The sequence below is a fragment of the Chelonoidis abingdonii genome, chromosome 19 (genome assembly GCF_003597395.2).
Source record: "Chelonoidis abingdonii isolate Lonesome George chromosome 19, CheloAbing_2.0, whole genome shotgun sequence".
NCBI classification, from domain to species: domain Eukaryota; kingdom Metazoa; phylum Chordata; order Testudines; family Testudinidae; genus Chelonoidis; species Chelonoidis abingdonii.
Genome location: NC_133787.1, coordinates 39,962,878 through 40,030,757, shown reverse-complemented (window position 1 = coordinate 40,030,757; position 67,880 = coordinate 39,962,878). Strand labels below are relative to the sequence as shown.

The following is a 67,880-nucleotide window of genomic DNA, read 5'->3' as shown; positions in this document are numbered from 1 at the left end:
AGGCTATACAAAGATACTCCCTCTTAGATACATCTTTATATCCCAATACAAAAGAGTTAGTACTGCCTCTCTGACATAGTTATCGGGATATGTTTGCGTGAGTCCTCTGTGACTAGCACGTCTTATGAATGTGTATTTCTGCAATATCAGCCCTGTTCTTGTCAGATTCTGTGAGCAGGTCCTGCCTCATACCAAGCCTCTGATACAAGGGCTTATGTCTCAGGCTCTCTTCCTGCTACATAAGGTATCCTGATGGGAAAGGGAGAGTTTCTAAAACAATATTTGTTGGAAAATCAGCTTTCAGTACCAAGCAGCACTTCTTGGCAAATATTTGCTTTTACCTAAAATGTATCCATAATGAGGGGTTTAGGTACGTGCCTTAAAACACACATTTCACCCGCTTCTTACAAATAAATATTTTATAAATGAGGATTCTCATAAAAATCTCACTCTCAATGGTTCTGGTTTCAAGTTAGCAGATTACAGCTTTTACATAAAAGGTGAACTGAAAGGCTTTTTACTTGCCAAAACCTGAGCTTACGGTTCTTCTGTGTTTCTTTGGCTACAGCTGGTAGCATCACTAATATCCAAAGAGTAGGGAGTATTTTCATTTTAGGTGCTTAAAATGTCATCAGTTATTGCTGGGGTAGCTCAGAACCCTAAGAATTGGATCTTGGAATCTAAATGAAGGAGAAAAGGATTTTCTAATGGTCTGTTTGTCATATACCAACTGGGTCTGAAATCTTTAGGCTCCCTGGAATAACAAGGTTCAGACCCCAGCAGCAGGCTCATCTCAGCCCTTCTCCTTCTGAGGTCTGGTAAATGAAAAGACTTCAGTGCAGGTTGGTGTGTGCAGGACCCTCAAAACCAAGGTCCGGTCTACTCCGGGGAGACATTAAAGACTGCTTGAGCCACTTCACATAAAGATGCAGCCTTGCCTTGGTGCCTGGCCCAAAATTCCCCTCCCTCAGTGTTCTGCAGTGGGCTGCTGCCCTCCACTCCAAAGGTGGCTGCATTTCCAGGGTGCTGCACGTATACACTGGGATCATTTGGGGTGAAGAGTGCCATGATGATTATCTGTCATACGTCTGCCCACACACGTATTCTGTTACTGACTTGCATGCTTAAGCCATTGATTACATATATTTATTCTGAAGCAAGCTTTTCGGTTCACCTTTAAATGTAGCTGTCTCCTGCCCTTCTCCAGATGGCGTGTAGAGCTGAGGAAAGTGAGACCATGGAAGAACTTGTTGGGTCGGATTCTTGTTTAATGATTGTAGGGTCCAGGGTTGTATCACTGGCCCTATTTGGTGGCATTCATCACATCCTGGTGTCTTTGTGTTGTCACTATGAGCAATAGCTACTCGCCAGAGCCAGAGCTCATGCTGCTTCTTTCCTGACTTGGTAAGCCTCTATGGTGCTGGGTTTTGTGTGCACATTGTACGAACCACTGTCAGCTATATCCCTGATGGTTTTGGACTCAGGGAGATCATCCACTGAAGTACTCGACATTTCATCATCAAAGGGCCCAGTGACAACAATTTTGGGGATAACCCTTTTCTTCATTGGTTTATCCAGTGTCTCTACAGGAAAGGGATGGAGAAAGAAAACCAAGCCTTGTATGAAGGACTGAATTCTCTTCTGCATGCTGCATATTTACACTGGAGAATAAACACGGGGAAACCCATATCCCCACTTTGAGGCGACGTGATGGTACTTTATAGAGGCACACATCTAGCAACCAGGTAAATTATTTATCCAGACAAACACCCAAGCTTCAGCAGATGTTCATCCAATATAGACTGAAAGGCATATGGGTCCGGGAGATGGCATCTCCGCTAATGGGCTTTTACTGAACCAAGAGTTCAGAAAACCTTGTACTAGTGACGAGAAGACACAGGGAGCGTCAGGTACAGGTACATAGGAAACACTTCCAAGGATGGTGGTACAGGTGGGTTCAGGCAAAGTGAGCACAGGTGCCATTCTAACCTGGGGTCCCCTTTCCCCTCTCCCTCCACCCAAGCATCCCAAGTCTGACCTGTGGCACACATGATTACTCTGAGCCTCTGATGAGTGCAGGTCACTAGTACAAACCATATGGTCGTTTTAAGAGGACTGAGGGTGGGACCTACCAAACAGGTTTCCTTGCGACACTATGATTTGAACCCATCTCTAGGAATAATGGATTATGCTGTATAATCCAGGGCAGTGGACTAGGAGATAGGACAGCTGGATTCCAGTCCCAGCTTTGCCACTGACCTGATGTCTGACTTTGGGCAAGGCCCTGCCCCTCACTGTGTCTACGTTTCCCCATCTGTAAAAAGGGAGTAGTAATACCCTCCCTTATAGATCTCACTGCGCTTTACAAGCGAAAAGCATAGGAGGGCTCTGTATTCTTGTTCTATAATCCACTAATCCAGCAACAGCCTATTTTGATAAGACTATAAACTGTATGTATCAACTGGGGAGAGCTGGGTGCTGAAAAATAATGTAATTCAAAGATAGTTACTATCCAGTATCAAGAAGTCCTTTTTATGCAGAGGAGAGCTGCAGTGAGTCAGGATGATAGCCTTGGCTGGGATGATTTAGCTGGGGTTGGTCCTGCTTTGAGCAGGGGGTTGGACTAGATGACCTCGATGACAGGAAATGCTCAGAGAGGTGGCTTAGGTGAGTGCCATGTTGCTTGTAAGCCGCCTTCTCCTAATGGCCACAACTGCCAGCCAGAGCAGCTCAGTCACTGCTGCTCACCCTCCCTCCTCTGAACTTTCCTACAACCCACATTTGCGATAGCAAGTAAGAAAACAGCTGCAGCCCAAACACCCAATGTTCTGTGGGGAAGACAAAGATCAGGAAGCCCAAGGGAAAGATGCCAGTAGCCCATGCAAACTTTGATAAAAAGCCAGCATGACTAAACCTTTGATTGGAAAAGGCACCCTCTTGAACGAACAGGTCTTGGGAAGGGGAAGAGGACATGGTTAAATTAACCACTGGACGATACTGGATACTACCATCCCTCTACTTGGTTGGTGCCTATAAAGGCAGTAGCTTCCCCAGAGCTCCTGGATGTCCAGCATTCATTTTCCTACTCTGTGTGTCTTCTGAGTGGCTTTAGAACATCTGGCCTGAGACCTGTTTTACCCAGCAAATTTACAATAGGGACAGTGTGGTGTTATCTGGGATCTGGGCGCATTTACACCATTTGTGGCCTGTTATGGCTTATTAAAAAACATATATTAAAAGGGAACATCACTGTTCAGTAGCTTAGCGCTAAAAAACTTGACCTGGCTTAAAACTGTCATCATCCGGTGAGGAGCATCCATGAGCCAAGGACATCCCTAGTGTGTCAGTTTTGTTTTGTGGTTTGAAGGCCCTGCTGTTTGTCCCCTACCTTGTCCATACGAACTGTCAGTGGACAGATGACTTCGCTGCAGTTTCTTTGTCGATTTAGAAACAGAGGCTTTAGAGAGATTGCCGTGGTCGCGTGAAGAACTTTGCTGTTTCTCAGATTGCTCCTGTTTTTTTGGCTGTTTGGACTCTCTGCACTTGTTACCAACTATGCTCTGCTGGACTTCAGCTGCAAGAAGAATTTGGGATGCAAAGAAAAGAGAAAGAGAACCCTCTTCAGTCGTTTAATGCTGTGGCACAGTATGCTAGTGCTCTTAGCCACAGTCTGCTCCTACTTGTTTTGATTCATGGTCTTTTAAAATGCAGCTGTTGGAGATCTGAGAAAGTTCACTGTTTATAAGCAACAAAGTTTCTCCTCCCTTGGTTTTCACAAGAGGGCCTCACCCTCCCTGATTGAACTAACCTCGTTATCTCCAGACTGATTCTGGCCTGCATATTTATACCTGCCTCTGGAAATTTCCATTACATGTGTCTGACAAAGTGGCTATTCACCAATGAAAGTTCATGCTCCAATACGTCTGTTAGTCTATAAGGTGCCACAAGACTCTTTGTTGCTTTTTAAAGATCCAGACTAGCACGGCTTCCCCTCTGATACTGTTTATAAGGTCACTCATCATTACTTGCCTATTTGATCAGCGAGAGAGAACAGGGCCCAGCATGAATTCCTGGAAGTGTCTAGTCTCTCTCTCTTCCTGCCTCTTTTCTTTTGGGGGAAAACTGAAGCCTTGACACTGCATGAGGAAAATGCTTGCTCTCCTCATTGCATACACACTTTTGGGATATACTGGGGCTATGGATATGAGGCAGACAGGCACAGAGCTGTGGAAATGGTGGGCACCCCACATGTATTTCTTGTCCCCAGGCAATCAGTGTGATTCTTGATACTAACTGCTTTTCATAGATTCATGAATTATAAGGCAGGCTGAAGGGACTGTTACTATCATCTAGTCTGATGTCCTGCATAACACAGGCCATAGGACTGCCCTGAATTAATTCCTGCTTCAAGGCCAGCAGTTGCATCAATTGAACCAGAACAGATCTTTTAGAAAAACATCCAATCTTGATTTTAAAATATCCAGTGATGGTGAACCCATGACAACCCTTGGTACGTTGTTTCAATGGTTAATTACCCTCACTGTTAAAAATGTGCACCTTATTTCCAGTCTGAATTTGTCTAGCTTCAACTCCCAGTCACTGGAGCTTGTTACAGCTTGTCTGTTAGATTGAAGAGCCTTCTATTATCAATTTTTTGTTCCCCAGACAGGTATTTATAGACTCTGATCAAGTCACCCTAACCTTCTCTTTGTTAAGCAAAATAGAAAGAGCTCCTTGAGTCTATCGCTCTAAGGCAGGTTTTCCAATACTTTAATCATTCCCATGGCTCATCTGTGAACCTTCTCCAATGTATTAACCTCATTCCTCAATTGCGGACACCAGAACCAGACACAGGATTCCAGCTCTAGTCGCACTATGCCAAAGACAGATAATATACTCTCCCTACTCCTACTTCGTATTCTTCCAAGGATTGCATTAGCCCAGGGGTCAGCAACCTTTCAGAAGTGCTGTGCCGAATCTTCATTTATTCACTCTAATTGAAGGTTTTGCGTGCTAGTAATACATTTCAACGTTTTTAGAAGGTCTCTTTCTATAAGTCTATAATATATAACTAAACTGTTGTTGTATGTAAAGTAAATAAGGTTTTTAAAATATTTAAGAAGCTTCATTTACAATTAAATTAAAATGCAGAGCCCCCCGGGCCGGTGGCCAGGACCTGGGCAGTGTGAGTGCCACTGAAAACCAGCTTGTGTGCTGCCTTCGGCACCCATGCCATGTGTTGCCTACCCCTGCATTAGCCCTTTTGGCCACAGCGCCACACTGGAACTCATGTTCAGCTGATTACCCACCTGACCATAGGCGGCACGCCGCATAGGCTGGGCCTCCCCAAACAGCCAGGCATGGCCCCGCCCCCTGCTTACCACCCCTCCCTGTGTGTGGCTCCAGTCCCCAGTGCTCAGGCTGGGGCTGGAGGCTGAAGACACGTGCCACTTGCCTTTCTGGGGCTAAGGGGTGGGGAGCTGCAGCCTCCCAGTACTCCGGGGGCTGTGGCCGCCCACTCTCCCACGCTCCAAAGTTCGGGGGGGGGATGTGGCCACTTGCCCTCTTGGTGCTCTGGGGCTGGGACGGTGGTGGCCACCCACCCTCCCGGGCTCTGGACCTGGGACGGCTGAGGCCACGCGCCGCCCACCCTCCCAGCACCCTAGGGTTGGGGGTGCTGCAGCCGTCTGCCCTCCCACACTCCAGGGCTGGGGCTGCGCACTGCCCACCTTCATGGCTCTCTGGGGATGGGGGCGCTTTTGGGGCTGGGATGCTACCCTGGGGTGGGAATGGGCCAGTGGCCATGGTGGGGGGGTCTGGGCTCCAATGAAGCGGGGCAGAAGAGGCAGGGCCTTGGGCAGAAGGGGTGGGGTTGGGGGCTAGCCTCCCCCAGCCGGCAGTTCACACACTGCCCATTCAGCTGACCTCCAAGTCTTTTTCAGAGTCACTGCAGTGCTCCCCAGGATAGAGTCCCTCATCCTGTAAATATGGTCTACATTCTGTATTCCTAGATGAATGGCCTTTTGTTTGTACGAAAACCCGTTGTTCACTTGAGCCCAGTTTTCGAAGACATCTAGATCACACTATATCAGTGACCCATACTCTTTTGTATTTACTATTCCCTCAGTCTTTTTCAGGGACGAATTTATGTTTTTTTCCCGGTCATGATAAAAATATTAAATAGCACAGGTCCAAGAACTGATCCTTGTGAGACCTCACTAGGAACTCACCCATTCCATGATGATTCCCTGTTTACATGTATATTTTGAGAACTACCACCAATTTTTAATCCAGGGAATGTGCACCATGTTGATGTTGTATCATTCTAATTTCTTAATCAAAATATCATGTGATATCACATAAAATTCCTTTCAGAAGCCTACATATATTACATCAAACGATTACCTTTATCAACCAAACTTGTAATCTCATCAAAAATCACTATCAAGTTCATTTGACAAGATATATTTTCAATAAATCCATATTGATTGACATTAATTGTATTACCCTTCTTTAATTATTTATTAATCAAGTCTCGGATCATTCCATTATTTTGCCTGGGATCAATATCAGGCCAACTTGTCTATAATTACCCAGGTCATCTTGTTTATTCTTTATAAATATTGGCACAACCTCAGCTTTCTTCCAGTCCTCTGGAACTTCCCGTGTTCCAAGACTTACTGAAAAACAATACTACCTATCCAGACTGCTCCTCATCCAGCTTTTTTAAAACTCTGGACCTGCTAATTTGAAAATGAATGACGTTGGTAGCTGCTGTTTAGCATCCTCCTGAGTTACTGTTGGAATGAAAAGTATTTCATCATCATCATCATGATATGACTACTTCACCTGGGCTTTTTCACAAATATAGAACAGAAATATTTATTGAGCTCTTCTGCTTTTTTCTTTTTTGCATTATTATTGACAGTTCTACCATCTCCATCTAGAAATGGATGAGTACCATTGTTAGGATTCCTTTTGTTCCTAATACATTTAACTCTGCTGGTTATAGACTTCTCTTGTGTCCTTTTGCTTCCCTTATCAACCTTCTAATCAATATTTATTTCTATCAACTTCCTCTCTTTCCATTTGTTATATATATAATTTTTATAGCTGCTTTCACTTACCCTCTAAGCTAGGTTGGCTTTTTAATCAATGTAACCTTCTGTGTCGATTGTGGCTTTTGGCGCATCTAGTAATATATTCTTAAATAGTTCCCAATTATCATTCCCATTTCTCTGTTTAAATTCTTTCTCCCAGCTGATTTGGCTCATAATTCTTTTCAGCTTCATGAAATTGTGTGTGTGTGCGTGCGTGTGTGTGTGTGTATATATAGATATATAGATATAGATACACACATTTTTATTGGTTTGGACTTTAGGTGATTATTCTGTTTTCATAAAACAAACATAAAGAACCACTAATGTTTAGTTCTATGGTCAGTTCCTATTTATTTGTCAAGATGACATTTTTCTCATGTTGGATGCAATATTTTCCAAACAAATTGTTTCAGAAAAGCAAAATCTGTGTCAACAGCCCAGCCCTCATGAGCAACCCATAATTGCAAACCACAGTGCAGAGCACAACCATTGCAAGCAACCCTATAACAACAAACAAAGGTACACAAAAAGGCAGGATGTGACACTGATTGATCAAAGGTATGGGGACCCCCCCCCGCCTCCCGATCTAAGATGCAGCCCTGGTTTGGAGGATAAAAGTCCAACCAAGGTTCTACATCTTTTATTGCTTGGACAGACTGGGAATGCTGAACTAGGATCAACAAAGGGCTCCCTTGGAAAGTGCTCTGAGATCTCTGAGTGAAAAGCATTATGTGAGAGCTTAGTATTACTATTCTAGAATCTGCTGATCCAGTATCTGTGCACTTTGATAAGACCAGAAACTATATGTATCAAACTGGGGATTGTTCAGCTGAAAAAGCATGTAATTCAATGATTATTACTATCCAGGAAATGAGAAATCCTTTCTATGGGGAGGAGAGTTGCAGTGCATCTAGGGGTGACAGGAAGTGCCCAAAGGTGTGGCTTAGGTAGATCAGTAATGCTGCCAATAAGCCATCTTCTCCCAGTGGCCACAACTGCCAGCTGGGTTGGCCCAGTACTTGCCCTCCCATTCTTGAACTTTCCTACAAGCCACATTTGCGATAGCAAGTAAGAAAACAACTGCAGCCCAAACACACAATGTTCTAGGGGAGGACAAAGATTGGGAAGCCCTAGGAAAAGATGCTTAGAAATGGCCAGTAGCCTACACAGCTGTGGAAAAAAAGCCAGTGTGACAAAGCCTTTGACTGGAAAAGGGCAGACTCTTGAAGGAGGAAGTTCTGGGAAAGGGAGGAAGATATGGTTCAATTAACCACTGAACAATATTGGATGATACCATCACCTCCTGCTTGGTGTCTAAAAAGTCACTAGCTTCCCCAGGGTTCCTGGAGGTCCAGCATTCATTCTCCTACTCGGTGTGTCTTCTCAGTGGATTTAGAACATCTGGCCTGAGACCTGTTTTACCCAGCTAACTTCTAAGGGTACAAAATGTTGGGATCTGGGTCTACTTCACATCATTTGTGGCCTGTTATGGCCCATTAAAAATCGCATATTGAAAGGGAACATTGCTGTTGAATAGCTTAGGCCTAAAAAATTGACCTGGTTTAAAAATGGTGCGATTACTGAGGATCATCCCTGGGGCATTAATGGGCCAAGAACATCCCGGGTGTGACTCCCTGAGGTCAGTTTTGTTTTGTGGTTTGAAGACTCTGCTGTTTGTCCCCTACCTTGTCTGTAAGAACGGTCAGTAGACATCTGACTTTGCTGCAGTTTCTTTGTTGATTTAGAAACAGAGGGTTCACCAGGTCTGTTGTGCTCCCATGAAGGTGAAGAACTTTGCTGTTGCTGAGATTGCTCCTGGGTATTTGGCTGTCGGGACTCCCTGCTCTGGTGACCAGCCACACTATGCCGGACTTCAGCTGCAAGAATTTGGGATGCAAAGAAAAGACAAACATTGATCACCCATGTCAGTGGTTTAGTGCAGGACACAGAACGTTAGTAGCCCTTTGCCACAGTCTGCTCCCACTTGTTTTTATAGAGGGCTATTTACAATGCAGCTGTTAGTGATCGGAGAGTGTTATTGATAAAGTCACTCGTTATTACTTGGCTGCTTGAGCGCTTAGAGAAAACAGAGTCCAATCGGAATTCTTGGAAATGGCGGGTTTTTCTCTTATCATCCTTTTTTTGGGAAAACTGGAGCCCTGTCAGTGCAGAAAATACTTGCTGTCCTCAATGCATATGAGTTTGGGGAATTTATTGGAGCTATGGAATGAGGCAAACAGGCGCAGAGCTGGGGAAATTGCAGGTTGCAGTTACCGGGCAAACCACACAGCTGACCCCTCCTTATTTTGTAGAATGCATCTCCTCCAAGGTCTCTGGCCCCAAGCCATCACCTGACTCTGGATGGAGTGACATGATTCTCCCACTCTCAGATTGGGCCCTGAGTTGCAGTCCCCTTCTACTTATGTGATTGCCTCAGTGGGTCTGAATGGCTCAGACCTTGCAATTCTGCTCCTTCAGAGAGCAATGACAGTGGTGAATACTAGCCAGCCTACTTAAAGCACGGGATCATTTGTTTGGAACAAAAGTATTTCACAGAAAACACATCTGGAAAACACTAAACTAGATTGTTCACATGTCTAGCTTTATTCTAGGCTTACTATTCTCAGGCTCTGGGCAGGGTCATTTCTTTAGACTCCCCCACAGTGTTTCTGTCTCTCAGCCTGTCTCCCTAGACAGCTTTGACAAATGACTCCCCTCCTCCCTCTGGGAAATCCTTTTTAACTCTTTATTCTTCTTTTGATCTTCAAGTTCCCATCCTGGTAAAACAAGCTGACCATCTTCTTGAAGACAGGATCCTTACCGTTAACAGCTTTCCTGTTTGTGCTTCCCACTGTCCCCTGTTGTGAGATCATTAGTAATACAGGAAAGTCTAATAACCAACCATAGCTATGCAGTAACTTTACCTTACTGAGCAGGTTCAATACAGGGTTCACACAGTTACTAACCTCAGTATTGTTAGATTACATAGCAATTCCACATCCATCACAGTAGGCACCCCAAGTCTGTCATCTCTTGTGCCTGGGCTCTCAGTGTGATTCTTTATATGGGTTGTTTTCAGAACAAATCCTTAAAAAACCCAAAACCTGTGTCAAGAGTCCAGCCCTTCTGAGCAACCCACAATTGCAAACCAGGGTGGACAGCATAACCTTTGCAAGCAACCCTATAACAACAAATCAGTGCACACAAAAATTAAGGGGGGGGGGGAATAACACAGATTAATAAAGGACTTGGGCCACTCCTCCACTCTGAGGTACAGCCCTGATTTGGCGAATAAGCGTCGAACACTTGTCCTATATCTTGTATTGCTGGGACAGAGCAGCTATGCTGAATTTGTACTTGGTGCCGAAATGCCTTCTCCCCCCCGAGTGCAGCAAAGCAAAGAATGACCCCATCGACGGGTGCGGAGAGACTCAAGTAGTGGGCACTGCCCTCCTTTTGCATTCTGTAGCACAGTGGTTCTCAGCCAAGGGTACCTCTGCCCACTGGGGGTACCCAGATCTTCCAGCAGATACATCAACTCGTAGATATTTACTGAGTTTTACAACAGGCAACATAAAAGGCACTAGCAAAGTCAGTACTGCTCTGTATACTATGCGCTGAAATGTAAGCACAATATTTATATTCCAATTTGTTTATTTTATAATGATATGGTAAAAAAAAGAAAGTCAGCACATTTTCAGTACGAGTGTGGCTGTGACACTTATATTTTTATGTCTGATTTTGTAAGCAAGTAGTTTTTAAGTGAGGTGAAACTTGGGGGTACACAAGACAGATCAGATTCCTGAAAGGGGGGCAGTTGTCTGGAAAGGTGGAAAGCCACTGCTCGCTCCACTTCAGCTCTCTAATTCCCAGGAGCGCTGCCACCCCCGAAATGCCACCCCCGACGGAGGTGGCGGAAGGTCCGACCGCTGCAGTCGCTGCCCCCCAAATGCTAGTGCCCTAGGCCACCGCCTGGGTCGCCTAATGGGTTGCGCCAGCCTGTTAATTCCTCAGATATGTGAGATCCAGTGGTGTCTCTTGGTTTAGAACTCCAATGCAGTACGAGGTAATGTTTTTGGCATGTTTCATCCAGGGATATACGAAAACTTATTCTAGTGGAAGGAGTGAGACACCTTGTTGGGTCTTAGATTCCCATTGGTAGAAACATAGATACCAGGGCTTCCTGGACCTTCCATTTTGGAGACTCATCTAAGAGAACTTCCAGATGATCAAAACGGCCAACAGCCTGTCCTCTTCTCTTCTAGGAAAAATTATCTTTTTCTGCTTCTGTACTGGCTTTCACTTGAGGCTCTCAACACCACTTTTCCAGCCTTCCCTAATTAATCACAGCCCCTCTGTGGGGAACCTCAGACACAGATACAGCAAATCAGTAACAGAGCTGGGAGGAGTTCTGCCTTGCAGTTCCTTTTTCTCCCAGCAGACCACATTCCCTCACAGAGCTGGGAATTGACTACAGGAGTCCTGACTCCTGTTCTCTACTGCTTTAACCACAAAAGTCATACTCGATAACCTCTTTATTGCATTGGCATGGTTCTAACTATGTCAACGGGCACATAACATTAACCCTTCTTACCCTATTGGGATGCCAATCTCTGTTAGCACAGAAACTACACTGGGGAAGGAGAACACTTTACCTCTCACATCTCCTTGTTTGCTCTGGAATTGCCCCATAGATGAGCTCCCAGTCCGGGTCACATGTGCTGGGCTCTGCCGCTCTCTTGCTTGCACCACCAAGGCCCTTTTGTGACTCATCAGTAAGCATCATCATCACAGGCACAGTAAACTGATGCTGCTGCCAGAGGGACCTTAGCACTATGAGCTGAGATTGTGAAACACATTTTTGGCTCTCTTTACCCCCAGACTAAACTGAGTCCTATCCAGCCTTGGGGTTGGTGGAGGATCAGCCGGCAGAGTACTTGGGCTCTCACATACTTAAACTCATTTCATTTAAAAGGGTGAGGGGATTTTTGATCCACCACCTGTTGCAAAGGAAGCAGAGCCTGGAAGCTCATGGGTTTGTTGCTTCATTGTCAACATGCTGCATGGAAACTTTTTAAAGATGCCATAATAGTGGCTCAACTTAAATGTATACCCCACATTAAAAAACATAGTAAGAGAACCAAAAAAGAGCCACTGTGGCTAACCAAAAAAGCAGAAGAAGCAGTGAGAGGCAAAAAGGCATCCTTTAAAAAGTGGAAGTTAAATCCTAGTAAGGATAAGAGAAAGGAGCAATAAACTCTGGCAAATGCAATGTAAAAATATAATTAGGAAGGTCAATAAAGAATTTAAAGAACGACTAGCCAAAGATTCAAAAAGGAATAGCAAAAAATTTAAGTACATTAGAAGCAGGAAGCCTGTTAAACAACCAGTGGGGCCATTGGACAATCAAGATGCTAAAGGAGCACTCAAGGATGACAAGGCTATTGCATAGAAACTAAATTAATTCTTTCTATCGGTCTTCAGGGCTGAGGATGTGAGGGAGATTCCCAAACCTGAGCCATTATTTTTAAGTGACAAATCTGAGGAACTGTCCCAGATTGAGATATCATCAGAGGAGGTTTTGGAACAAATTGATCAACTAAACAGTAATAAGTCACCAGGACAAGATGGGATTCACCCAAGAGTTCTGAAGGAACTAAAATGTGAAATTGCAGAACTGCCAGCTGTAGTCTGTAACCTATCATTTCAATCAGTTTCTGTACCAGATGACTGGAGGATAGATAACGTGAAGTCAATTTTTTAGAAAGGGCCCCAGAGGTGATCCCAGCAATTACAGGCCAGTAAACCTGACTTCAGTACCAGGCAAACTGGTCAAAACTATAGGAAAGAACAAAATTGTCAGACACGTAGATGAACATAATTTGTTGGGGAAGAGTCAACATGGTTTTGTAAAGGGTAATCAGGCCTCACCAAACTACTAGAAATCTTTGAGGGAGTCAACAAGCATGAGGACAAGGGGGATCCAGTGGATACAGTGTATTTAGATTTTCAGAAAGACTTTGACAAGGTCCCGCACCAAAGGCTCTTAAGCAAAGTAAGCAGTCATGGGATAAGAGGGAAGGTCCCTCTCATGAGTTAGTAGCTGGTTAAAAGACAGGAAACAAAGGGTAGGAATAAATGGTCAGTTTTCAGAATGGAGAGAGGCAAAGAGTGGTGTCCCCCAGGGGTCTGTACTGGGCCCAGTCCTATTCAACATATTCATAGATGATCTGGAAAAAGGGGTAAACTGTGAGGTGGCAAAATTTGCAGATGATACAAAATTGCTCAAGATAGTTAAGTCCTAGACAGACTGTGAAGAGTTGCAAAAGGATCTCACAAAATTGGGTGACTGGGCAACAAAATGGCAGATGAAATTGAATGTTGATAAATGCAAAGTAATGCACATTGGAAACATAATCCTAACTATACATGTACAATAATGGGGTCTAAATTAGCTGTTACCACCCAAGAAAGAGATCTTGGAGTCACTGTGGATAGTTCTTTGAAAACATCCACTCAATTTGCAGCAACAGTCAAAAAAGTGAACAAAATGTTGGGAATCATTAAGAAAGCAATAGATAAGACAGAAAACACCATATTGCCTTTACATAAATCCATGGTACACCCACATCTTGAATATTGAGTGCAGATGTGGTCCCCCCATCTCAAAAAAGATATATTGGAATTGGAAAAGGTTCAGAAAAGGGCAACAAAAATTATTACAGGTATGAAACGACTTCCATATTGGGAAAGATTAATAAGAGTGGGACTTTTCAGCTTGGAAAAGAGACGACTAAGGGGGGATATGATAGAGGTCTATAAAATCATGACTGGTGTAGAGAAAGTAAATAAGGAAGTGTTATTTACTTCTTCTCATGACACAAGAACTAGAGGTCACCAAATGAAATTAATAGGCAGCAGGTTTAAAACAAACAGAAGGAAGTATTTTTTCACACAATGCACAGTCAACCTGTGGAACTCCTTGCCAGAGGATATTGTGAAGGCCAAGACTATAACAGGGTTCAAAAGAGAACTAGATAAGTTCATGCAGGATAGGTCCATCAATGGCGATTAGCCAGGATGGACAGGGATGGTGTCCCTAGCCTCTGTTTGCTAGAGCTGGGAATGAGCAACAGAGAATGGATCACTTGATGATTACCTGTTCTGTTCATTCCCTCTGGGGCACCTGGCATTGGCCACTGTTGGAAGACAGGATACTGGCTAGATGGACCTTTGGTCTGACCCAGTCTGGCCAGTCTTATGTTCTAACATTTAAACAACTTCCAAGGAACAAGCTGGAGGCTTGTGGGGCTGCTAGGGTGAGGACTCCGCATTCTGATTAATTGAGTGTGTTTTCCCTACATTTTTTCTCCGGCTGTTTAACTGCATAAGTCAGAGTTGCCAGCAATATGAATTTAAAAGAGCAAAGATTAAATTCACTAATCTGAACATGGTGGGCCCCTGCTTCAGTGCTTAATCTGTTGTCGGGGCTGAGCCATGGCACTTCTAGGCCTGCTGCATTAGTTACGAAAGTAAAAATAATTGCTTGAGCCCCAGTGCCTCTCTCATTAAAAATTAAGCATTAACTTGCTTATTCCCTTTTCTCTTTCCATTCTACCTCTCTCCACAGTCAGTCTTTTCGCTCCCTCCCTCCTGTTTTCTCTCCTCAGTCTTTCCAAAGCAGCACTCCCATCCCTTTCCTCTGAGTCTTCCACACTGTTCATCCCACCCCCACACTCAATCCGTGCTGTAACCAGGAGTGCAAGTAGGACGGTACCCTCCACTATGCAGTACCAGCAAGAGATTTTTAGTGGGTACAGGGTACCGGAAAGATTTGGGGCAAGCACCCCGCCCCGAGGGGGCTGTACTCTGCCCCTTAAAGGAGCAGAATGGGGCTAGGGAGGATATTCATTCTCTGTATGACTTTAACAGCACAATACATATGCTAACTTAAACAAACTTTGTTTAAGTTTGTTAGCATATGTATTGTTCTGTTACATTGGTCAGGAGTCCTCAAGAGGGGAGGGGTGGGGGTGACGGAAAGTGTTTCAACAGTGTTTTTGATTCTGTTTCTCCTCATTGCTCTGAATTATCCATGACATCCATACTGCATCACATCAAGTCCAAATCATTAGAGGAATGCCTCTGCTTGGACTGACCAGAGGATGTTTGGATACTGATGTCAGGCCAGTTTGCAGCCTGATGGGAATTAGGTGTTTTCCCCAGTGTACCTAGCATTTTTCTTTGCAGCCAAACTAGTCTAACATGCATTTTGTTAACTGGAGCAGCAAAACAAAGAAAACTAACGCCTCATTTTCCAGCTTTGTGGGTGAGAGAAATTTAAGTGAAGATTATAATGCTGGACAGTGACAGCCTTAAACCAGCCAGCTGCTTCAGAAATCTGCCAAGAACTTTGCTGAAAATATGTTCCTCATCTTAGCAACAGAGCTAAAACATCACACATCTGCCCAACTTTATTCGAATGAAGCTCCTTCTGATCTGAAAGCTCAGGCATTGTCAGTTTCATCCAGAACAATGTATAAACTTGGAACCTAATCCTGTAAACCTTTAATCATTTGATCAATCCCATTGAAGACAATGGGACTATTTGCATGATTATGGACCACTTCTGTGGCCTGGTAGTGGGCTGTAGCCCACAAAAGCTTATGTTCAAATAAATTTGTTAGTGTCTAAGGTGCCACAAGGACTCCTGTTCTTTTTGCGGATACAAATTAACACGGCTGCTGCTCTGAAACCTATTCCTATAAAGGAAGTTGAATCCTGCATTGAAATGCAAAGTTTGGGTACAATACCATAAAGCAGTTTAGGATACAGTTCTACTTAAAATTTATCTTTTTGTAAGTCATACATATGCTAAAATGGCTCCTCAGCCAACTCCCATATTCCATATAAAGACTGAAATACTACGTATTTGGGGGGAAGCGAATAGTTAAGCATGTTGATGTTTGTATATACAGAGGGGGGAGTGCAGAGGGGATGGGGAAAGCGTGGGGGCCTCGGGCTGGGAGGAGTCACATGGGGAGATCCCCTCTGCTCCCCTTGTGTCCCTTCCACCAGTGCAGTACACAAGAAATGATTTCTGCTGCCACCACTGGCTGTAACTACTCCCCCTTGCTCTGCCCTTCTCTGTCCCTGTGGCTCCCCCTGCAAGTCCCACCCCCCCTTGCTCCTCCCCACCTACATTCCAGGGGCTCCCTCCCTCCCGCTCTTGCTGCTACCAAGGAGCCCTCACCAATCCCACTCTGCAGTTGGGGAAACTGAGGCACGGAGCAGGGGCAACTCGGCAAGACCACCAGGAGGCGGGGCTCCGAACCCACTGCCCCCCATTTGCCGGGAGCCACGTGGGCCGCTGCAGGGGGAGAAGGGCGTTGGCACGAACGCGCACGAGCCTCGCTCTGGTCACCTGACTCCCACTATGGCGCCCCCAGCTTGGCTTCGCTGTGGAAAACCCTCCGCCATCTACGCATGCGTTGAACGGACCGGGGCTGAGGGGAAACCTCGCGGGAACAAGCGGGGTGATGACGCAACAATCCGGAAGTGTCTGTAGAACCGGGAAGCGGTGGCTGCTGAGATGGACGGTAAGAGAGAGACGCCCCCATCCGGGGGGGTCCGGCCCGAGCCGGTTCCCGAGGCAGAGGAGGGGATGGGGAGCGGGGCTATGCCCGGGGCCGGGTGCGGGGCGGGGCGAGGCGAGGCGAGGGGGCAGGTCCCGGTCAGGGGACCGGCGGGGTGGGGTACGGGCAGGGGCAGGGGCAGGGGCAGGTCAGAGCCGGATCAGGGGGCTGGGGCTGGGGGATGGGAAGGAGGTCAGGGGATGGGGCAGGTCAGAGCGAACGAGGGGCTGGGGGTGGGAGGGGAGGGTCAGGGATGGGGGCAGGGTAGGGGAGGCAGGTCTGGTTAGGCTGGGGACGTGGGGTGGGGCTGGCAGGTCAGAGCCAGATCAAGGGCTGGGGCTGGGGGATGGAAGAGTCAGGGGACTGGGGCAGCAGGCAGGAGGGCAGGTCTGGGTTAGGGGGCTGGATGGTGGGGGTGGGGCTGGCAGGTCAGAGCCGAATCAGGGGCGGCCTGGGCTGGGGAGGAAGGAGGTCGGGGCTGGGAGGGAGGAGAAGGAGGTCAGGGGAGGGGAGGTCAGAGCCGATCAGGGGCTGGGTGGGGCTGGGTGAGGGAAGGGGTCAGGGGCTGGAGGGGAGGGGAGGAGGTCAGGGACTGGGGCAGGTCAGAGCGGATCAGGGGGCTGGACTGGGGCTGGGGGAGGGAAGGACGTCAGGGATGGGCAGGCAGGGTAGGGAGGCAGGTCTGGGTTGGGGGGCTGGACTGGGTGGGGTGGGCGGCAGGTCAGAGCGATCAGGGGCTGGGCGGGCTGGGGGGAGGGGAAGGAGGTCAAGGGGCTGGGAGGGAGGAGAAGGAGGTCAGGGGACTGGGGCAGGTCAGAGCCGGATCAGGGGGCTGGGGCTGGGGGAGGGGAAGGAGGTCAGGGGACTGGGGCAGGCAGGGTAGGGGAGGGCAGGTCTGGGTTAGGGGGCTGGGACTGGTGGGGTGGGGCAGGGGCAGGTCAGAGCCGGATCAGGGGCTGGGCCTGGGACTGGGACCTGGGGGGTGGGAGGTCAGGGCCAGGTCAGAGGTGGGGTTGTGGGGGTGGTGGTGGCCATTGGGGAGGGGAGAGGGAAAACCGTTGGTGACATGGGAGAGGGAGTTCCCTGTGACCCCAGAGTGGGGCCTGCCTTGTGGTCATAGGGGAGTCCTGGAGGTTATCTGCAGGGCTCTGCTCAGTTGTCCTGGCCAGTAGGCTCCTGAGGAGGATGGTGGAGACCCTGTCAGGTGTGTGGCACTGGGTAAAGCTGGGGTGGGTAAGTGCAGCCCAAGGGCCTGTGCTACGTTGGTCAGGGAGAGAGAAAACTCAAGGGCAGCTTGTTTGATGAATTGAAATAGGTTCAGGTATTTAAGAAAACTAAAATGCATTTAGAATTGCTGAACTGATCCACTTCCTCTTGCGTGAAACTGGCCGGGTGAAGCTGGCTGAGAATTATTTACAGGGATATCTGGGGTGTGCCAGGTTCTGGGTCAAAGGTCACCGTGTAATTGTAATCAGAGAAACCACAGTGACAAGTAACACAGCTCTTTCAATAAAAGCCACGAAGCTGCCTTCTGATGAGTCACTTGTTAGTTGCAAAACAGAATGTGGTTTCTATTAGCAGCACTCCAGGATTAAGGTCCCATGCATGATGTATGTCAAATTGAGAGAGAACTGCATAGTAAAGCCACTGGCCTGTACCGTGGATGCTGTGATACTTGCCAGCTATGCATTAACTTATGGTAGATAATTTTTTCCAGTGAATATTTCAGTATCTAATGTTCAGTGAGTCCATTTATTTCAAAGAGCCGTATCCAAGGGATAATTCACTAGCTTGTATGGCTCCTTCAGTATTCTGAGCCATTTCCCAGCCGAGCAGTTCAGATAGCACTCCTGTTACCCTGGGTGCTCAGGGCCTTCATTAGCCATGCATATGCCTGACCCTCATTGATTAATCATGACATTGAAAGCAGGAGTCAATCCTGTGGGAGTGTCTCCAGTAAAACCCTCCAACAGCTTTTTTAACAAGTTCTCTGAAATGTCTCATATTCCATTCTAGATAGTCGTTTCAGTCCCTTACTGTGTACAATAGTCCAATCACCACTGGTCTTACAACCATTTAAAAATCAGCGTAAGTGTCGTTTGAGCTCAGTTGTAGCCAAATGAGACTCCAGTAGGGGTTGGTCAGCTGTGTGTAGACAGGCCTTTAACACAGGAGTTTCTGCTTCTGTGCTGTAGAATGACAGGGGAGGAAGGATTGGCCTAGTGGTTAGGCACTAGCTGTGACTTGGGAGACCTAGGTTCAAGTCCTTGCTCTGCTACCAGCTTTCTGTTTGCCCTTGGGCATGTCACTTAGTTTCCTTGTGCCTCTGTTCCCCATTTGTACAGGGGGATAATGCCCCTGGATAAAGATTGGGAGGTGCCTACATAGCAGGGTGATGGAGGCCATATGGAGTACCTTAGCTAGGTAGCCTGAGGAGTCCCCAGTGCATAGGCAAAGGCTGAGAGTGCAGTGGAGGCCTCTGCTTGCCCAGAAGAGACTCTTCTGAACAATTGTGGTGGTGGTATTGGGATGTGCGAGCAGCATAACCTCAGCCCGTCCAGCCCCTTTCAGGCAAAAGGAACATTAGTGTGATGCTTTTAAGGAGAAGGGGACAGTGTGTGAACTGGGGAGACTCATCACAGAAGGTACCTCCCAAAGCACAGTTCCTTGGGTGAAAGATTGTGTGACCTTTGTTACTGACTGACAGTGACTCTAAAAACCCACTGTGATCTTAGTCACCTCCTCTCTCGTTTCAGATACACTCTTCCAGCTGAAGGTGAGTGTGTCCATTACAGGATTTCTCTTTCTGCCCCTGCATGGGGATTCATTATTATACACCTCCCAGCACGGGCTGCCCTGCGTGGCCTTGGTCAATTGAAAGTCGACAAGCCCAGCTGAACTGTTGCTCTAAGACCCTCTTATAGTGTCTTGTGGTATGGCTGGTAGGTCTGTACACAACCGAACTTTCTTCCTGGTACAGGCTGCTTACAAGCCTAGCTGACTACCAGACCCTGTACTAGTCAGGTGTTTTGTGGGCTCCTCCAACAGCCAGAGGCTAGGGTTGATCATCTTTAAGAGGCAGCTACTATGGGTCTAGGTTTATTCCTTGTGTTTAAATTTGGCTTCTCAAATGCCTTCTGCTCCGACCTTCTCTCACTCACTCGATGGAGAGTTCGTTGACTTGGAGAAACCTCTCCCAGAACCTTCCTTCCTACCGTCAACTCCTATTGCTTTCATTGTTCTGTCTTCCCAAGGCTTTATCTCCTCCTTCCAGTGCTTTCCCTCCAGCAGGGGTGTGATAGTCTCCCAGGTGGGGGGATCACTGGGCTTTCTGCCCACAGGGACTGGGGAGAGGTCAACAGCTACATAAAGATCCCAGTATTTAAGGCTGTGGTGGTGAAAGAACAGGACCTTGTGTCTTTTATTCTGGGGGAGGGAGCAATGCAGAGCTCTCTAACGCTGCTGTGATTTAGACCCTGAAGACATCATTGATTATGTTGCAAGCCCTTGTCTCTCCTGATGTAAAGGAAGTGGCATTGCAGCTCCCGATTGCATTGGTGTGAGCCGCAAATCAGTTAAGTGCATTAGGCTGGACGGGCCCTTCACCTGGTAATTGGATTAAATGTAACAGGAACCTATAGCTCATGTTCTCCTGTGCTCTGTGCTAATGAAGAGAGGCAGAATATGTATGGTACCAAAAACCACCTCCGTTTCCAGAGAGGAGACAGAAATCCCTCCCCCCAGAGCTCTGCCTTTATGAAAATCTGCTTAAAATAACAGCTGCATCTCTGCCTCTTCAGTTCCCAGCCACAACAGGAAGGGTGAGCTATTTATCTAGAGAACTCTTATCACCTGTTCTGGAGCCTCATAGGCAGTGTAAACCCAGCCCAGAATTGTCATGCATGGCATAGTCTTTCCTTCATATCCCCTGCCAAGTCCAGAGCAAACTCCTTCCCATCACTCCCCTCAAGCACCAATTGGTCCCTTTCACTCACTTCTGAAAACGCCGTGAGAAGTGAGCCTGTGAGCATGCCCTGAAGGTCCCTGAACCTACTGGTTTCCCCAGGAATTGAAATGGGGGTGGGGGGTGTTCGCATTTACGGGGGGGGGAGGTGTCAGGACCAATGAGATAAATAAGAGATATGAATAAAGTAAATGTTTTATTAGGATTATGCAAATTTAACATAAGAATAATGCAAGTTACACCAAACACATAACAGGTCTAGATTTCTAAAAAAATATACATTTAAAAAAAAAGGATTTAATTTAAATTGAGTTTTGAAAAGTAAGCCATCATGGGGTAGGAGGAACATCCTCGCATGGATCAGTAACTGGCTAAAAGATGGGAAACAAAGGGTAGGAATAAATTATCAGTTGTCAGAATGGAGAGAGATAAATAGTGGTATCCCTGAGGGGTCGATACGGCGACCATTACTGTTCAACATACTCATAAATGATCTGGAAAAATGGGTAGACAGCGAGGTGGCAAAATCTGCAGATGATACAAAACTATTCAAGATAGTTAAGGCCCAAGCAGACTGCAAAGAATTACAAAGGGATCTCATAAAACTGGGTGATTGGGCAACAAAAATCGCAGATGAAATTTAATGTTGATAAATGCAAAGTAATGCACATTGGAAAGCAATCTCAACTATACATACAAAATGATGGCATCTGAATTAGCTGTTAACACTCAAGAAAGAGATCTTGGAGTCATTGTGGATAGTTCTCTGAAAACATCCACTCAATGTGCAGCAGCAGTCACAAAAGCAAACAATGTTGGGAATCATTAAGAAAGGGATGGATAATAAGACAGAAAATATCATATTGCCTCTATATAAATCCATGGTACGTGCACACCTTGAATAGTGTGTGCAGATCTGGTCACCCATCCTAAAAAATATATATTGGAATTGGAAAAGGTACAGAGATGGGCAACTAAAATGATCAGGGGTATGAAACAGGAGGAGAGATTAAAATGACTGGGAATTTTCAGCTTAGAAAAGAGATGACTAATGGGGATATGATAGAGGTCTACAAAATCTTGACTGGTGCGAAGAAAGTGAATAAGGAAATTTTATTTAATCCTTCACATAACACAAGAACTAGCAGTCACCCAATGAAATTAATAGGCAGCAGGTTTTAAAAAAACAAAAGGAAGTACTTCTTCACACAATATAAAGTCAACCCAGGGAACTCTTTGCCAGGGGATGCTGTGAAGACCAAAACTATAACAGGATTATAAAAAGAACTAGATAAATTCCTGGAGAACAGGTCCATCTGTGGCTATTAGCCAGGATGGGGAGGGATGCAACACCATGCTCTGAGTGTCCCTAGCCTGTTTGCCAGAAGCTGGGAATGGGCAACAGGGGATGGTCACTTGATGATTACCTGTTCTGTTCATTCCCTCTGAAGCACCTGGCCTTGACCACTGTTGTAAGACAGGGTACTGGGCTATATGGACCATTGGTCTGACCCAGTATGACCATTCTTATGTAAAAATTAATTATAATAATAAAAATGTTTAGTACAGAAACTCCCCAACATAATGACCTCTCAAGATAGCAACAATGTGAGATAACAACCTTGGCAAATAATGCATTTTAAAAATCTTGGCCTACTAGGAAACATATTTATATAAGTTTCCATTCCCAGTCACAAATCTAGCATTCTGGAGCAAAGTGACTAAAATATAGTCCAACAAACAAATGTTTATTTAACATGCCCCTCACTTTTCCCTCCACCGCACTCCACTCACCGGTGTTGTCCTTGGTCAGTGGAGACTCAGAGTTCAGAGGTGCTTTCACGTGAGTACACCTTCCAGGTGGGGGACAAGAAGGCACTTTGCTTGTTCCTCCAGCTGCTCACTGTTCGCTCTGGCCACGTCTGTTCGTTGTGCCACCGTTCACTCCACCACTCTGTTGCCAATGGCCCTGCACAGTCACCTTCGGCTGCCACCTGCCACTGTGACCTCTGCGAGTTGGTCTCTTGAGGTTCCACCAGCTCTCAGTGATTTCAGCTGAGCTCTCAGTGTGGGAACCTCGCTCGCTGCTAGTGCAGTCTGGGCTGTCTCTTACACAAAAACACTGTACCCACAGGAACACTGTCCCCACAACAGGACTAAGCACTTAGACCTGATTGTCAGTGATTTCAGCTGCAGTGGTCACTTAACAGAACAAAAGACTATCTATGGAGCCTAATCAGCTCTGTCTTTAAACAGTGGAGAGGGACAGGTCCCCACCCTCTCTCTTGATGTCTTCAAATCATCACAGGCTAGAGGTCTACTGCCCTTTACTCATACAATAAGAACAACATTTCATCCCCCATTCCCCCCACATTCAAGTGGTTTGTAACCCAACCCCAGCCAAAATCTATCACTTGGACAACACAGCTCTGTTTGCTGGATACCTAGGTAGATTAGGTTTGAATGTAAATATAATCTGGCCCTGAAGCCTTTCCCCACAGACCCAGCTCATCACTAGCTGTCAGGGAGAGCTCATTTAGACTTTGCTTACAAATCATCATTTGAAATTATTAGGTTGGCCAACAATCACCGAAATGAATGCACTGACATCATAAAAAACAACAGCTGTCTAAGGAAGCTAGTCTATATTCATACTTTTAAAATCTATTATACTTTTTCAGATACACATATTTTATCATACACTCTATAAGCTTTTAAAGTGTGTATTAATGTTTCAGTTTAAATTCAGATTTCCAAACAGTCACTAAATTGGTATGTAACTAGGTCACAAAACTTGGGGGGGGTGTAGGGAAATCACTGCATGAACCCAAGCTAAGGAGTATGTTCCAGATACCTCACTGAGAGCCCCCAGGTCCCTGCCTCTTAAACCAGGGGGCTGAAATCTCAAGTGCCTCCACTGCTCGCTACTTCTATATATTTCGCAGCAGGAGAGAGAGGACAATGTGTTTAGTCAGTACCATGCCACAGGTCCTACCTGTCTGGCCAAGGAAGCCAGGCCTTCCTTCAGAGCGCTCCAGCTCTGCTCCATCAGTCAGCCAGAGGGGCTACTGCAGCTCACTGAGTCTCTTTCCTCTTGCTGCCTCCGCTGTGTGCCCAGACATGTCCATAACTATGGCACCTGCCCAGCCAGTCTCACTGCGTTTAGGGTTGTATAAAGGACAAGGCAGCCTGCAAAGGCAGCTGAGGCAGTGCCAGCAGATGCTGCGGGCACCGTACACATGCTTTGCTAGGACAGCCTGTGGGCTTTTGTGAGAGTTGTGGGAGCCTCTGATTGTGTTAATGTTTGACCCTTTCATGGGCGAGCACTGAAGTCTGTTTCTCTTAGTTCACAGCAAAGCAGCTGGAGAAGCTAGCCAAGAAGGCCGAGAAGGACTCGAAGACTGAGCAAGCCAAAGTCAAGAAGGTAGCCAGTGCGGCTGAAGTCTGTGGAGGTGGTAGAACTCCGTAGTGGAGATGAAAGTAAAGGCTCTGATGGCTAGGTGTCGTTTCAGCCGTTGCACCCTTGAGCCTGTGCTGTCAGTCCATGTCTCTGGATCAGAGGGATTAACACAAGGAATTATAGTAGATTCCATGTAATAGCACCCTGGATATTAACAGCTTCTGCTTAATGGCAGCACTTGGCTGGGAGCCATCCCTGCCCCATTGACTTTAATGTTAATGTCATTGATTGCTGTACCAGGCGCAATAGACCATCCTGATATCCCCAAATCTCCTAGCCTCAGCCCTAATCGTGTCCGTCCTAGGCTCCACTAATCCTGATCCAAGCAAACACCAAAGACCCTTTATAAAGAACACAGACGATAGAGATTTCTGTATGACATCCCTTGGGTGGAAATGGGAGACATTTGCTTCTGACGTGTGAAGGAAAATGGATTCCTCCTGCAAATCTTTTCCCTTCCATGTTCCAGGCCCTTCAGCAGAAGAATGTAGAATGTGCTCGCGTCTATGCAGAGAATGCAATCCGGAAGAAGAACGAAGGTTTAAACTGGCTTCGGATGGCTTCCCGAGTGGATGCAGTGGTCTCCAAGGTGCAGACAGCAGTGACCATGAAGGGGGTAAGAGGCTTTGTCGTCTCATGTGTATCCCTGGAGGACAGGGGCTGTTTCCTGTCCTTGTACAGATAGAGACTATTGGCCCATCCCTCCCCTCTCCTGACGACGTTCCTCTCTTCTTTTGTAACTTGGTTAGAACTGAGCTTTAGTGTTGGCAGGTGCTATAATGCCTTCCACCCTCAAACTGGAATTTGGTCAGGGCCCGGGGCTAGACCGGGCATTGTCAGAGACTGCTACAGGTGCTTGCCTTGTGATGTGACCAATACATTTCACTGGGGGACCAGAAATGAGACCCTCAAACTTGCTTCATTTGTGGCTTCATCCATATTTGAGTCTGCAGGCTTGGAAGGTGTGTCCCTGGAATCACTTCCCTGCCTTAGTCATGTGTCCATGCATGCTTGTGTGCAGGGAATTGGGGGTTAGAGTTCTTTTCTACAAGGTACTGAGCACCCTCAAGTCCTTTGGATTTTGCTGGGAGCCGACGATGCTTGTTCCCTCTTTGGATTCTGTCTGAAATCTCTTTTCACTGTGAGCCACAGAACCAACACTAGAGTCCCATCTGGACTTCCTGGAGTTATGCGGCCCAGCTTAGAGAGAGGACGGGCAGCAAGAACAGCCCGTGAAGCACATTGCGCCTGCTGGGCTGGAGCTCCTGCCTTCACGGTGCTTGTACTAACCTTTGGAGTAACACATCCGGTATGAACACCGAAGTGTTCACTGGAGAAATAGCAGGAGGCTGTGCTAAAAATGCATGAAGCCCTTGCATAGAAAAGCTCATGGGCATGGCTACTGTTTTCACGTGACTGTCATGGTGAAGTTGCCTCTGTATTGTTAAAGGGCAGATTTCCAGGGCTGTGTATGAAAATGGTGCATGTATGTGTGTCGTTTGTGTGTGCAGTAGATGCCAAGTGCAATTCCGATGTGCACCGTGACAGTTAGAAGGCTAGCGGATCACTTGCACGTGCATTTTCAATAATCGTGCATTTGGTTGCATGTGCACAATTCTAAAACTCTGCAGCCAGTCTGAGCTGAGAGTCCCCGCTATTCACAGCAGGACATGTGGTGGAAATGCCAGTAACAGTGAATTGCTTTTGGCCAGGCTTGGCTCCCACTCTGAACTGGGACATTTGTGTCAACTTTGTTTGGTGTGTATATTTTCCAACCTCCTGTTACAGGTGACTAAAAATATGGCTCAGGTAACCAAGGCCTTGGACAAAGCTCTGAGCTCCATGGACCTGCAGAAGGTCTCAGCAGTGATGGATAAATTTGAGCATCAGGTTCAGAACTTGGATGTTCACACCTCGGTAAGTGCTCTGTACTTGCTCGCCTGGGGGTAGACTGCTGGGTGGCGGGAAGAATTTACTCGTTGAAGGCTGGGGGGATGCAGCAGAGAGAGCTCTATCACCCCACCATCCTGGGCTCAGGCACAAGGCCCTTCCCGGGCTCCCAGATGTGGTCTTTGGATTAATGGCTCGGTAGTTTCCAGAGCTCTGGTCTATAGAGCTCATCAAGGAAGACCAGGGTTCTCTTGGGTTAGGAGCTGCACATAGAGAATCTCTGTCCCAAAGAGCTTGTGATCAAAGCAGGCAGACACACAGACGAAGGGTGCGGAAAGTTTTGTCCCCATGGCATATTCCTGGGGGAAATTCTGTGCCAAAAAATTAAAAATTCTGCACACAGTATTTTAAAATTTAGCAAAATTCTGCTTATTTTATTTGTCAAAATAATACAATATAATCACACTACTTTCAATTATTTTGATAATTTTATTTCAAAATACCCATCAGCAAGTGTGTCTGTAACAATGCAGACAACAAAAAAGATTCAGGAAATGTTTTTTGACAATTAGATTCCTCCCTGGGCATATTAATACAGAACATTCAGTAATTCATTTAAACCATACTACAGAAATGTATTTCCCGCACCCCTCAGAAGCAGTGCAAAGGGTTTGGGGAGTCAGGGTAATGGAGGAGATGTGGGAGAAGGGAGGAATTGCTGGAAAGAAGCCTAGTAGCGAACTGGAATGATTGTTCAGTGTGGGTGGGAGAAATATGGAATGGGTTTTTTGCGCGGGGGGGGGGGGGGGGGCAGAGGGCTTGTTAGGTAGTTGGGGAGCCTCCCCTATGTAGACCCCTAGCCTCATTCAGTCAAGCACATCTGCCCCTGTCCCCATGTGGTCCTCCACCCCCCACTCCCATTCAGCCCCAGCTCAGTGCTGTCGCCCCACTCGTGCCTGTACCACCTCCACTAGCCCTTCTGAGACCCAGTCTGTGACCCCCCCCACAGCAGCCCTGTGTGCCCCATGCTGTCCATCCCTCCCATATCCCATGCCTCCTCACCTGACCCTGTGGGCAGGGCACTGTGAGAAAAGCAGCCTTTTCTCCACCCTCTCCATGGCTGGCTGCTCCAACCATGAGCCGGCCTCCCTCTTTTCTGTGCCACAGCAGCCCCTGGTGGGTGAAGGGTGTAACTGCAGTGCATCTCTGATACAATCCATTTTCTGCAGAGAAAAAAAAATCTGCGGGGGATATGAATTCTGCATGTGAGCAGTGGGGCAGAATTCCCCCAGGAGTAATGGTACAGATAAGGAACTAGGTGCCTTGCACCAGATCACATGAGGAGTCTGTCAGAGCTAGGAACTGAACCCAGAGCTCCTGAGTCACAGTCCAGTGCCTCATCCACAGGCCAGTCCATCCTTCTCATCATGATGGTCTCTGGCTTGTTTGATTTCCCCGCTCTCTCCAGCATACTCAAGGGGCTGGGCCACATGAGTGATTGTAGCTCATGTTCTGTTTCGATCAACCTTTGACCTGATCAGTCTGGGAGCAGTCTAGAACGTTCCATGCTCCCAAGTAGAGCCGGCCTTGAGCTCATTCTTGAATATTGCCTTGACCCTGGATGGGCAGTGTCTCTAACCAAGAGACAAGAGCTGCCCCTGACGGCAAGGAAAAGCCCCTGTGCAAGTGTCTGACCTTATCTACAGTATCTGAAAGCTTCACTGAGAACCTGAGGCAAGCTGGGGGCTAAAGTGGACATATGGTGTCCATAATGCTTCATACAGCTGTGTGCTGTCAGGTGCTGGGTGGTACTCTGATGTCTAGGGGCCTTAAGATCTCTCTGGCTCCAACCCATCCTCCTGTCCTAAGGCCTAGCTGTCAGGCTGACAAGGATGTGGAGAACCCTTTGGGGAGGAGAGCAATGGGCCAAACTCAAGATCTGTAACTGGCTCCTACAGGCAGGAACATGGGCTGAGTGGATTCTTCAGTGGAGCCAGATCGTGGCTCTGCTTCAGATACTGACTCTGCCCATTGTAGGTGATGGAGGACTCCATGAGCTCTGCTACCACCCTGACCACGCCGCAGGAGCAGGTGGACAGCCTCATTGTGCAGATTGCCGAGGAGAATGGCTTGGAGATCATGGACCAACTCAGCCAGCTCCCCGAGGGGGCTTCGGCAGTGGGGGAGAGCTCTGTCCGCACCCAGGAAGACCAGCTGTCTCGAAGGTTCTTTCTCTTTCCCACGTCCCTTGGTGTGATTGTGTCCCTGGGCTTCCTGTTCCTGGCAGCTTGAACTGCCCCCCCGGCATCTCTTTCACAGCTCGTATGGGGTAGTTCAAGCGGAAGGGATGGTTGGGAGGGAAGCCAGCTGTTGGAGCAACCTCTGGGCTCTCGCGTCCTCATGCATGGTGGAGCCTAGCAAAGCTCCAGAGGAGCCATGTATAGGCAGTGTAGCATGTCGTGCTCCACAGAGGAGAGGGGCTTTCTGATTCTACTAGCAGTGGGGCTGGGGGAGCACCGGGGAGTGCAGGTGGTAGAAGGTGTTGCTTGCTCAACCCAGTAACCAGATGGTGGGAGTGGTCCAGGCCCGTGCTTGCCTTGCACAGTTGATGCTGCTCTGGGCGTGCTTGGCACTGACCTTCAAACAGGCTGTCTCTCTGGAACCTCCCTGGAAGAGGCTTGAGGCCACCTCCTATTGCTGGTGAGCTCCTTTTCCTCCTCCCCATCCCCGCAGCTCTGCATACAGCTACCGTGAGAGGGCCCCGCAGAGAACAGAGCCCTGCAGTTCCTGGCTGTACAGAGCTCCCTATCCCCAGAAGTCACTGCACAGCTGCCAGACTCTCTCCAGGTTCTCTTGCTTTGGGCTGTCTGAAGCACAGAGAGGAGCGGTGGGTCTGGTGGGAGGCGTTTTACAGACCCTGAGAAATGGAGACCCTCACCTGGCTGCGTTGTGTGGTGCGGCTGGACGGTGCCTCTTGCTGAAGATGGTTGAGTGTCTGTCATGCCTGGCTCCACGGCTCTGTGATGGAGGGAGATGCTGTTCTTTCTCCTCACTCGTGGGGCCATCAGATGGGTTATGAGATGACAAACAGAGCATCCAGCCTTTCCTTAAACTCCCTTTGCGCTCTAAGCACTATTTCAGACCACCCCCAGGAAGCAGCCCAACCGCTTCCGCACAGAGCCCTGCCTGATACTCCCCCTGGCAGCTGGAAGGGGCTTATCCTGGGTCCCATCTGAGCCCAAAGGTGTTTCCAGCACGGAGGCTTTCTCCCCATCCTCCCACGTGCTTGCAGTGCACCTGCTGCTCTGTCTGCTGAGGTCAGAGTTCACATTGGGCCCCCCCTCCCTGTGCTGCAGGGAGTGTGGGTGCATGTGCTGAGCCCTGAATCTCTTTGGGCTCCAGCAGCATCACATTCTTCCCTTCCTTGCTGGTGGCGTTGCATTGCCGTGCCGTTAAACACACCTGTGTTTCGCTCCTGGGGCTGCTCTGGCCTGAGCACAGGAAATGCATTGGCTGTGTTGGAAGGTGCTGGTAACTCCCCCACTAGAACGTAAATTGTTATCCGTGCTCCAGAGGGAGACTTCTGTCCCTACAAACCACCTCCTCGCTGATTCAGACTCATTCCATCACTGGGAGTAGTGCCCAGTTCTCCAGCGAGCTCCCCCCGTGCTCTCCGGGTTCACCTGGAAGCAGCTCCCATGTTCTGTGCTCCCCTTTGACTTTCTTGTGCTGTTTCTTCCAGACTGGCTGCCTTGCGGAATTAAAGTCTCCCGTTGTTCTGGATGATTACTGTTCCCCTACTGATCGTGCGTGGAGTGAGGACATGTGGGAGAGCCGCCCCCCAAAGCTCCCACTCCATCCCTGCTCTGGCCTTCTGCTAGCAAAACCAGAACCAGCAAGCCACTCCTTCAGAGCCTGTTCTTCTGCAGTGGACTCTTTGGTCTTTTCCGATGATGACTACTCCCTGAAGAGGCAGCAGGAAGAGGTGCTGGAGGGAGGTTTGCTGAGTGAGCGTGACCTTGCTCTGGGCGGCAGAGTGTTCAGGGCTCTTGTCTTTAAAGCAGCGCTACCACTGCCTCTCTGCATCCTGGGCCTCTAGGGGGAGTGAAGATGCTGCTTTGATTCTAACACTACATGGAGATCTTGTTGGAAGGGGAAGTGCATGTTCTGATGGGACACTGGGTGCCTGACCATCTCCAGATGGCCGTATCTCTAGCAAACGTGTAGTGCATCTTTCTCTCCACGTCCTGTACATTGGCTCTCTTAGCCACAGTGTGCTTTGCTGTGGGTGACCCTCCTACTAACAGCTTGCAGCAGGTAGTGCCGTGGATCCTTCCTGTTTCCATCTAAGCCCCTTTCTTCCCCACTGGCTATTGTAGCTGAGGGGAAGGGGTGCCTGCCTGGGGCTTACATGCACATTGGTAGTGTTTCATGCGTGAGGCAGTTGCCTTGGCTGAAGGGCACAAATCTATGTAGTGGCGTCTAGTACGTCCATATTCCCAGTTATCTGCTAGTCCCTGGTGCAGCGCCTGTAGCATTGAGACGATAGGGATCCCAGTGCGATGCCGAGTGTGCAGAGATCTCGCTTTGCCAACTCTTAGCCCTGGCACTGCTTGTCATGTTGCCTGCCCTGGATTTTCTCACCGTTAAGTGACCTTTGAGAAGTTTGCCTCCACAGCCACACGCTGTGACCACTGAGATCTGGGATTCTTCATGCATGCCCCCCCAGGGAGCGAAGCTGTCCTGAGCTGCTCCAGCCCGGCAGCGTTCAAGGTGCAGCGCTGTCTGCTGGGAATGCCGGGGCGTGGTCTGTCTCCTAGCTCTGTCGCTGGCAGCATGACAGTGGAGCAAATGTCCAGCCCCTCCTGTGAATGGTGAGGATGTCTCCACTGTTCCAGCGGATGTTGTACTTCCCTCCTAAATACCTCTGTTGCCTTTACCTCTTGGGTTTCTTCCCCCGGCTTCCGCTCCCTTCCTCAGGGCTGACACTGACAATATGCCCCAGCTCAACTGATGACTGAGTGTAAGCTCGTCACTTCCTTTAACCCAGTTGACACTGCAGGCCCGGGAGCCAGGCTGAGAAGGAAGGATTGGCCCCCACGCTTTCCTCAGCCCCAGGCGTGAGAGCTTTGGGAGGCGTAGGGTGTCACTTTTCACACTCAGCCTCCTCTTCAGCCCAGCTCGGTGTAATGGTGGGAGACAGCGCCGGGGAAGTGGGGAGGTAGCCAGGGGAGATCTGAGCCCAGCTTGCTGCTGAGCCAGGTTCCCATTCAGAGGAGTTTTAAACCCCATCCCTGCTGGCTCCACAGTAGCTGCCATGTGCTGGGAGTCTGATATCACTGTGCCGGAATCAGTGCAGAGCACATCTGGCATACCCAGCAATATGGCGCATGTGTTTGGCAGCAGTTAAAGTAGAGAGTGATTACTGTGATGAACAGCCCTGGGGCTGGAGTGCTGGTTTCACAGGGAGGGCTGGCTCACAATTCATTAACTGTCTCTAAGTGTTAAGTGTCCAGTAGCTTCTCGCAGATGTGCTAAGGGACCTGCTTCCCTTTGGTTAGGGAGCAAGAAATCCCCGCTTTGGGGAGCAGGGGAGCCAGATGGCATCAGACACACTCCCCATCACCCTTGCCCCTGAGAGCGTCCGGTGCAGCCTGGTGTCTGACGGTGGCTGGCCTTGCCACTCTCAGTCGGAAGGCATGTTGCTGGAGTACAGAGTCAGCAGGCTGGGGGTTCTGCAGCACTTGCGTGCGGACACACTTTGACATCTCTCTGATATTTTCCCTCCACATCTTGTGGCCTTGGAAGATGCACGTTCGCCTCCCTTTTGCGATTACCCTGAGCTGGGCTGTTTGAGTCCAGCTGTGGCCGCCCCCCGCATGGTGACAGAGGCGGCACAGGACTGAGGAGGAAGCTGGGGCTGTAGGTGAGCTCAGGGGCTTTGTTTCTAATCCTGGCAGGGTCCTGGACTCATTTGTGACCACGTGTTTGGTCTCTGTGCCTCAGTCAGAGCCAGGTGGGTAAAATGCAGGAGCCCCCCTGAAAATCTGAGCAGAGCTTTCCAGGGCAACCCCAGGGAGAGGCTTTTAACGGGTTGAAGGGCAGGCTGGCTTGGGGCAACTGTGAACATCTTGTTCCACCCAGCTGGGGTGTTTCCAGGAGGCACAGTGAGCACTAGCCCCCCAGCTCCTACCTTGTGGAAATGGCCTACCCCTGCCCAGCTCCTCTCTTGGCAGCTATGTGAAATCAGGAGAAGGGGCTGGCCCGGCCTTTGCCCTGGGGAGGACATCCTGCCCTCTGTAAATGAGCCTATTCGTTCCGTGTGGTGCTGTCTGTGTGTTTTTACGCCGCCGCTTTCCTTTGCTGGTTTTGAAATGAACACTGTAAAGTCCACTCTGCATTTTAAATAAAGGGACTGTCCCTGAAAATCAGCCTGTCGGCATTCCATGGATCATCAGCTTCTGCCAGGGCCCCGCTGAGATGTGGAGCTGTCACGGCAGAGGCGGGAAGCGGCCTGGGTAGGAGAAGCAAATGCAGTGTGCTGGTGTCGGGTCTCATGGCACTGCTGCTGGGTTCTGGAGGGACCAACACTGGCCTGTCTCAGTCTGACCCTGGCTTGGGGAGGGACTCCACCAGCCCTGCCTCTCAAGGGGCTCCTGTCAGGCTGCTCCTGCTCCTTGTGTGACATGAAGCTTTCCGGTCCCCCCCTCTTCTTTTGATGCTAGATTTACCTGGCTCAGCCAAGCACTAGCAAACGTTGTAAGGAGGGGTCATGCCCTGGCCCCAGGGGCTGGACACAGGGAGCCCTGACCTATCTTCTCCAGCTCTGATTTCTGGGACCGTTGCACCTTTCCGAAGGATCCAGGTAGCCCCATGCTGCCATGGATGGGGAGAGAACCCTCCCCACCGTGCCTTGCTCCTCAGAGGCAGTGTCATGGGTGCTGTAATTCGCTGTACCACGCAGGGGAGCCGTCTGCTAAGCAAAGCGCTTCTCTCCTGCTGCCTCGCAGAGCAGCCTCTCCCCCTGCTGGCTCCAGATCCCAGGAGGCTGCAGATTCTTCATGTCTTCCTCTTGCTTAGCAGAACTGAGCGTCTCAACCTGTTGCATCCAACTTTTCTGCAACAGGCGCTTGAGGCCTTGCAGGATGTCTATCAAGATCATGGTCTTGCAGGCAGCTCTTGAGTATAAAACGTACCTGTGGGCTGAGTGGCCAGGGGCTGCTGTGGTGTCAGCAAGTGTTGGGTGGGGAGGAACTTCAACACACTAGCCAGTTCTGAGAACTTTTTCTTGGCTCCTCCTGGAAGTGGTGTGTGGAGACGGTTCCTTACCTGGCTTGTCATCAAGAGTGGGCGCTGCAAGCTTTTCCCACTGATCCTTCAGGTGCTTTGGTTCCTTGAAGCAGCTCCTGGGGTAGCTCTCTGTTCCTTGTTCCCCTCCGTTCTGACTGGTGCCCAGAGCCAATTCTCCAGCCCTGCATACGGGGGTTTGCAATGCAGAGAACTCCCGAGGACAGCAAAGCTCCTCGACAACCGAGCAAGGTCTAGTGTCAACCAGTGCAGGGAACAAGGCTCCCTTCCCCTGGCGGGAAGGTGGGGGAGCCAGCACTGCCACTTCTGCAGGAGGCATGAGGGGTCAGCAGCAGGGGCTGCTCTAGTCAGCATGGGCCATCAAACTGAAGGGCCGAATCCCACATCAGTAGGAGTTGGTGCCTTCAGCTCCAAGTACATGCAGCATGGCCCAGCTGAGGGCATCCCTTCATGGAAGGAGGGCCTGGGGACGCTGGCTCTGCAGATACTGGAGGGCTCCAGACTTCAGCTCGGCATTCTGGCCCCTCCCAGGGGAATACTAACCCTGTGTTGTGTGGGGTTTCCAGCCCTAGTTCTCTCTTTCCAGAGGCAGCGTGTGCCCTGCTGGCTTGTCCCAAGGTGAAAGCACCAGCATGGCTTCTGGGGGAGGTGGGGGAACTCTGAGCCTGACTCAACCCATTTAGCCCTGCACTCTGGGCTGAGCAGTGATGGGTCCCCCACCCCCACCCGAGGCCCCTGAGCCAGGCTGGGGTTGAATAGGGGATGAAAGGGCCTCTGTCTGAGTGCCCCACTCCTCCATCTTGCAGTGGGGGTAGAAGGCTCCAGTGCCTGCCTCTCTGGAGGGGCCTGGTGAGGGGTAGGCAGAGGCCCAGGATCACTATGTATCCTTGCCAGTTTTGCTGGCAGGTGGGGGGTTGGGGGCTCTGTATTGCAGCCAACTTGCAAATGCAACAGGAAGATGGTTTGTTTTGGGGGCTGTTTACCAGGTGTCCGTTGCCGCCTCCGCTGTAAAGACAGGCTGTTCTTTAAATGTTAGAGGAAATTGCTAACAGGATGATTGATTGGCCAGCTAATTAGCTAATGATTAACGGCTGCACAGTGCCTTCACCATGTAAAGGCTGCCACAGATCCTCACTGCTCTGCACTTGCAGCTGGGCTCTCTTCTCTCACCCCAGCCTTGTAGCCCCAAGGGCTTGTCAGCTACATCTCTGGTGCGGCAGGCAGGCTCTGCTCCAGGCCACTGAGCTTTGTCTTGGGAAGGACCAGGATAAAAGGCTCTTCTAAAGGGGCTTTTATCCAGGAGCCACGTCCTGCTCCTGCCTTCAGCCTGGTGGAAAGTTGGGGGCTGGCTCTGGGAAGGTGTGGCTGGTCGTAGGTCATAGACTAGACAGACAGCAGGGAGCGGAGCAGAGCCTCAGCTTTAATTCAGGATGGCAGGCGCCAGCTGGGTGCAGACAGATGGGGGTGGGGAACAGGGTTAAGTTGTGTTAGCTCAGCTGAGTGGGTTCAACCCCCAGGAAAAGCCGCATGGAGGCCCAGGTTGCCCACTGGCCAGAGGTGAACAGTGGGGCCTAGGCTGGGGCGTGGCCACTTAACCCGGCTTCGACCATGGCAGGATGACTGAACCTCACCCCTTGTGGGCCCAGTGAGACTGGGAGACGGCGGGGCAGCAGTGCTCTGCTGGGCTCCCCTTCAGGGCCAGCCCCAGAGCTGTGGGGAGTCCCTGGCACTCCCCCCTGCCCCCCCGCAGGCTGGCTCAGAAGTGAGACGGTGGGGTCTGGGCAAGTGGGGGGCTCTGTTTCCAGAGCTCTACAGGGGGAGGGAGTAAAGGAGGGGGACGATGAGAGCGGCTGGCAGCATGCTGGGGGGGCTGCCGCTGTCACGGGCGGGGTACCCATAGCTGGTTCTGCACTGCCCTCCCAGTTCCTCGTACGCAATCGGCTCATCGTCAGGTGGCTCCTGGGACAGACTGTCCCTCACCTAACGGGGAAAGGAAAGTCAGCCTTTCACAGTGTGCTGCAGAGGGGAGCCACGGCCTGCTCTGTGCTGCAGAGAGAGGCCACGGAGCCAGGGGCCAGTGCCAGCTCTGTGCCACGGAGCTGGGCTCGGACCCGGGGACTGGGGCCGGGTCTGTGCCACAGAGCTGGGCTCGGAGCCGGGGGGTGTGCTGCAGAGCGGGGTTTGGAGCCGGGGGCTGGGGCTGAGCGCGGAGTCGGGGGCTGGGGCTGGGGTCATGCCGCAGAGCGGGCCTCGGGGCTGGGGCTCAGAGCGGGGGGCTGGGGCCGTGCTGCGGAGCAGGGCTCGAGGCCGGGGTTGAGGCCGTGCAGTGGAGCGGGGCTCGGGGCCGGGGCCGTGGGATGGGGACAGAGCTGTGGGGCAGGATCAGGATGGCAGGTGCAGGTTGGGGGCACAGGCCCCATGGCAGCACTGCTGGGTTAGGGCCAGGCTGCAGTGTGGTTCATAGAGATGTGCCCCCGTCACGCAGTGGCCCAGGCAGGCATCTGGCCCTGCAGTAAGGTGGGGTGTGGGGGAGCCCAGTGCTCCGTGCAGCGATTCTCCCATCTCTTCTCACTCACCTCCTCCACCTTCCTGAAGACTCTCAGCAGGTTCATGGCAAGGGCAGCTTTCACTTCGGTTTCCGTCCAGTTCCTCTTCAGTAACTCAGCTATTAAGTCTGGGTATTTGGAAACATCCTCGAGCCCCTGGGGAACCCTGCAGGATGCCGGAAAGCACTGAGCTCACGGCTTGGTCTGGAGTTTACCAGGCTGGCCGAAAGCTCGGTGACCAGCCTGACCCTTGCGTCGCTCAGGCCACAGGACTCCCCTGCCGACATGGTTCCCACGCTCAGCTGGCCCAACTTGCAAAGGTTTTGCACTCAGGGTTAGCGTGTGAGCCAGGCTGGCTCAGGGGATGGCTTCCAGCATTCCAGGCAAGGGCCCAGGCAGCAGGAGGCAGATCCCTGTTGATTCTGGGGGACATCAGAAAGCCAAAAGGGGCAACGGGGATGCAGGAAGTCCTGCCAATGCTGTAGCACAGCCCCGCCTGGTTCATAGCCCCCACTAGTGCTTTCCCGGCTAACGCTTCTCCCAGCTCAGCTCTGCGTGTCCGGCCAAGAGTATGTCACTGGTATCAGCCTGGATGGCTTATTTCCCCAGAGAAAAAAGAGAGGGGGGAGAGGAAACTGGGGGTGCACCCAGCCCCTGGCATTGGGGGGGCCCCAGTATGGGGAGGGAGGGGAATGGGGGTTGCACAGAACCCTGGTCTGCGGGGAAGCTGCAGGGAATCCATGCCCTAGAGGGGCTGGGCACTATAGAGGGATGGGGCCCACAGGGAGCTGGTGGGGGGACGCCAGGAGCCCCTGGGATGTACCACGAGCTCAGCCCACAGGAGCTATGAAGTGTGCGGCCCCCAGAGCCCCTCACTGGCAATGTGCCTTATTGCTAGACCAGGCGTGGGACTCATGCCTTGGGGAGCCCCCTCACCCAGCCCCCAAGCAGATGGGCCCCACAGCTGGAAGAGGCGGCGAGGCCTGCGAACAGGCACCCAGCCCATGGCACTATGGCATCCAGGAGGTGCTGCCCAGATAAGTGTCCTTGGGAGCTGGCTCACACAGGGCCTCCCGTCTGCGTGCACTGCCCCTCAAGGGAGAGACTCACTCGGGACACCTTTGCGCAGGGCCCCTGAGCCGAGGGGCTAAGGTGGCCGGGGGGAGCTGCAGCCTGTTGTTTCCTGTAGAGCCTTGGTACCAGGAGCTGCCTCAGGCCTTGGTTCCACAGCTGGGGGGGGCCTGGCAGGGGCCTGGTGCAGGGGGAACGTTTCTCATCTAGGCTCAGTGACTAGCCATGACCCGTTTCTGGGCAGCAAAGCAACCTGCAGCCCCTCGAGGCCTCGCCAGCATCTCCCTGGAGACCAGTGGGTGGAGTGAGACGCCGAGGCTCTGGGGCAAGCTCAGGGGAGGGACTTGCAGGAGGGCAAGCCCCAGGTCAGCCTGCTCTGGGGTGCTGTGGGCCCCAGCCTCCATGGCTGGGTGTGGCTCAGAGATAGCCCTGCCAGTGCTGTGGGGGGCTGGCTGTTCTGTGGGGTTAGGAAGCTCTCCCCATCTCCCCTCCATGGGTCATTCCTTACGTGGGCACGCCATCGTAGTCCCCACCAAAGCCAACCGCCGCGGAGCCAGCCACCTTCTTGACGTGATCCAGGTGATCTGTGGGGGGACGTGCCAGAGGTGAGCGGGCAAGGCCCAGTGTGTGGGTCCCCCCCACGTCCCTCAGGGCTGGCGCCAGACTCACCCGCGACCTGGGACAGGTTGGCAGCCTCCATGTTGCAGGACACGTACAAGTTGTAGAAGTTCACCATCACCAGGCCGCCTGTCTGGTTCTGCAGGCAGAGACATGCGGGCATGGGCAGCGAGTGAACTCCCTTTTTGGGGAGGCTAGACACCCAGCCGCACCCCCCACCTGCTGGAGCCCTGAGACTGCCCATGACCGGAGGAGCCCCAAGCTGCCCACTGGCCCGCCCCTGGCTGCACTGGCTGGCCTGACCCCCAAGCACTGGGCCACCAGCCAGCCCAAGCAGCTGCCTTGACCCTCGGACCAGCCTATGGAGAAAGGGAGCGAGGGCGGGGCCCTGGCCTGGGTTAGGGGAGGCTTAGCTGCCCCTGGCCCATGGTACCCACCGCCCGTGCACACGGGTTCCTAAAGGCTGCAGCAGGCGAGGGCTTTCTGGGCCAGGCAGCCCAGTGTCTTGGCTGCTGCTGCCGGGGCAGGGATCCCACGCCTGCCCCAGTGCAGGAGGAGCCGGCGGTGGTGCTGCTCGCTGTGCTCTCCAGGATGCTACTTCCCATTCAGAGCCCTGGACCCTTCCTGCAGTGATCCACCCGGCAGGCTGCATGAGGCACCGTCAGCGCCTCCAGCTCAGACACTTAGGTTCTCACTCCCAGCCTGATGTTACCACTGGCCGGGTTCCCACCCGTGGCCCCTCGTGCCTGGGATCCTGCCCCCATCCCCTTGAGCCCAGGTTCCCACCCCTCATGGCAGGGATGCCCCCTGGCCCCTTGCACCCAGGATCCTGCCCCCTCATGCCCAGGATCCCACCATGGGATTCTGCCCCTGGCCCCTCAAGCCCGGGATCTCGCCCCTGGCCTCTAGCACCTGGGTTCCTGCCCCCAGTCCCTCGTGCCTGGGCTCCCAGCAGGGCCTGCTATACCACATCCCTCCTGACTCCTGCTTGGGGGAGAGCACCAGTGGCTCGTGCTGGTTTTGCCTAGCGGCTGTCTCTGCAGGAGCTGCTCCTGCCCAAGAGCTGGTCCCTCTCTGCCTGAGTCGGAGCTGTCTGCCCAGGTCTCGTGTGCTGGAGGAAACGCTCATCACTCTGCATGTCCAGACCATCTTATCACTCTGCATGTCCAGACCATCTTACCACCCTGCGGAGGATGTCGTCGGGCACGTTGCGCCTGCTTCTGCAGAGCTCATAGGCTGATGAGTGGCTGAATATAACCGGAGCTTTGGAAACCTCCAGGGCGTCCTCCATTGTCTGCACAGACACGTGGGCAAGGTCGACCAGCATGCCCAGGCGGTTCATTTCCTGGACCACGCGCTAGGGGAGCGGATGAGAGACGGGTACTGAGCGTGCGAGCCCCTCCTGCTAGGCACAGGCCACATCAGCTACAAGCTGGCCCCAGGGCCCTGCAGAGTCTGAGCAGTGGGACCTGCATGTTCTCCTGGGCACCCCTCCTCTCCCACTTAGCCTCACCCCACCTCCCTGAGTGAATGGGACCTCGTCCCCTCCCCCTGGGCGCAGTGCGGGGGGTCTGAGCCAGGGGACCCGCCCACTGAGAGGCCGGGGAGGCAGCGCATCGAACGGGGACGGGGGTAAGACAGGGCAGGGACAGGAGCGTTCACCTATGTGTCAACTTCGACCAGCTCACGCTTGAGCTGCCCCGGCTGGCAGTGCCCTGCTGTGGCAAACTGGGAATGTTCTTAATGTTTGCTCTGAATACTGTGTTGGTGCCTCAGTGTCCCCTAGGCAGTTCTTAAGTATCTAGGTGGTGGGATAAGGGTGTGTGATTACTGCAGAAGAAGGGGCCAGTGCACCTAAATGCCTGGCACTCTGTCTCCTAGCAACTGATGGCCTGGGCCCCTCCTCTGCAAAGGTGCCAGCTGAAGGTGTTGGAGACAAAGGGATCAGGTGACCTCCTGGCCTGGGAAAGGGGCTGAGCAGAGAGGAGGGGCTGGAGGAGGGTGGTTAGTCTGGAGCTGGCTGGGGACGAGGAGTGAAGTGCAGACGTGGGGGTCTGGCTCACTGCCCCCCGAATGGACCCGGCCGAGGGATCTGGTTTGCTGTAGCTACAAGCTCTGTTTTAGACCGTGTCTAAACCTCTGTTTTACTGGCTGGCTGAGAGTCACGTCTGACTGCAAAGTGGGGGTGCAGGACCCTGTGGCTCCCCCAGGACCCCGCTGGGGCGGGCTCGCTGTGGGAAGCGCATGGAGGAGCGGAGGATGCTGAATGCTCCAAGGAGAGACCCAGGAGGTGAAGCCGTGTGAGCTTCTTGCCCTGAACAAGTCTGCTCCAAGGGAGAGGAGACTCCCCAAAGTCCTGCTTGGCTTTGTGGGGAGCAGTTCCAGAGCATCGCCCAGGTACTCCGTGACACCTGTATGTGGGTAAATCGGGGTGATCAGGGTTGGGGGTGACAGACATGGCCTGGGTTAAGGATTCTATGGGCAGAGCCATATGGTGCTTTAGGAATGGGACAGTGCAGTGGGGCAGACGGCAGGGCTCCGGGGCCCCTGGGGTAACATGGGGGGAGTCAGCCCACAGGATCTGAACTTCACCCCCCAGTGCCAGCCGAGAGCTGGGCAGGGGCACAGAAACCGTCAGGCACTGGAGGTGAGCAGCAGCCAGGTTTCTCTGCCCTTGGCAAATCACAGGGGCCGCACCTGAGCATTAGCTAAGCGGGGTCCTGGGGTAGGGGGATGACAGTGGGGCACCAGGCATCCCAGAGAGGCCGTGTAGCGGGGTCAGGAGTTTGCACTGCCAGGCTGCTGCTGGCCTGAAAACACTGCAGTGGCTTTGGAAACGTGGCCAGGGATTGGCAGCTGCCGTGGTGGGAGCCGGGCTGGAACAGCCCCTGCAGCAACACGTCTGGCGGGCCGTGCTCTGGTACGTGGCAGGAGCAGCCCCCGAGGTGCCAGCAGCGCCCCTTCCAGAACGGCTGGTCCCTGGCTGGAGAAGTTGGGGGGGGGGACTCTATCCCCTCCCCATCCCCACAAGGGCCTCCAGCTGAGAGCTCCCTGCCCCATGTGTGAGCATGGGGAGGTCGGCCTCCAGCCCCTCAGGTAGGGGCCATTCCCACTCACCTTCCCGAATTGTGACAGGCCGTTGTGGACAGGCTGTTCCTGGTCCGTGTCCACCAGCCAGTTGTCCACCCTGGGAACCAGAGTGCACACATCAGGCTAGCTCCTGGTGAGCCCACGCGGCCTGAGCTACTTATTGGCCCTAGGCTGCTGCCCACCCCCAAGTGCTAGCACCGGGGCAGGAAGAGGCATTGGCCCCCCTCTGGGCACCGGGACATGAACTGGGACTCACTCACCTGGGGAGTCCCTGGGTCCCTGTAGGTCGTTCCAAACCCACCAGTCCCCATTCTTCTGCCCCCTGCATCCCGACCCCACTGGGCCCAGCAAGCTGCCCTGTTCCCCTGCGCTGGGGTCCTTACCAGGGGGTGTTGCAGCTGTGGCTTAGGGTCATGTAGCGCACCCCCAGCCGGTAGAACATCCGCAGGGTGCCCAGGCTGCTGTCCATGGAATGGCCGCCCTCCACGCCAATCAAGCTGAGAACCTTCTTTTCTCGGAAGGTGTCTTCTATGCCTGCAAGAGCAGCATTTCCCAGCCTTGAGTCAGGGGCAGGGGGAATCCCAGCCAGCCATGCAGGCTAATGGGTGCCAGGTCGCCCACTAGGGGGGTTGCCCCAGACCTGCTGAGGTCCCCTTCTGCCTGGCAGGCCCCAGCTACCCTTGTGACGAAGTGGGGCTGTTCTTAATGTTTCCTCTGAATGCTGTGTGGGGGCCTCAGTTCTGGCCGACACTCTGTCTCCTGGCAACTAATGGCCGGGGCCCTTCCCCCCTGCAAGGGGATGCTAAAGGTGTGGGAGAACAAAGAGATCAGGTGACCTCCTGGCCCGGGGTAGAGACAAAGGCCAGAAAGGAGGGGCTGGAGGGGTCTTCATTTGGGAGCTGTCTGAGGACGAGAAGTGAGGGTTGTCTGACTTGCTGGGCCCCAGAATGGATCCAGCTGAGGGTTCTGATTCTCTGTACCTACAAGCTCTGTTTTAGACCGTATTCTTGTCATCTAATAAATCTCTGTTTTACTGGCTGGCTGAGTCACGTCTGACTGCGAAGCGAAGTGGGGGTACGTGCAGGACCCTCTGACTTCCCCAGGACCCCACCTGGGCGGACTTACTGTGGGAAGCGCATGGAGGGGCATATGCTGAATGCTCCAAGGTCAGACTCAGGACGTGAAGCTGTGTGAGCTTCTTACCCTGAAGACAGTCTGCTCTAAGGGAGAGAGGCTCCCCAAAGTCCTGACTGGCTTTGTGGGGAGCAGTTCAAGGGCATCGCCCGGGGACTCCGTGACAACCCTTGTAGGAGACCTCAGAGGGGCTGGCTCCTGACAACCTGAGCTCCCTGCTACCGATTGCTGGAAACCTCAGTGGGCTTTGCACGGGGCAGGCACGTCTACCGAGAGAGACGGTCACCCCAGACACACACATGGCAGGGTACCAGGGAACTACCTCCCTGTAGCGAGGCGGTCTGGTTCCCTGCCACCCCGGAGAGGGATGAGCCTCTCTGGACACCAAAGTGGGCCGAGCCAGCGAACCCTGTGCCCGCCCCTCAGAGGTCAAGGCACAGAACAGGAAATCGTCACGGAGTCCCTGCGTGATGCTCAGGAACTGCTCCCTACGAAGCCAGGCAGGACTCTGGGGTAGTCTCCTCTCTGTGAGCAGACTGTCTTCAGGGCGAGAAGATCACACGGCTTCCACCTACCTGGGTCTGACCTTGGAGCATTCAGCATCCTCTGCCCCTCCGTGTGCTTCCCACAGCGAGCCCACCCAGGCGGGGTCCTGGGGAAGCCAGAGGGTCCTGCACCCCCACTTCGCAGTCAGACGTGACTCTCAGCCAGCTAGTAAAACAGAGGTTTATTAGATGACAGAGAATGGGACCCCTCAGCCGGGTCCATCCTGGGGGGTAGTGAGCCAGACACCCACGTCTACACTTCACTCCTCGTCCCCAGCCAGCTCCAAACTGACTCCCGCTCCAGCCCCTCCTCCTCTGGCCTGTGTCCCTTTCCCAGGCCAGGAGGTCACCTTATCTCCTTGTTCTCCAATACCTTCAGTTGGCACCTTTGTAGAGGAGGGACCCCGGTCATTAGTTGCCAGGAGACAGAGTGTCGGCCATTTTCTGCCCAGACAGCATCACATCTGCCCTCTAGGGATCTGCAGCTGTCACACCCCCTTCTCCCACCACCTAGATACGTAAGAACAGCATGGGGAAACTGAGGCACCCGCACAATATTCTGAGAAAACATTATGAACATTCCCACTTCATCACAGAAGTATAAAAGCCCGAATCCAGAGCTCACTTGGAACACAGCCACCGGAGAGGCCAGGTGCCTGTGGTGTAGCTCCCAGTTGGGAGACCACAGCAATTGGCAGCTGACCCGAGGACTGGCCAGACCAGCCAATGCCTGATGCTAGCCCGAGCCCAGAGACGCTGCCAAGCCTGCCGCTCGCCGGTTACCCCGAGGAACCCATGGTGTGTGACCCCGCGGAGGATGCCATCCAGACCCAGGTACCTCTAGAGGGGGAGGTAGGAAGTAGCCTGAGGGCAGCCGACCCTAGTCTGGCTGCAGCACTGCCACAGCCAATGTCAGCGTGTTGCGGTCAGGATCCCACTGACGCACCAGCGGGTCCTCTGCCCCTGCTAATGCCCCGGGCTGGGACGCAGCGGAATGGGTGGGCCTGCGTCCCCCCTGCCACCCACCTAGCGGGTGCCCATCACCCTCCCTCCCAGGTCGCTCGGAGCCAGGAGCCTGGGGTTTCCTGTTCAGCTGTTTGCTCAGCCCTGCCCGAGGGTCTGTGCTATGGACTGCATGTTGCCCGCCCTGACCCAGGGCCGGGACCGGCTAATATTAGCTGTTTGCCACTCAGCCAGGCTAGTTCCTGGACGCACCTGACAGAAGGAGTGAGGTGGTCTGGTTCCCCGCCGCCCCAGAGGGGGCACGAGCCCCGGCCGAACCCCCTACACTCCCCTATACAAGGGGCTGGCAAGGACCATGCCCTGACAGGGTGCTGGGTGCAGAATGGCAGCGGCTGGTGGGCAGGGAGGTCCCCCTCACCCAGCTCATTCGGGGCTGGGACACAGCACTGGCTGTCCTTGCTCCGGTCCTGCACTCCCCGTCCTCCTAGGAGCTGGGCAGGGGCTGCGCCCCATTGCTCACCTGTGCTGTCGGTGACACACACAAAGGTCTCGGGGTACTTGTCGCACATGCGGTGAATGACGTCAATCTGCTCCAGTGTTCGCTTCACCGCGTCTTTGTTCTGGGTATCGCAGGGCACGTAAGCCGCCCAGAACTGAGCAGGGAGACAAGGGCGGCATTAAGGGGCCTGGCCCTCCGAGCAGGGCAGTGTCGTGGGGCAGGGTAGCTTCAGCTGCTCAGGCGGCTGCTTTGCTTCATTCATTGCCCCCTTCAGCCCACACCCATCCCAGAGCCAGCTGTGGGGCTCGCTCGGTATCTGGGACTGGGTGGGTGGGTGGGCGACATGCACAAGCCGCCAGCTGCTGCCGCAGGGGTCTCACCATGGGTGGGCACAGACCCAGAGAGGTCAGGCAGCTGCTGATGGCCATGGAGCGCCAGTAGCTCCTGGCTCCATCCCTGGGCTCAGAGCCTCTGGGAACTGCTGTGAAGGTGGCGAGGGAGGCCCTGCTTTGCCTGGGGGCTGGGCTGGATCCCCAGGCATCAGGGAGCCGGAGCCTGAGCACGGTGGAAGTGAAAGCAGCTGTGCTGGGGAAGCGCAGGAGGTAGGTGGGTGACAGGGGCTGGCTTCCTCTGGCCCCAGGAAACCTCCAGCGATTGCTCAGCCGAGAGAGGGCCGGCTGTCCTGCCACTGGGGCTTTCCAGGGAGCTCTCCTGCCGCACCGGGCTGAGTCAGACTCATAAAGACTCCTCGGCTGAATTGTGCCGGAAAGCCCTGCCTAGTCCATGCTCCTGGAGTCAGGGTTGTGTTCCCCTGCGCGGCTGCCTCCACGGGGGTATGAGCGCTGCCGGTTGGGGGTGGGGTGCGGGGGCCTTGCTGCGAGAGTGGCTGTGGCTCTGTGGGCCGTGCCCGTGGGATGTGCAGCCTACCTGCCCCCCCACGTGCCCACTCCGCAGCTTGGGGATGTTGGTGTGGGTGTTGTTCAGCAGGGTGAGGTTTGCCGGTGCCACGCTTAGCCTGTTGTTAAACAAGTTCAGCAGCTGCCAGGGGAGGTCATTGTGTCTGGAAAGAAAGAGATGAAAGTGAGGGAGCCTGGGAGCTCCGGCACCCCCACATGGGGGGGAGCCCCACCCACCCTGCCTGACCCCTTGGGGCAGGGGATCTGAGTGGCTGGCATGAGCCCTCAGCCCAGGGAAGCCTGGGCATGGACTGTCACCAGGCAAGGCTGGCGCCTAGCACTACCCAAAAGGGTGCTCTGGTGTGAGGGGCAGCTCCTTGCGGGACAGATACTAGGGCTGGGCTGTGCCCCATGTTTGCAGGGAGGCCAGGTCCCAACAGTTACACCGGGTCACCCCGGCATGGACGCAGGGTAACGGAGCTTTATTCTGCTCCTGGGACAGGCCTAACCACACTCCTCCAAGCACATTTATCCCAGAGTAGCTGCATCCACGGGTAACACCAACAGAGCCCGGGCCTTGTGTCACGGAGTCACCGGGCAAAGCTCTGGAATTGCTCCCCACAAAGCCTCCTCTCCCTTGGAGCAGACTTGTTCAGGGCAAGAAGCTCACACGTCTTCCTCTCCTGGGTCTCTCCTTGGAGCATTCAGCATCCTCAGCCCCTCCGTGGGCTTCCCACAGCGAGCCGTTTGTAGACGAGTGTGACGAACTGGGACTGTTCTTAATGTTTGCTCTGAACACTGTGTTGGTGCCTCAGTGTCCCCTAGGCAGTTCTTAAGTATCTAGGTGGTGGGATAAGGGTGTGTGATTGCTGCAGAGCAAAGGGCCAGTGCACCTAAATGCCTGGCACTCTGTCTCCTAGCAACTGATGGCCTGGGCCCCTCCTCTGCAAAGGTGCCAACTGAAGGTGTTGGAGACAAAGGGATCAGGTGACCTCCTGGCCCGGGAAAGGAGCTGAGCAGAGAGGAGGGGCTGGAGGGGGAGATGAGTCTGGAGCTTGCTGGGGACGAGGAGTGAAGTGCAGACCTAGGGGTCTGGCTCACTGCCCCCCAGAATGGACCCGGCCGAGGGGTCTGGTTCGCTGTATCTACAAGCTCTGTTTTAGACCCTGTTCCTGTCATCGAATAAACCTCTGTTTTGCTGGCTGAGAGTCACGTCTGACTGCAAAGTGGGGGTGCAGAACCCTGTGGCTTCCCCAGGACCCCGCCTGGGTGGGCTCGCTGTGGGAAGCACACGGAGGGGCAGAGGATGCTGAATGCTCCAAGGAGAGACCCAGGAGGTGAAGACGTGTGAGCTTCTTGCCCTGAACAAGTCTGCTCCAAGGGAGAGGAGGCTCCCCAAAGTCCTGCCTGGCTTAGTGGGGAGCAGTTCCAGAGCATCGCCCGGGGACTCCGTGACAACGAGGCCTGATGAGATTTAGTTCCTACACACGCAGGCTGGAGAGCTGTATCGGCCTGGGGGGGCACCTGATACCCACCCTTTCCCCTGCACCTTGGCCCTCTTCTCTGCTGAGCATCGCCCCAGCTCTGTGTTTTCAGCCACTCCCACCACAGCTGGCTGCAGCCAGCATTTGGAACAGGGGCCACAACCATAACCAACTCCTCTGGGCTAGCACCATTGCTGCTGCTGCCCACCCGATGCCCGGTTTTGTTGCTGTTACATGAGTTTCGAAGCAAGAGACGGCTTGGCACATGCCCGCCTGCCTGCGCGCTCTCCTCCCATCTCTGTGCGGCGGAGACAGGCCCCTCTCTGCACTGTGGCACTAGCGATGCCCGGGTGTCAGCTGGCTTCTGCATAGCCCGAGGGGAACGGGCACCCCCACTGTTCCCATCTCAGTTCTGCCTGTGACTCTCATACTGGCAGCTCAGGTGCTTTCCCCTTTGGTTGTGCCCTGCCCCTGCCGGTCCTTGGGAGCCATGACGGAGGAGTGCACCGTGTTTGCTCTGGCGCTTTGCTGCACAAGGGCCTGAGTGTGTTTGCTGGTGGGGCAGGCAGTCCCAGGAGGTGAATGCTCCTGTCTGGGTGCTGCTTAGGAGCGGGTGGGGATCAGCCCAGTTCTGCTCTGCACCCTTTGTTTCTGGTTGTTTGCAGAACTGCAGATGAGAGGTGAAATCCTGCCCCAGTGAAGTCCAGGGGAGTTTTGCTGGTGATATCAATGGAGCATCCATAGGGTTTTATCCAGTTAGTGTAGGTGGGCCTGAATTCCTCCCCATGCAGTACAGAGGCTTGGATGCTGTCCTCCTTCAGGAGTTCTCCTGGGGGTTGTGTCCAGGTAGTGGTGCCTCCTGTGCATAGGGTTGCCAACCCTCCCAGATTGGCTGAGAGTCTACTGGAATTGGCATCGATCTTCTGGTGACTACTGAAAGCAATCCAGGAGATTTTAATAGGCTGCTAAAAGTCCGGTTGGTGGCACGGGGGGGCTAAGTCAGGCAGGTGCCTGCCTTGGCTCAGTGTGGTTCCCAGAAGGGACTGGCATGTCCAGCTCCCAGGCGGAGGTGTGGCCAGGGGATCTCCACACACTGCCCCCGCCCCAAGTGCCGACTCCTCAGCTCCCATTGGCTGGGAACCATGGCCAATGGGAGCTGCAGGGCAGCACCTGCGGGCATAGGCAGTGTGCAGAGCCACCTGGCTGTGCCTCCACCGGGGAGCCAGATGTGCCGGTCACTTCTGGGGAGCTGCCTCAGGTAAGTGCCCCCCAGCCTTCACCCCCTCCCATGCTCCAACCCCTGCCCCAGCCTTGAGCCCCCTCCTGCACCCAAACTCCCCCCTGCACTGCAACCCTTTGATCCCAGTCCAGAGCCCCTTCCTTCAGCCCAAACCCCTCATCCCCAGCCGCATCCCAGAGCCTGCACCCCAAGTCAGAACCCTCACAACCCTCCTGCACCCCAACCCCCTGCCCCATCCTGGCGAAAGTGAGTGAGGGTTGGGGAGAGTGAGCGATGGAGGGAGGGGGGATGGAGTGAGCAGGCGCAGGGCCTCTGAGAAGGGGTGGGGAGAGGGGGGGCTCAGGAAGAGTGGGGCAAGGGTGTTTGTGCACAAGGTCCCTAGAGAGTTTGTGCACAAGGCTGAAACTCCCTGAAGGACTGTGGCTCAGGCTGACTGACTGTAACTCGCGGCCTGTCCGATCTCTGTAGTAACATTTGACTCTCATTGGGCTGTTTGGGGGCTTTCTCTGGCTGTCTTTCCCTCCCTGGCAGGAGGTTTCTAGATGAGGCATGGGTCTGTGCTTGGAGGCCTCCTTGCCTGCTGGTTGTTTTTCCTCTCGCACTGGACGGCTGGGCACGTGGATTTACTGAGGTCAAGTGTTCCCTCCAGTTCCATTTCTGCGGCAATTTAAGCTTCCCCGCTGAACAAAAAGCATTGGGAAGGTGACGTAGCCGGCGCCCATCCTCCCCTGCTGGCTGTTTCCCTCCGCGGGGTGAAGCATTTCCTGGCAGGGAACCACTTTGCCTTCCTGGAGGATGTCGTGTGACTGGCTGGCTGCCATGTGACGCGGGTGCTAGGGGAGTTTGCTGCTGTTGCACGGCAATTGGTTGGGGCTGCGTTTGTACACTGGGGTGACGGCTCTGTCGTTGCCTGGCCCCACGGCATGTGCCCACATCTCAGCTGCCAGGAGCTAGGCTAGTGCTCCCCAGGGGCCCCTGGCACCCCCTTCACCCTCTCAAGCTTTCCCACCAGGCACTTCCTTAGGGCTGCCAGTTTCGGCTGGGCATATGCCTAGAGGTTTCATCACAAGACATAAGCTTTAATTAAAGATTAGCCATTAATTCCTGGAGATACCAGGACATCCTGGAGCATTGGCAGCCTGATGTTTCTTTGGCTGCTGCCTAATCCCCAGCCGAAGGTGGCAGGGATGACACCGGCTGTTACCCAACCTGCGTTCCAGGGCCGTCGGGGTAGTAGCGGGGGCTGTGTGCTAGCGACAGAGGCCTGGCCCCGGACTGCTCTGCAATGGGTCACTGGGCTGTGTGAGCCAGAGCAGGAACCGAAGCCCCAGGAGAGCCCCTCCGCTGGCTTTGCTGCAGGGGCTCCTGGGAGCAACTGACCCCAGGGAAATGGATTGGGGACCTCCTAGCTCTGTGCTCAAGGGCGCTGAATTAACTCTCTCACTGCCGGAGCACGGGCGGATACAGGCAGGGCTGTGTATTGCTCCGTGGAGGGAGGGCAGTGCCTGGCCTGGGAGCGCATGCGGCCCTGGCACAGAGGTGTTGTACAGCAGCCAGGAGGTAGCTGTGATGGTCTCAGATGTATATGCAGAGACCCCTACCCTGCCCCTGCTCAGCATGCGGGAGAGCCCAGGTGAATGCCAGCACTTGGCCAAGCCACCATTCGGCCCTGACAGCAGCCAGAGGTGCCCAGATGTTCCTGTGTTACCGCCCGAAATTCCACCCAAGCCAGTCTCCCTGCGCCCCTCTGGAGCCAGAGGGGAATTGCCCAGCGAGCCCATGATGAGCTGAGAGGCTGGAGGAGTTTTTCTTTCCAGGAGTTTTGAGTGTTTCTCTTTCCTGGGTAAGAAACTAATCACAAGAAGGAAGGCAAAGGGGTTCCGAGAGCCGATGGAAAACCCCGCAGGAAATTCCACAGGCCATGGCTCCAGCACTGCTCCTGGCAGCACTGACCTGCTCTGAGGCTTGGGGAGCCATGGGCAGGTGCCTGGGAGCCACACAGCACAGTGGGGTGGTTGGCAGCAGGCTCCTGCTCGGAGGGAGGCAGCTGCCATTTGCTGTGGTGTTTTCCTGGGGGTGGGCGTGGAGTTAGTTTCCTCTCCTCTGGCCCTGCCCCGGCACCCCGGCTAGCTGCATTTGAGGGCAGCTTGGTAGGTGGGCTCAGACACAGCTCATCCACTCCCCAGGCCAGTGCAGGATTGTGCCCATGGTGGGGTTTCAGAGGTGGTCTCTCTTCACCTCGAACTGGCTCTTGTCAGGCCCCTGAGAACCGCCCTGGCTGCACGACATCAGCTTGCTGATGTATGTGTCTGCCACTGCCGTCATTTAAGGAAGTGTCACACAGCCAGGGGAAGCAAGGTGTGTGCCGCGACAGCGGGGGCTTCTTCCCCTTTCAGTCTGCAGACGGCTCCCCTCCACGTCACTCAGCACTAGACGGCCCTCAGGGGTTATTTCTGTCCCTGGTCACTGCACCTCGGCCTGAGAGCTCACCCGGGATGATGTCTCCCTCTGTGCTTTGCCAGTGGGGCTGGGGCCCAGGAAAGAGGAGGGGTTCCTCTGGCTCTGTCAAGCACCAACCTGCAGGGTCTCAGCCTGGGGGGACCCTCCTCCCTTTCTGTATAGCCGGGGAGGTCCTACCCCTTCTTTCTGGTGTAACCTGGGGACAGGGTATGGAAGGGCTGAGGGCCCCTGCTCAGGCTCCTCAGGGAGTGGGGGGGGTCCAGGGCGACACTGCCCAATTTGCAGCCCTCAGCCTCTCTGAATGGGGTGAAGAGCCCAATAGAAAGGGCTGACGAAGGGCTCACCCTGCAGTCCAGCCCCCCAGGGCCCGCCAGGACCATGCCTGGCTCCTCACCGTTGCAGGCTCAGGTCAGTCTTCCATGGATATGGGGCAATGCCAGCCCTGCATGCAGGACCAGCTCCACTGGACCGACACACACGCAGTTTGGTGCACCTGCTGGTGGCTATGCTGGAGGGGCCCAAGGCAGGCCTGGGGGGCAGTGACCAAGCTGGGGACAGGAGCCCACTAACAGAGCAGCAGGAGGAGGGGCGGCACCGGTCACTGGCAGAGTGACATGGGTGGAAGAGTCCCCTACCTCCATGACTCCCCCTGGGTGTGCAGGCCTGTTGCCTGCTCTGAATCTCTGGCAAGCCCAGAGCCCGAGTCTGTACCAGTAACAGTCCCAGTCCCGGCGCTCTGTGGCAGCTCTGGCCTTTGCCTCTAGCGCCGCTCGCAGATCAGCATCACACTTACCCCTCCAACCCCCGAAGCCAGTAACTGCAGCAGCCCCCTCCCTGCCAGGCCGCACACCCGCCTGCCCGGCCAGGCCAGACCCTGCGCTTCCTCCCCCTCTGGGCTCTGGCTTGCTGTCTGCAGCGGGCTTTTCTTAGTGCCAACGAGGCCGAAGGAAATACAGAAACACCGCTGGCTAGCAGTGACCTCCTGGCACGCACTGGGGACAGCAGCTCTTCTGGGGCAGGCCCAACCGAGAGTGGGAAGCCCCAGTGGGTCCCTGCAGCCAAACCCCGCCTGCTAGAAAAATGACTCAATGCTGGGGTTTCTCCTCCTGGTCCAACACAGCCCCCCAGCTTTGTGCCTGTCACACAACGGAATAGACGTGGTCCTTGGACCAACGCTCCCACCTGCCTCGGGGTTGCTCTGAGGTGCTCCCTGCCTGACCTCACAGGGTTCTCCCCCCCGACTGGGAGCAGCCATGTTCCCCTGGCTATGATGTGCCAGCAGGGCTGGGTTTCCCCTTTGAATTTTGCAGTGAACTGATGGTGTAATGTAACATGGCCTGGCCCTGACAACCCACCACATGCAAATCCACCCCGCCCTCCCATTCCCCTGGGGCATGCCAGAAACGCCAGCGTTTCCCGTGGGGCACACTGAGCAGGTCCCTGTGGAGTTCTGAGCTGGGGGCTTCCCAGGGCTGGGGCGTGCTGGGAATGAAGCCGCGCAGGGCTTTCATCGCTGGGGGTTTCTCAGGGAACTGAGAATCCTTGAGCGGATAAGAAACTTTTCTGCTGGATAAAGCTGGTGAACCCTGGCTTCCCCTGAGCCAGGAGCTGTGCAGAGGGGACGACTCTACCCCTTGGCAAGGAAAAGCTCCTGGAAAGGCCAACTGCTCCCTCAGGAGCCGCGTGGTGCCAGGGTGGCAGGCAAGCTACCCCTGCCATGGAGAGCCTCTTGCACCCAATGAGGACTCACTCCTGAGCCTGCATTTCCACTGCCTGAGTTCGGGAGCTGCTGTGTGCTCAGACTGGCCTGGCCTCGCGCCACGCAGTGCTGAGAATATATCCCCTGCCCAGCCCCAGGGTAAAACCTATCACCTCCCTCCCTCTCCTGCAGAGCTCAGGCTTGTTCCCACCAGGGGGCATTTCCCAACTTGCTGAGAGGAGGCAGGGAGCAGCAGGGGCTGGTACTTACCCGTCTATTAGAGGAGTCTCGGTCATGATGCTCTCTGCCGCCACCCTGTAAAGCTCCGCGGAGCAGAATGGGAAAATGGATACAAGCAAGTAGCTGCACAGCATTGGCTTCATGGTGGCCAGACACTCCAGCCTTGGCTTCTGATTCCTCCACCTCCAACCTTCCGCCAGAGGGGTCCCTCCAGCGGGGCACAGAGACTTCTCTGCGTAAATGAGACTGTCTAGTCCAAGACCAAGATCTCAGAGATATTCCGTTGCTTGGGAGGTCACGTTCCTTGGAACCTGGCTTAGTCAATAAGTAACCATGCTGGACCATAAAGCAATCTGGAGCCATCTCTAGCCGGCTGCACCTTAGCCTTGCCATACATGAGCTCTTTACAAAAGCACCCTGTACAAAGTGTTCAGGGAACACACGGGGCAACCCCCCCACAGGGTCTTGAAGCTCGGAGCCCATCCCGCTCAGAAATGTCATGCGCAAACAGCAGCTTCAGGCACCATCCTGCAAAGGCCACGTCTACGCTTGGAGCTGGGGAGGCGACACGTGTGCTAGCTCTCGGTGAAGTAGGGCACCAGAAGCAGCATAGGCGGTGTCGAGTGTTAGCACGGGCCAGCTGCCCCGAGTCCATGCCTACGGGGTCCAGGTGGGTCGGTGCTTTTGGTAGCTAGCCCGTGCTGTGCTGCCACAGCTGCTGTTTTTTTAGAATGTCACCATTGATGGTGGTGGTAGGCGTGTAGCTGCTCGGGTGCGAGGCGGAGAGCGAACCGCATTCCATCTGCTAGGCCTGATTAGCTCAATCCAAGAGGGCAAGTCTGAGGACACAAGGGGCCAGGCAGGAGACTGGAAGTGGGAGATGCCTCCACAATCCCTCATTTGCAAGGCATCTAGAAGAGCTGAGCGCAGCTGGGCTGCAGACCTCACTGTGTGCAGCCAGGCAAGGTGGCTGTCACTTGTCAGAGACTCTCTGCTTCCTGGACCAGCAGCTGAGGAGGGAAGATGCCTTTGAAAGAGGAGAATGTTGTGGTGAAACCATGAAAAATCAGCTGGGGCAGGGCCTGCCACTGCTTTCAAGGGTCTCTTTAATTCCACACATTTCAGGCCCAGCTGCCATTTGCCATGTCGGGCCCAGGACATTAGTGAGACAAGGGAATCACTTTTATTGGACCAACTTCTGTTGGTGAGAGAGACTAGCTTCTGAGCTTCACAGAGCTCCTCTTCAGCCGAACCTGGTCAGTCTCCTTCCAGCAGAGACCATGGCCCTCAAGTTCCCTCCATGACCCCTGTGTCTAGGGGACTTTGGCTAGGGAGAGGGGAAGTTGGAGGGCTTCCCCTTAGAGTAAGTGTGAGACAGAGTCGGTATTCCAGACCATCCTGGGGCGTAGGCAGGGATTGCAAACCAGCAAAGCCCATGTACTAATGGCTGCACTGTCTGGGCTCCCTTGCTAATGATCGAAAGCCCCCCGGGGTTTGCCCAGACTTGGCAGGTTCGTTCGCTTTCAGGTGTACACAGAGAGCATTCTCTTCTGGGCCTGGTGCCACGTTCCATTCAGGTCGTACCGCTGCTGGGGTATCTAGTGGGACACATACGCCCATCCTCAGCTGATGGCACCTTTCCTGATTGTCGGCTGTGTCAGCTGGTGGGGAGTGTGTGGAAGACACAGGTCTAAAGTGCAGCGTGTTTCTAGAGGAGGTGCCAAGGTGATGAGCACAGCGCAAATAACCAGACAGCGAAATGCACAGGCGTCAGCGAGAAAACGAAAGCCACCCTCTCCGTTCTGGATTTTCTGTTCTGCGGGGGCCGCTCCCAGCTGGAGAACTTGCCACATGGTCACAACAGCAACCCGCTGAATTCGAATTAAAATAGTGTGGCAGAGAAGGGGTTAGCCACAGACAATAGCAGGGAAGTGGAGGAGCACCAGGGAGAAAAGTATCTGTGGCTGGGGCCTGAGAGGGGAGACTCTGGCGTGGCTTTGCACAAAGCTCTGACTTTGCTGCCTTGGGTGCTGCTCGGCCTGGCATGCCCTGCAAGGCCCTGCCTGCCACACTGCTGGACCCGGGAATATGGGGCCGCATGGTTTGAATCCCAGAGTCAATCAATGTTTTAAACAGGTAGTGCTCGCTGCGTGGTCCTAGATCTGTGGCCAATGCTCCATCCAGGGGCGGCTCTAGGAATTTTGTCACCCCAAGCATGGCAGGCAGGCTGCCTTCTGCAGCTTGCCTGTGGACGGTCTGCTGGTCCCGTGGCTTCAGTGGATCTCCTGCAGGTCCGCCAAAGCCGCAGGACCAGTGGACCCTCTGCAGGCAAGCCGCCAAGGGCAGCCTGCCTGCCACCCTCGCAGCGCCGGCAGAGCGCCCCCCACGGCTTGCCGCCCCAAGCACATGCTTGGCATGCTGGGACCTGGAGCCACCCCTGGCTCCATCCGCTTGCTCTTTGGGCAGGGCCAGTGCTGTGCGGGATGTGTGAGGGGGCACACTGGCACTCATTTGTTACCAGTCACTTCTGCTTTCTAGCCTGGCACTCGGAAGTGTCTGATACAAAGAAGCTGTTCCAGCCGCTTGTCCCAGTTCTGGGCAAGTGCACCTGTGCTTCCCCTCCATGGCCCAGGCTTCTGGCTCCCCTGGCCGACACCTCTCTGGGATGGAGACCTGTGCCTCCCTTGGGAGCTGGGTATTTCCAGGCCGCCAGCTCCCTGCCTTTTCTGTGCTCTTCCCAGCACAGACTGGTTGTCCTAGGACACCTGCTAGCTTTCTCTTCAGAGCCGCCTCACATTGCTGCAGGTACATAGCACTGCCCAGCACCTCCTAGGCAAGCTGGCTTTGTTCTTCAGGTAAAAAATGTTACAGAGAAAACATACTCAAACCAGCAAGAGACCCATGTGTCACAGAGTGTGGGGGAGTCAGGGCCCTGCACCCCTGGCTTCCTGTGATTCACCGTGACTCTCAGCCAGCCAGTAAAATGACAGTATTTAGATGACAGGAACACAGTCCAAAACAGATCTTGCCGGTACAGACAACAGGACCCCCTCAGTTAGGTCCATCTTGGGGAGAGTTGGGGCAGGGAGGCCAGAGCCCATCTGGGCTCCCATCCATTTTCCCAGCCAGCTCCAAACTGAAACTCCCTCCAGCCGGCTCACTCAGCCTTTCCTCCGGCTCCTCCTCCAGCCTTTGTCCAGTTTCCTGGGCAGAGGTGTTACCTGGCTTCCAACCCCGTCCTGTTACGTGCTCACGTATAATCCCTCAAGGAAAGTCTCCCATCCCCACTGCAGACAGTCTCAGCAAAACTCCCCTGCAACCTTCCCAGGCCAACATTCCCCATCAGCATTCAAAGAACATTCCCACTTCGTCACAACATGCTAATAACTCTCCCAGGGATCACCCTGACTCTGCCATGGGCTCATCTGCCAGGAGCCATCCTCAACGTGCCTCCCACAGACTTTCCTTGTGGTTACAAGTTCATCACAGCATCGGCTGAGAACTAGCACCCAGTTGTATGGGGCGTCATCGGCCCAATCCTGCCAACCCTACCCTAAGGATTGGGACCCTCACTGGACATGGGGTCCTGGCTGTTTGCTAGGTCAGAACTGAAAGCCTCAAGCCTGTTTAAAACCAGGCTATTTATCCCCAAACCCTTCCTTTGTGTGTTGGTCCCTGGAGGATTGAGTCTGAGCAGCACATGCGCAACTCCCCAGGAGCGGCTTCAAAGGGCTGCTAAAGGAGGCATTGAGTTAGCCCCTACCCCTACTAGAGCAGGTATGTGCAGTGCTGCAACGGCGCACACAACTGCATGGCTAATCCAATGGACCCCAAAGGCCTTAACCCCAATTCAATAAGGTTTAATTTAATCCAATAATATTTATCTTAATCCTATTAGGCTTTGTTCAGGCTATTGCTGGCCTGTCATCATTTGCCCCCACCAACGGGAGCCTCAGCTAGCAGCTAGAGCCGGGAGCGGTAGGCTCCAAGCACTGATTGAATCCAATGGGGCTCCCAGCACTGATTGAATCCAACCTGCAGGGACTCCAGGGCTGGGATTCTTTGCTGCTTTTACAGATCCAGACTAACACGGCTACCCCTCTGATACTCCTTCTGGCTGGTGCCTGGCGCTCTGTGAGCGAGGCCAGGGCAGACCTGTGGTGTGTGGAGATGCCACCAGCACGCAGGGTGTCAATTTACCACCCTCCGCACAGGAGCGTCTTTAGGTACTTGGCTCCCTTCTGGGTCCCCTGGGCAGGCTGCTGTGTGCTCCTGCCAGGCTCTCAGTGCTCAGCCAGCACTTTCCCGTCCTGGTCCCAGAAAGGTGCTGCCATCCCACTGGCTTGATTATAGACCCTTTCCATCCTGCCCGGCTCCATCTCTAGCTATGAGCTCTCACTCCCAGCACCCAGTCTCAGCGTGGCCAGTGGCTGCTGCAGCTGCCACTCCTCAGCACCCTCCAGGCTGGCAGACCCATCAGGCTGTTCGGGAGAGTCCCGGCCCTCGCCCCATGGCACCGCTGGCCAATGAGCAGAGCAGCACAGGGGTGGGAGGTTGCTGAGGGCAGCGTAGCAGTCACTGGTGCCCCGTTCACGGAGGAGCCAAAGGTCCCATTGCTTTGTGTGGTGTCAGCAGTTCTCAGATCTTCGAGGTGACACCGCTGTCTCCTGGCCTGGTGCCCTGAGAGCATCTCAAGCGGGCAGGCAGTGACCTTGGGGCCGTCATAAATCGCTGTTATCGCTGCTGTAAATGGTAAACAGTGTTCCCAGCAGTGGGCAGGTGAGGGAGCCACCTTCGACAGGGCCTATGGCACAAATGGCAGCCTGCCTTGCAAAGGAGACCAGCTGCCTCTGGCTGGTTGTGGAGGGGGCTGTTGTGGGGGGGTGCGGTTTGGGGCAGAGGTGCAGTTCCTGGGCAGTGGTTGGCTGCTGGGGGAACATGATGCGGCAGTATCGGGCCTGGCCCGTGTGGCTTGCCAAGCCAGGCCAGGGCAGGATGATGGCTGGGGGAAGTCGAGGCTGACACATCCTGGGCTGGGCTGGATTTGCTGAAGGCCCCGAGTGCTTCCCAGGCTGTGCTGTGGACAGCATGTTTCTCGCACTGCTCCATGTTCCCTTCCCTGGGGATGGGCGCTGAGAGTCAGCCTGGCCCTGGGAGACGAGCGCACCCAGCCCTTGCCCTGCCAAGGCTGGGCTCAGGCCTCCGGAGCAGGTGCACTGGGTCTGCTCAGACCTGGAACCACCCTTGGCTTTGGGTGCGGACAGTGCCTGGTCTGCTGGCAGTTTGTGAAATTAAACCAGACACGTACCTTGAATGCTAACAGTGGTGAATGCGATCCCTCAGCCAGCGCCATGGGGGTGAGCTCCAGGCCTCTGGCACTCCCCCCGCCGCTCTGGGGAGTGGGCTCCGGCACCTCCCCCGCCGCTTTGAGGAGTGGGCTCCGGCACTATAAGCCTGTGTGTGCAAATCACCAGCCAGAAGAGAGACATCAGCGTAAAGTGCTGACCTCCAGCAGATGGTGTTATGTCCTGCCTTGCAAGGGAGGCCATGGACACCAGACTATTGTGGAACATCAAAGAGGACAAAAGACTTTGCTGATTGCTCTCCTCCCACACTCCCCATGAAGCTGTCTTGCAAGTGAATTCCTCCCAACAGCGGAGTTTGCAACTCCAAGCAGGGGGTGAGAAGGGATAGGAAGAAGGATCTGTCTTTATGCTGCCTGGACTGTCAGAGGCAAAGATCACCAAGCGTTAAGGAAAGCTGCCCAGTGGTTGGCCGGGGTTAGCCCTAGAGAACATACAGAGCTTGCTGATCATACAAGCTTCTGTTACCTTTTGAAATTTACAACCGGACTCATTTGTGTGTGTGTTTAGCTGCTTTGGCCTTGTAAATACCTATCTTGTTTCCTTGTCCTACATAATAAATCTTGAGATGGATTATTATAGGATTGGCTACAAGCGTTGTCTTTGGGGTGAGATCTGCCGTGCAATTGGTCGGGGGGGGGGTGGTAAGTGACTCACCTTGATCTGAATATTGCTGATACTTGGTGTAAAGGCCCATCTGTCACAAAGGCAGGCTCACCTGGGTGGCAAGACAGAGCGGGGCACCCACGCGGACTCTCTGACTCCTCGTTAAGGCTGTTCTAGTGCCTGAGGGGTTTACACTTGTGAACTGGTTGGTGAAATCGAAGTACTGTGTCGAGCTCACAGGCAATTTAGGGTCCGGCAGCCTGCCCTGAGGTCAGTAGTCACACCCCGAGCCCTGTCTACACTGCAGAATTCGTTTGGTATAACGCTGTCACTCCGAAGTAATGCACCTTCTGGTGAGTTACACTGACCTGAGCGCTGGTGTGGACAGTGCTATGTCGGCAGGAGAGCATCTCTAACTGACACAGCTCCTGCCTCTTGCCGAGCTGGGGCTATTGAGAACGGGAGAGCGTCTCTCACTGACACAGCTCCTGCCTCTCGCCTAGCTGGGGTTATTGAGAACGGGAGAGCGTCTCTCACTGACACAGCTCCTGCCTCTCGCCTAGCTGGGGTTATTGAGGACGGGAGAGTGTCTTCCATCGGCTCAGAGCAGCTTCACTAGAAGCGCTGCAGAGGCGCAGTGCAAGTTTGTAGTGTGGACAAGCCCTTGAGTCAAAGCAGAACAGCCAGAGACACTCTGCTCGCCCCGCCCCCACACCCGCCCCATAAGAGGAGGGGGAAGCCAGAAAGAGAAGGTTCCTCTTTAGCAGCTATTTAAGCTGCTAGCATCTGGGAGCACTCAGACTCATCCGCCCACAATCACCATGGACAGGATGGAGGTGACGGAGACCTTCGCTGGCATCTCCTTGCCTGGCCACTTGCACACAGAGGAGTCCCTGCGCTTTGCCAGCAGCTTCCAGTTCCAAGACACGGATGTCGTCATTGTCACCTACCCCAAGTCTGGTAAGAGCCGGAGTCTCGCTGACCCGGTGCCTGCGGCGAGGAGCAGGGCCCCCTGCTGCCCGGTCCAGCAGGGGTGGCCGCTGGGAGGCTGGCTGAGTGGCCCTTGGCCCCCAGACAGGCAGGGCAGGGCCTGGATCGCCGTCCGTGTCTCACCCTGTTGTTAGCATTGAACTGTCCCCCGGATAGCGCAGCACTGGGGGGCTGTGGAGAGAGTTTGCTCAGGCTGGCCCCCAATCCGGCGCCTGGCACTGCTGGTCAACGTGGCAGAGCCTCCGGGAAGAGGGCTCTGACTGCAGCTGAATGTTCCTTCTGGCCCCCAGCCCAGCACCGCTGGCTTGGAAAATAGCTCTCTGCGGCCAGCTGGACGGGCTGCAGCCTCTGCTCCCCACAGGTTTCTCAGCCTGTGGCAGAGCCAGGAGCTGTCAGGGAGCGCCTAGGTAACAGGACCCCTCCTACTGGCTGCACTGCCTACTGAGCAGTAGGGCTGGCAAAATTCCCCTCACCCCTGCCTGGCCCCAGGGAGGCCCTCCCTCCCCCACAGCCCCAGCTCAGCTGCATTCCCACCCTAACAGCCCCCAGTGCCAGCTGTGTCCAGCCCAGTGCAAACGCCTCAGGCCTGGGGCCCATTGCAGGAGGAGGGTGTCTACCACCCCCCCTGCAAGGCTGGGAGGGCCACAGCAATGAGGAGCTTGGGCCCCCCGACTCTGTGCAGGGCAGCTCCCAGCAAGCACTGGCGGTGGGGTGGGCTCCATACTGTTGCAATGACTCCCCAGTCAGAGCCAAGTGCAGATGTCCCGCTCCAGCAAACATCCTCACCAGCGCTACGATGATGCCAGCTCCCCGCTTCTGACTAAACACTCAGGGCTCTGGGCCGAGGCCTCGCAGATGTCCATAAACCCAGCTGTGTTATGCCTGACCCTGGGACTGCTCCACTTCTTCCGAATTCTTTGTTGTGTAAGAGGCTCTTGGAGCAAGCAGCCCCTCCTCGTCCTCCCCTGCTCTGGAGGGGGAATGCAGCAGGGGCTGGGGGCTGCTAAGAGGAATATGCTGGGAATGTCGGTGCTGCGGGGTGGGCGGGTTCCAGGCAGGCCCACTGCCAGAGGTTATCACTCCTGCTCTGTCTCTGGGGCAGGGGAGGAGCCCCGGGGAAGCTCACAGCCCCCTGCCTTTCTTTTCTAGGCACCACCTGGATGCAGGAGATCCTGACCCTGATCTACAGCAAGGGGGACCTGGAGCCAGCCAAGACCATCCCGAACTGGGCCAGAGCCCCCTGGCTGGAGCACACGTACTTCAAGGACATGCTGCAAGAGACCAGCGGGCCCCGCCTCATCACCACGCACCTCCCCTGCCAGGTTCTGGCCCCCGCGCTGAGGAAATCCAAGGCCAAAGTGAGTGTTCGGGATACAAGCTCTTCACCCAGCTCTGTTGTGGCTTGTATCTCCAGCGTGGGGCAAGGACGGGGCCGAGTGCTCTGCCTATGCATCCAGCACCTGCCTAGCAGTGGGGCTAGACGGAGACGACTCGAATGGCTGCCAGAGCTTGCCTGGACCCTCCATGGCTGCTTTCCCTCAGTTCGGTCTGAGCCCCAAGGGGATTGCACTAGATTAGCTTGGCCTGCCCTGGCTGAGTGAGCTGTGTGGCTGAAAGGGGCTTCCCCCAAGCCAGTGGGCTTGCCCTGGGGCTTTCTGTGCACTCAGGTAATTTACAAATGAGGAAGCACCCTACTGCCATGTGTAGGGCCCGTGGGATGGTGGACCTGCGGGTGGGGGGGCTGCATGCTGAGCCCCTGGGGTGGTATAAGGAGCCTCCCTGCTCCACAGGCTTTGCTGTTGGGTCCCACCACCTTGTTCAAGACACAATCCTGAAGTGTCTTGGGAATGAGGCATGGAACGGGGAGTGAATCCTGACGGCTCAGAGCAGCTGGAAGGAACCGCCCCGCTAGGGGCAGGGCAGGGCAGGGCATGTGGCCATTGCTCCTGTCTGCGTGTCTGTCTGACGCCGATGTCCTTTGTCTGCTCCCGATCCCAGGTGATCTACATGGCCCGGAACCCCAAGGATGTCGCAGTTTCCTTTTATCACTTCCACAAGATGGCCAGGTTCCTGCCAGACCCTGGCTCCTTTGAGGACTTCCTCGTCCGCTTCCTGGAAGGCACAGGTGAGTGGGCATCCCCTGCCCTTCTCCATCACCAACCCCAGAGAGCTCCGGGCACTTTGCAAACATGCTCTAGGCTTTGCCGCCTCTCGCCAGTGCCACCTCCCCCATTTACAGCTGGGGAAACCGAGTCAGGGGAAGGGCGTGACTCGCCCAAGTGCTAATGTGGGAGTGGGGGGCAGCTGGCTGGGCTCAGAGCTTAGGAGGCCTGGCTCTGTGGCCCCTGCGCTTGGCCCTGCCCAGACCACACAAAGGGAGACTGGGGGGTTGGCTCAGAGGCTCAGGCAATCCGCAGGAGCCTGAGAATTAGCTGCAGCCCAGTAACAGGCAGTGGAGAGCCCAGGGCAGCCAGCTTTCTGCTGCCCCAAAGGCAAGCTTGCTTTTAGTCCCCTGTGCTCAGCCAGGGATGTGGCTGCCCCCGAGCACACTCCTGGGCCTTTGCCTGAGCCTAGCAGCACCCCAGGAAGTGCTCTGGGGAGTGGCTATGGCGCAGCTGAGCCAGAGGGGGTAAGGGCCAGATACAGACTGTCAAGGCCCTGCTGTCAGAACCAAGGGTACTCTCAGCGTGGGATTGGAGGAGGGCCCCATGGGGCCCAATGCTGGCTCTGGAGTGCATGAGCAGGAGCTTTCCCAGGGCCATTTGCACCACGGCCAGAGTCACCTCTGAATCCCAACCCTCTCTCCTTTCCGCAGTGCAGTACGGCTCCTGGTTCGACCATGTCAAGGGCTGGCTCAGCCAGCGGGCTGAGCTGGATCTCTTCTACATCACCTATGAGGACCTGCACCAGGTGAGTTAGCCACGGGCCTGCTAGGTCACAGCCACTGGCGTCTGCTGGGTGGCAGCCGAATGGCCCAGTGGAAGGAGCGGCTTCCTCGGTGTGGCTTTGGGATCTAGGGGAGCTGAGCTCTGTCTGGGCTCCGGGAGGCCACGGGTGGCCTTGGCATGTGGGACAGCAACAGCCGCCAACTCCCACACGGCACCACATCTGCTGCAGGCCCCACGAGGCCCAGCAGCTTCTGCTTCGCCCTGACATGGCCTGTGGCATCCCAGCTGTCTGGGTGGCAGCAACTGACAGGAATCCCAGGCTGGTCAGGAGTGCTGCCCCCTCTCCCGGCAATGGGCTGGTGCCCAGCACAGCATCGGGCAGATGGGGCACCTGTGAGGCAAAGGCAACGGCACATGAATGTCCCCCGCCTGTGACCTGGACCCACTCACACAACACCTCCTGGCTGAGCCGGAGCCCCCAGAGCAGGGGTCCAGCCCCCCCAGTCGCTGGCTGCTCACCCGACCTGCCCTGGGGGTGCCACTCACTAACTGCTGGTCACTGCGGCTTTGCAGGAGCTGGGGCGCTCGGTCGAGCGGCTCGCTGATTGGCTGGGCTGCCCGCTGCAGCCGGAGGAGAGCAGAGCAATCCAGCAGCACTGCAGCTTCTCCTCCATGCGCGAGAATACGATGGTGAACTACACGCTCATCCCCTGCGAGATCATGGACCACAGCCGGGGCAGGTTCATGCGGAAAGGTACGGGGGGTGGGGGGTGCGCACTCTCCCACGGGGGAGTGATGGCCATCCGCTGGCCTCTCTGCCTCCGCCCCCAGGTGCTCTGCTGACCGTTGGAGCCTCCGACCCCTGTGGCAGGATGGAACCAGCTCGCTGCCCTGTGGCTACCCCGGATGGGAGCCAAAGATGGGCGTGAGATGCTCCCGCGGGCAGACGGGCTGAGTCAGAAGGTGCCAGACAAGCCCTGCTCGCTTGTGTGCCCACAACCCTTGCTGCCACGGCAACGGGTAGGGGCTGATGTAACCTAGGCTTGGCTGCAGGAACGCCTGGTAACTCCTCCCGCTGGGGACTGCTAGCAAACTGCCCAAGCGCTGCCGGCAGCAGCCCAGCTGGGGTGGGGAGGGACAGGATGCCGTGCTCCTGGAGGCAGGTGTCCTGCACTCCGAGCTGATCCCCAGTGGGGTGCTGAGGAGCATAGTGAATCCCAGAGCTGCGTGTCCTCTAAACAGGCTTTTTTGCGCCCATCACCGTGGTATCTGGGCCCTGGTAGGGAAAGGCTGGCAAGCCTGGCTCTGGCCCAGTACCAGCTTCACTTTGCATCTTCTCCTCCGTTTCAGGGATAGTGGGAGACTGGAGAGACCACTTCACCCCGGTGCAAAACATGCACTTCCACAAGATCTACCAGGAGGAGATGCAGGACTCCAGTCTGCGCTTCCGCGGGCTCATGGACTGATGTGGGGGCTGCACTGGTGAGGGGTGTGGCTAACAGGCAGGGCAGGGGCTTTGTCCATGGTTGGGATTCGGGGAACAAAATTCTAAGCTACATATTTTGTTGGGCAACGTGTGCTGGGCCCCCCACCAGCCAGCCCCAGCCAGTGGAGAAGGCTATGCCAGTCACAGCCCTAGGGAGGTGATCAAGGCCCCTGGCTTCTCCTGGAGGCGGCCGGGGGGGGAGCACACAGAAGACTGGCTGGAACATCATGGGGGGGATGCACTGGTCACAGCCTGGGTCACAAGCCCGTGCCCTGCTGAATGTTACCCCACACACAGCTACAAGCACCATTCCCCAACCCTTCTCAAAAGTGCGCCCGCCGGGCTGCCCATCTCTGCCCCAATCTAGGCTGTGCCATTCCCCCAGAGAGGAGCCAGGGCAGCCTTGCGGGAGGCCCTGATGGGGGATGTTGACTCAGCCCAGTCACTCCCTCCCTCCTCAGATTTTGCAAAACACTGCCCTGACGAAAAAAGGAAGCACCGGCCCCAGGGTATGGGGAGGGACACAACTTTGGCAGCCAGGTCGCACTTCCTGTGAATCAATCACAAGGTTCTCATCTTCAAGCCAAGATAAGCTTCAGAATAATAGGTGACTCTTCCCAGAGGATAAGCTGTATTTATATATAAGAAGGCAACAGATTTCCCCTCAGGCTGGCAGGTCTATTGGCCCAAGTGGCAGCCTTTGGACCAGTGCAAACCAGCCTCCAGGCCCTGCAGAGCCAGGGAGTTTAAGTAGGGTGACTAGATGTCCCAATTTTATAGGGACAGTCCTGATTTTTAGGTCTTTTCCTTATACAGGCTCCTATTACCCCCCACCCCCATCCCAATTTTTCACACTTGCTGTCAGGTCACCCTAGGTTTAAGACTTGTCTAACTGACACGGTTGTATATTATGGGGACAGTGCTGAGCACACCCAGGAGGTGAGGGGTGTCACTCACGCCATCAGGGCCGGGGCTGGCTTTTGTATTGGAGAGTTAAGTATAATTATTGAATGGTTTTGTTTATGGGAAGTGTCTTGTGAATTCTTTGGAGAACCATCAAACTGTCCAAACAGGTATGCCGGCATCTCCCACGGGCTCGTGGTTGGGAGACATGACACAGCGTTCGCATGGGCCAGCAGGCACTACCCAGCACACACAGCCTTACACTCCCAATACCCAGAACCCCCCTGACAAGCCCAACTCCCCCTGCACCTGGATCACCCCAATGAGCCACCCACACCTGGATCCCCAACCTACCTAGCCCCACCAGCTGCACCTGGAGTCCCACCTCACTGAGCCCCTCTCCTACAGCATCTGGATCCCCACAGTGATCCCCACACTGACTCCCTGACGAATTCTGTCTCCCCCCCACACCCAGACCCCCACCACTGAGCCCGAACCACCTTCTCCTGACCCCCTGCAAAGACCCATTACCATTGCACAAGAAGGTGCCCCCCCCAAGCCCCTGCGCATCCAAATCCCCCCTGCACCCAGATCCCCCACTGAGCCACCTTCCCAGTCCAGATTGCCCCACACAGAACCCTCTCAATCCATACTGGATCCTCCCATACTTGGATCCTGCCTTGCTGAGCCTGCCTGTCCACACCTGGTGCACCTGGCAAGGAGGGGCAGGGCCCTGGCGGGGGAGGGGGGGTTCTGGGGCAGGCCCAGTTCTTGTGCTGTGTCAGGGTTGGGTGCAGCCTCATCCCTCAGTCTGTGTCTCATGGTGGGGGAGCTGCACAGTGATCTCCCACCTCTGTGCAGCCAGTGCCCTGTGCTCCCCACTGCCGTGCTGGAGCCTCCACATTTGACAAATAAACTTTGCAGAATTTTAAAAATCTGCACACAATATTTTTCTAAGTGCAGAATGCCCTCAGGAGTAACAGAGACCTCAGTGCAGCCAAGCTGCCCTATTAACCCTATAGCCACAAGGTACAGGAAGCTGAAGTTGATGGTTATACAAACTAGCTGATTAAATGCTCTACATAAAGCATCACATGAAGCTGCACAGAACTTGGCTGCTGCCTTGCCTTCTCTATGAAGACAGCTGGTCGTTTAAAAATAAGAATGAGGCCTTGAGGCATGTGCACAGGGTGGCCAGGTTGACGTTACTAGAACTTCAGCTCTCATCCCAGAGAGAGTTTGGAATTCACTCAGTTCCAGGAGCATCAGGGCTGTTTCACCTGCCCAGGAACTCGAAGTGTCAAGTATGTTTTAGGGACCAGATTTTTAAGAGCAAGACAGGTACCCAACTGCACATGCATTTTGTGCACCTAATTTGTGTAGGTAAATACTCGTATTTGCTCATGCAAACTTGAAAGCAGGAGCAGAACGGTCTCCAACCTATTCCAGACCATGGAGGTCCTCCCCTCCGCCCCAAATAACTTTTCATTTATTATAATTCCAGCCAAGTGTACTCTAGATCCAGCAGTGCTATTGTCCTTTACATGACACTGCAAGCTCCTCTGGTGCTTTTCTCCCCAGTCCTACTTCATCAGAGTCCTGAGACCTCCACAACCCCAGCCAAAAACTGGTGTTCGCCAGAACATGCCTCCCCTATTCCAGCCCCCGTTGGCTTGTCAGATTTGCTGCTTTTGCAGTCCACAGCCAGCCAAGGAAACACACTCAGCCAGAGGTTAAATAACTAAATATTTTTTATTTACAGTCTTTTTAATTAAATATTTCTTTTTTTCCCCAGAAATATATAACATTTAAGGGGGGGAGGAGGAATCTACTTACATACAGCTCCAAATCCAAGAGATAAAAATATACCTTAGACAGTAATAAAAAATAGTGTGCAAGTAAAGAGGGTTTGGTGCAGACAGGACAGAAGAGACTCCACAGTACAGCTTTTTCCAAATCTACAATATACACTTGACCAAGTCAGTTACAAATACTATTTCAATTTGATGCAGTTTCCACTGGTCCCTGATGTATAAATCACTGCAGTGGGGAAGAGAATGTCAGAACCTGCCTGAACAAGCAGCAGGAACACTGGGGAGGGAGAACAGATAAAATGGCTATTTACAATCCAACATTAGGAGAAAAATTCTCTAATTCAAGTCACAATGGAGAGCAGAGGTCATTTTGCTCTAACCCAGCATTACTGCACTACTGCTTTCCTTGTGACATCACACATTCGCTTTAAGACTTAATATTTGTTGACAATGGGAAAGCCCAGCCTTTCCCTAAATGGGGAGGTTTCAGGGGCTGGAAGAATTCACCTTGGAAAAGAGCAAAGAAACTGCCCAGGGCCTTAACCGCAGCTGCACTTCCCAGATTGCTACACACTGTTTGCTCACTTCATCTTTCTGGGTTTGTTCATTTAATCCTCTGGTCTGGCTAGAAGTGAGAGAGGAGAATGGAGGAAGAGCTCCATCTCCTGACCTTTCTTCATTATCATTCCAAGTCACTAAAAGTCTGGTTAACCAATTACAAAATGTCAATTTCCTCACTGGTTTCTGGGGAGTGGGCCAGCAAAGTGCAAGGGCAGGAGCTTCAGGAGGGGATACTTCAATTAGGATGGGACATTCAGCCTAGCAAACCCCCCAGCCATACAGTGGAGGAGTGAGGCTAGCCATCAGCCTGCTGCTTCTTCCTTTGCACCAGGACACAGTTTAGGAGAGCACCCAAAGTCAATGCTGTCAGCAAGGGGTTCCCTAAAGTTCCACCCCGTGACCTGGAATCTTTTGTCCAGATTGGTCAAACACACGGACGATGAGAATTTATCCAATTTAACTAAAACCTACTCTAAAACCCCTCAACATCTGGATGGCAGAGGTAAAAAGTGTTAAAACCAGACAGACTGTGTCGTGCCAGAAGCTGCAGTTTTCTCTTTTAAAAGTATCCCCCCAAAGTGAGTTTGTGTCCCCCTATGTCCAGGGTCCCCGTGAAGTGAGAAGGGAGGGGAAGGGAAGGAGGATCACCCAGCTGGGATGGCAAATGGAGCAGGAGACACAATATGAGCCTGGGGAATGGAGGTAGGCAAGTCTGCAGCGTGCAGCAGGCCCTTGGGCAGGTTTCAGAAGTGATCACATGGCAGGTGCAATAGCCATGGGGCAGGAACTGCAATGCCTGCTCGACAGTCCCTTTTGCAGTCGATCTCACACCTTCCCCTCAGCCCTTAAGCTTCACCCAGCCTTCTGCACACCTGGCACTAGCCATTACTGCCAACCCATCAGGTACTCTGGAGTGACCTGGCTTGTTGGGGAGAGAACCACATCCCCTTTGGCTTAGTGGGAGACTTGTCACACTGCACTGATCAACAGGCAGTTGTCTGTGATCTTTAGAATCCCAGAGTGGGGCTGTAGGGCAGCAGGGACTTTATACCTTCTCTGCCCCTGGCTGGGATGGGCCAGGGCACTTCGCTCCAAGTGGATGTCCTGTTTCGTTCACAGCAGAAGCTCACGTCCACACTGTGACCAGTTCCCCACACAAAACCCCTTCCCCGGAAGGGCTCCTTAACTCAAACACTCTTTCTATATTTCTCCACTGACACCATTTGGTGAAGCTCATGGAAAGACGCTTGCAGGCCACAAAGAGACTGATGCACTGTATAGAACCCAGCACAGCAACGGCCTTTCGTAGACACTACAGCTGACGCAGAAGGTGTCAAAGTAGCTTATAGGCTAGTTTGTGCTACTCTGGGCAGTAAGGTGCTGGTGGAAGACCCACTGTAGGAGCGGTCCAGGAGGAGAGCAGGCTG

General features: G+C 53.9%; 4 protein-coding genes across 6 annotated transcripts; 2 read left to right on the top strand and 2 right to left on the bottom strand.

The window, feature by feature from the left end:
* Nucleotides 1-548: 548 nt before the first annotated feature.
* Nucleotides 549-9,125, bottom strand: SPATA33 (spermatogenesis associated 33). Its single transcript, XM_075073629.1, has 3 exons — nt 8,786-9,125; nt 3,389-3,574; nt 549-1,583 (listed from the first exon to the last, which is right to left on the bottom strand). Exons 1-3 carry the CDS (start codon nt 8,811-8,813, stop codon nt 1,381-1,383), a joined length of 417 nt encoding a protein of 138 aa, XP_074929730.1. The 5' UTR covers nt 8,814-9,125; the 3' UTR covers nt 549-1,380.
* Nucleotides 9,126-16,636: 7,511 nt separating this feature from the next.
* On the top strand, nt 16,637-32,477 carry CHMP1A (charged multivesicular body protein 1A). Of its 2 annotated transcripts, none has more exons than XM_032764209.2 (7): nt 16,637-16,699; nt 19,492-19,511; nt 24,046-24,123; nt 24,629-24,775; nt 25,948-26,076; nt 28,087-28,274; nt 29,792-32,477. In XM_032764209.2, the coding sequence occupies exons 1-7, from the start codon at nt 16,693-16,695 to the stop codon at nt 29,811-29,813; spliced, it is 591 nt and encodes a 196-aa protein (XP_032620100.1). In that variant the 5' UTR covers nt 16,637-16,692; the 3' UTR covers nt 29,814-32,477. The 2 variants fall into 2 exon arrangements, with proteins under 2 accessions (XP_032620100.1, XP_032620099.1); XM_032764208.2 differs by lacking the exon at nt 16,637-16,699 and adding an exon at nt 17,886-17,939.
* Nucleotides 32,478-34,765: 2,288 nt separating this feature from the next.
* DPEP1 (dipeptidase 1) lies at nt 34,766-52,525 on the bottom strand. The gene is made up of 10 exons (XM_032764205.2): nt 51,873-52,525; nt 44,751-44,883; nt 43,845-43,977; nt 41,066-41,216; nt 40,710-40,779; nt 38,773-38,949; nt 37,644-37,731; nt 37,483-37,558; nt 35,934-36,069; nt 34,766-35,337 (listed from the first exon to the last, which is right to left on the bottom strand). Exons 1-10 carry the CDS (start codon nt 51,983-51,985, stop codon nt 35,167-35,169), a joined length of 1,248 nt encoding a protein of 415 aa, XP_032620096.1. The 5' UTR covers nt 51,986-52,525; the 3' UTR covers nt 34,766-35,166.
* LOC116815663 (sulfotransferase 2B1-like) lies at nt 49,630-64,198 on the top strand. Of its 2 annotated transcripts, none has more exons than XM_032764206.2 (6): nt 49,630-49,801; nt 59,951-60,159; nt 60,800-60,926; nt 61,617-61,711; nt 62,263-62,443; nt 63,040-63,552. In XM_032764206.2, exons 1-6 carry the CDS (start codon nt 49,747-49,749, stop codon nt 63,153-63,155), a joined length of 783 nt encoding a protein of 260 aa, XP_032620097.1. In that variant the 5' UTR covers nt 49,630-49,746; the 3' UTR covers nt 63,156-63,552. The 2 variants fall into 2 exon arrangements, with proteins under 2 accessions (XP_032620097.1, XP_032620098.1); XM_032764207.2 differs by lacking the exon at nt 49,630-49,801 and adding an exon at nt 58,594-58,771 and having other exon boundaries at nt 63,040-64,198.
* Nucleotides 64,199-67,880: the final 3,682 nt, after the last annotated feature.

What these genes read in the sequence shown, in the direction of transcription:
- SPATA33 (XM_075073629.1), bottom strand. Translation starts at nt 8,813, where the DNA reads ATGTCTACTGACCGTTCTTACAGACAAG. An exon ending in TGACCGTTCTTACAGACAAG is followed by an intron (nt 3,575 to 8,785) that starts GTAGGGGACAAA and finishes TTCTTCTTGCAG; the next exon opens with CTGAAGTCCAGCAGAGCATA. An exon ending in TGACAGTTCGTATGGACAAG is followed by an intron (nt 1,584 to 3,388) that starts GTAGGGGACAAA and finishes CCTTTCCTGTAG; the next exon opens with AGACACTGGATAAACCAATG.
- CHMP1A (XM_032764208.2), top strand. An exon ending in AGCAAGCCAAAGTCAAGAAG is followed by an intron (nt 24,124 to 24,628) that starts GTAGCCAGTGCG and finishes TCCATGTTCCAG; the next exon opens with GCCCTTCAGCAGAAGAATGT. An exon ending in ACTTGGATGTTCACACCTCG is followed by an intron (nt 26,077 to 28,086) that starts GTAAGTGCTCTG and finishes TGCCCATTGTAG; the next exon opens with GTGATGGAGGACTCCATGAG.
- DPEP1 (XM_032764205.2), bottom strand. Translation starts at nt 51,985, where the DNA reads ATGAAGCCAATGCTGTGCAGCTACTTGCTTGTATCCATTTTCCCATTC. An exon ending in CAACCTGTCCCAGGTCGCGG is followed by an intron (nt 37,559 to 37,643) that starts GTGAGTCTGGCG and finishes GTCCCCCCACAG; the next exon opens with ATCACCTGGATCACGTCAAG. An exon ending in TCTTCAGGAAGGTGGAGGAG is followed by an intron (nt 35,338 to 35,933) that starts GTGAGTGAGAAG and finishes TTTCCCCGTTAG; the next exon opens with GTGAGGGACAGTCTGTCCCA.
- LOC116815663 (XM_032764207.2), top strand. Translation starts at nt 58,633, where the DNA reads ATGGACAGGATGGAGGTGACGGAGACCTTCGCTGGCATCTCCTTGCCT. An exon ending in TGTCACCTACCCCAAGTCTG is followed by an intron (nt 58,772 to 59,950) that starts GTAAGAGCCGGA and finishes TTTCTTTTCTAG; the next exon opens with GCACCACCTGGATGCAGGAG. An exon ending in TGAGGAAATCCAAGGCCAAA is followed by an intron (nt 60,160 to 60,799) that starts GTGAGTGTTCGG and finishes TCCCGATCCCAG; the next exon opens with GTGATCTACATGGCCCGGAA.